At 39.3% G+C, this 72,089-nt stretch overlaps 1 non-coding gene, 1 pseudogene and 2 gene segments (V, D, J or C); 2 read left to right on the top strand and 2 right to left on the bottom strand.

Annotated features, from left to right (window-relative positions):
- Window positions 1-38,596: 38,596 nt before the first annotated feature.
- LOC134313080 (5S ribosomal RNA) lies at window positions 38,597-38,715 on the bottom strand (annotated as a pseudogene).
- An 18,484-nt stretch (window positions 38,716-57,199) lies between these two features.
- Window positions 57,200-60,144, top strand: LOC134311816 (T cell receptor alpha variable 17-like). The segment is given in 2 exon segments: window positions 57,200-57,278; window positions 59,792-60,144. Coding segments are annotated over 2 exon segments (432 nt in total).
- trnap-cgg (transfer RNA proline (anticodon CGG)) lies at window positions 58,706-58,777 on the bottom strand. Its single transcript has one exon. It is a non-coding gene; the product is annotated as a tRNA-Pro (tRNA).
- A 1,689-nt stretch (window positions 60,145-61,833) lies between the features above and the next one.
- Window positions 61,834-62,363, top strand: LOC134311815 (Ig kappa chain V region 3381-like). The segment is given in 2 exon segments: window positions 61,834-61,900; window positions 62,041-62,363. Coding segments are annotated over 2 exon segments (390 nt in total).
- Window positions 62,364-72,089: the final 9,726 nt, after the last annotated feature.

Genomic DNA, 72,089 nt, shown 5'->3' with positions numbered 1-72,089 from the left:
ATTGCATGACTTGTGTGTGATTTCTGTCTTCTGGAAAAAAAAATGTTACCATCTTCTGTGGTAAGTAAAAACCAGCTGATTTAAACATAGTCTTTGTAAGTAGCCTAGCACTGTATACTAATACACTTATACTGTATACTGAATTATACTGTATGTCAGCACAGGCAGAAAAGCATTAAGGAAGCTGCTTCTAGATTTAGACCCTCCTCATGATTCACTATAACTGTGGGGGGAGCTAGATGTAAGAACAAAATGTAAAAACTTGAATTTTCTTTAAAGCTACTTATTTGAACTGACACGCAGAACAACCATGTTACTCCTTGTTTTAGCATTTATTGTTGTTGCTCACACTGGTAAATACATATTTACTCTTTGTTAATTACATTTATTATTATTATTATTAGTAGTAGTAGTAGTAATAGTAGTAATTTTATTGTTGTTATTATAATTTATTTATTTATTTTAATACACTTTATTTGATATTGGTTTGTGTAAATTATGTTTTTATAGCAGAAGCTGCTGACAGCATTGAACCAGATCAACCCAACTTATCTTCAACAGAAGGAAGCAGCATCACACTGTTCTGTACATATACAGGATCACCATATAGTCTCCACTGGTATCATCAAAAACCTGGATCAAAACCAGAGTTTCTGGGGCTGATTATGCGATCCACAAAACAGGCCACATATGCTGAACCAGCTGATCCACGTCTGTCTATAAATCTTAATACAGAAGATATGAAAGTGGAGCTGAAGATCTCCTCTGCTGCTGTAACAGATTCTGCTCTGTGTTACTGCGCCATGGAGCCCACAGTAACAGCAACTCCAGTCATGCTACACAAAAAGTCCTTCATGTGAAAAGTGTTTTGTTATCACCAGGTGGAGCTGTTTGCTTTTACAAGTTATCTTTTACTGGAAAAGTTCACAAAGTAAAACAAGTCTGTTTTATGACAAACTTATTATTATTATTAGTTATTTAAGTTCCAAATTGATAGATACAATCTTTCTGATGCTTATATCTTTTTCTTATCACATTTCCTCTTGTTAGCTAATGTATTGCTTATTTTGTCTTTCATAATGATATTATCTTGCATGTTCTTAACCTTGCTAGACCATGTTAATTGTAAGCATCTCTCTGTTGTTATTATTATATGTTATTTAAAAATAATATAAATAATAATATAAATAATACTATCAACAATAAATATATTGACAGTTCGAGTTCTGCAGCTACGCCACACCTCTTAATATCCATCAATGACAGCTTTACTTTGCCACTTTCTAGCTGGATGTGGTTACCATTTCTATAGAAGAGCAAGAAGCCAGGATCAAAAACAAAATATTGACTATAACCCCTGTCACATATGTCCTTTCGCCCATGAATGTATTTTCAATTTAGTGATCATACCTGGTATTTTTGATAGCTAGCTGTATGTGAGAGGACATTGCAAACATTATTATTATTTGGCTTAGTGAGGCTCCTTAACTACTCAAACCTCTCCTACTGACCCACAGAACCAGTAGTGTAACTAACCAACCTGCCATGCCCACTCTGAACAGCAAAAGGTGTGACACTAACACAAGTGTATTAATTTGGAAACTACACGTACAATGGCCAGCATTATTTAGGCTCATTAGCACTTATCGTTTTTCTGCATAAGTACAATGTACAACATTCAACAAGACAGAAAGTGTCAGTGACATACTTGGTTAGTTTGCAAGAATACAATCAAACATCCCCCACAAAAATTGTGCTGGATAAGACCTGAAACAATAATACATATTAAGGGCAGAGTGTTTTGCATGGTAATCCAACAAATTAGTTACAAAAATTAATCTGGATAAATGAATAAATAAATAAAATATGTTAATTTATAAAATATAACTATATATTAGAACTTTATATCATGCACACACTGCAATATACACGGAATACTCAAAGATGGACAGGGCAGGAGCAGCTTTTTACAGTGGAGCATTATAACAGATCAATGTACGTTAATGACAGGTGCATTGGGATAAATAAAAACATTGGCTATTGTTAGGAAAATTAAAATTGGACACCCCACCTGTTAGCAAAGTAAAACAGTGAGTTACAATTGAGTTGGTGCAAGGTCGATGTGAAGGGAGTAAAACAGATAATTGCTAGCACTCAGATACATAGAAGAACTCCCTAATAATGTCCTGTACCGATAAGGCCGGATTCGGTGCCTCGGACAAGGTCAATGACGACAATAAAGTAACATCTGAAAGAATTAATTAGGACTGGTTTGAACAGACCATGAGAACAAAGAACTCGATTTATAGAGAAGGTGTGGGCAAAGTTATAAAAGCACGTTGAACTCTGCGCACGGGGTCTGTCTCTCTCTGACTTGCATTGATTATTCTCTGAAAGCAGAAGTGCAGATACCAGCTGGTGAGGCCTGAGGAGAACCAAACCTTTTCTAAATAAACTTTGTTAGACTTGAGAACTTGGCTAATTGATCATTTGTCACCCAGAACTCGATTTATCGATTAATTGGTAGCAGAGGATGGTTCTGGGCTTTGATAAGTGATCAATAAATGATCAATTTTTTGTGATTTTAGTTAGTTTTACATTTTGGAGGACTTGGAATATTTTTGACTGGAGCCAACTGAGCGGACAAATTTCCTGCACTCCCTGTGCGCGCACTAAAAGGTAAGGGCACTTTAGCTCTTTTATTTAGCTGAAACTTGTATTTAGGGGGAGTGTGGTGAATTAATTTGCTCAGTGTAAGTGCTGGTAAATTCAGTGTAATTAAGGTAATAAAGAGTTTGGTTATTCTTTGGTTCTCATTCTGTCATTCTTTGTTTCTGCGAATCTCACTTAGTATAAGTTGGCCAACGACAGAGAGTATAATTGTGTGAAGTAATTAGGATAAAGGAGACTCTCTGATAAAGCTAAGGGAGCTTTTAGAGTTCTTTGTCTATCTATATGTCTATGTGAATTGGATTCTGGACAGTTGAAATAAGACTGTATTGGTTTATGTGTTTAGTTTGTGAATTGGAGCAAGTGTGGACAGGTATTTCTGAGGTTGCGTAATCCCTGGCACCTTGTCTGTGGACAGGTGTTTCTGAGGTGGTGTAAATCCTGGTACCTTGTGGACAGGTATTGCTGAGGTTGAGTAATTCCTGGCGCCTTGATGTTTCTGGGGTGGTGTGATTCACGTAATACCTGGCATCTTGGTGTTTCTGAGGTGGTGTAAATCCTGGTACCTTGTTCATTTTGTGCCATGCTTGAGGCCACGTGTAAAAGTGCTAAGGGAGCCATTACCGTGCAATTGTGGAACTCCTTACCACGTAGTTTTGAGTCAATTCCAAATTAATTTTCAGTGAGATTCTGGCGCATTATTTCCCTTACTAACTGTGCGTGTTTTGTTGTTTTGTCCTGAGTCTACTAACTCTTGCTGGGTATATTTGTTCTGCTTGTCTAAACGTGTCAATAGAGTAGTTGTGTTTGTGTGTAAAATGACTGCTGCTACTGCCGGTGAGTTGAAGAAGTTGGTTATGTTGAGGATTTTAGACACAACTACCTCAAAAGACAGAAAGGATGTGGAGCAATGTTTGGCAGAGTGGTTTGTGAAACACACCAAGGTGGGCCTGTACCCAAGTGATTTTGAACCAGTACCTGACAAATTAGAGCGTCAAAAAATTGTCATCGTAGCGAGGAAAAATCTGGCTGACGCCCAACAGCGAGTTGGACAAGTTACTGCCGTCAAAAAACTCTTGGCGAAAAAGGAAGTTGATAAATTGGTAGATAAACTTGCTTTTACAAAACGTGTGTTACAATACATGACCGGTGTGTGTGAGGAGAAGGGAGGGGTGGAGAAAGGGGTGCTGCCCACTGCTGCACTCACCGGACAGCCCACCACAGAACACACCCCGACTACGTCATTATGTGACGAAAAGGGAGGGGTTGAGCATCTGACTACTCAGCCCACAGCTGAGCAGATCGTGGTTACGTCATTCCCCCCACCTTACTCTCCCCGTCACACACAGACACAGGAAGTCACCACTTCCTCTAACACACAGACACAGACTCACAGAGCAGCGCCGTCTGCTCCGGTTTGCCCTGACTTGACTACATTACAGATGCCGACTATGGTTGACAATACACAAGTGCTTACTGCTGCAGATGAGGAAAGTGTTTCCCAAATGACAAATGTGGCTTTGAAAATAACTCAAGGTTGGCTTGAAGGTGTTTGCCCTTTACAGGAGGAAGTTAATAAAGACCTTGTTTCAGCAGTAAGACAGTTAAAGGAGGAAATGGAGGGACTGCGTGTTGAGAATCGAGAAAGGGTGAGACAGGCAGAGGAGGAGTTGGTGAAATATGTCTTTGAAAATAGGGAAGCTGGAAAAGACAGTGAGCAGATAAATAAACCTAGAACTAGTGGTTCCAGCAAAGTTAAACGAGGTGAGTGTCAGAGCTTAAGCCCAGAAAGGAGCCCAACCCATGCTTGTAGAGGTAATGATTGTTGTGGTACCCCCTGTGTTGAGATAGGGCCTCTGGAGGAAAGCAGACACCCTGCAGGTAATGAAGGGACAGAAAGGGACTCTATTGTCATAACAGGTTATGACTTAGACTGTCAAAGGTACGATGAGGAAGCTCAGATGAATAAGGAAAAGAAGGCGTTACAGGAGTCAATAGCAAAGCGTAAACACGACATCAGACAGATTGAGAGCGAACTAGCCTCTCTGTCAGCGACACCACAAGCATCTCCCAGCACACACACAGGGACAATAGTCACTAGATCACAGACCTATAAGCTTAGAGAACAATCACATGAAGGTGATTTGTCTGAACACACAGAGGACACTGAGTTACACAGAGTTTTTCCCTTAAGAACTAGACTAGGGACACGGGAATATGAGCCATGGTCTCATAGAGATTTACAGTCACTGGTGGATTCGTTGCCGCCATTAGCTAAAGGTGCCAGTAATTGGATTAGCACTTTAGAATCGTTGACTGCAGGTGAAGTTTTGGCTGTGGGGGACATGAGAGCATTAATGGGAAGGATTGGGAATAGTGAAAACTGGCAGGATTTAGAGAGGGCTGTGGGAATGCAAAATATGGCAAATTCTGACCGATTTAATCCTGTTAGAAATGTAGTATGGACAAGGTTGCGGACCCAACACCCTACTGTTGTGAACTTTCAAGCCCTTACAGGTGTCACCAGGAATTCAGGGGAGGAGCCAGTTGAATTCATCCAACGCATGAAGGACCTGTGGAAGAGGAACACAGGTGGTAGGCCAGATGTTAACGTGGCCACTGAAACACTTTTCAGACAAGCTGTACTTGCTTCATTACCGTTATCAGTGCAAAATAAATTAGATGATGTAGTGGGACTTAATCAATTGGATGAGGGCCCGTGGTCTTCTCATGTCATCCACTACATGGTCAAACATGATAAAAAGTTAGCTGAAGCAGAAAACCAGGATAAAATGACACTTGCTAAAATACATAAGGACAAATTGGAGGCCAATAAGGTTAAAAAGCAATTGGTGGAGGTGGTGGACACTCAGTCCCTACAGGCAGTAGCCACACCCAGTATGGTGCCAGTACAAAATGCAACTGTGTTACCACAGCCCATACCATCTGCCCAAATAATGGTACCAATTCAGGGGGTACCTGCCCCGCCTACATATTACCAAAATGTGCAAAACTACCCTAACAGGGGCAGAGGTTTTGGTAGACGAGGTCCAAGAGGGTCTGAAAGAAATTTCAGAACATCTTGGGACCACAGACACACCCAAAGGGGTTGCTTTAATTGTGGGGCCCTAGAACACTGGTGGAGAAATTGCCCACACCCAGCCCAATCACAGCACACTCAATTGGCACCTGTTCCTGCGCCACAGACATCATACTATGCACCCCCAGCCGCAAACACTTTACCAGCAGTCCCAGTTCAGGCCAGACTACCAGCAGGGTATCGGCCTATGAATCAGAATTACTACAGTAACCAATGATGCTGCCCAGTTTCCAGTTCCTCTCCTGGTTGCACCAATGAACCAATGTTGACTTTATTAGTTGCAGGAGAGCAAGTTGACTTCCTGGTTGACACTGGAGCCACAACTTCTGTGTTAACCAATCCAAGTTGGGGAAGTCAGTTATCTGGCAGGACTGCCAGCACTACTGGATTCTCGGGAGTACCCATGGTGCAACCATTTACGACCCCTTTGCCGGTGAGGATAGGAACTGAGACTGTGTATCATTCTTTTTTACATTCCCAAAATTGTCCTGTTAATTTGTTAGGGAGGGATTTGCTTTGTCTTGTTTCATGTACCATTTTCTGTGATAGGGATGGCAAACTGACTGTCTATTCAAGTGATGACTCAGACACATTTTGTAGAATTTTAGTGACTTCTTCTGTTCCAGACACAATACCCAACATGTGTGACATCTACTGGGCAAAATTGGATGCACCAGTTGCAACGTCTGATCACAGCAACATTCTGTACTTCTTTGAGCTATGGAAACCTTGGCTCACTGCCCATACGCCTATGGTACCTCCAAAAGATCCTCCACACTGCACTATGCATTACACAAGAGAACCTGATGACCAGTATGAACATGACTGGTACAGTCTTGCGGAGGGTCAACAAACCTCTGTACACACTGACTATCTGATCTTGGGACCTGAGGGTGTCGCTGCCCATGTGCAGCTGTCCTCCGACCAGTCTTTGCTTTGGCATTTTGATCCTGACTCCTGCGCACCACATGTCTCACTGCTACTGGCTGCTGGAAAGGAGGCCAGAGCACTGGGGCCTATGATGCGTTTAGCCATGTCACAGGACTACCAGGACACTGAAGTTCCTGGTTTGTTAGTCTCGCACTGTGGCCGCTTTTGGAAAATTCTTTGTGACTGTTCTGACCTGGCTACTTTTGAACACCAACAACTAACTAGATTTCATGGCAGAGAACTGTCAGACCACTGTGACACAGTAACACATTTAGCTGAGGTTCCAGCTCAGTTATGGACAGTCAGTAAGGTGGATGTTGGATGTGTGTCACACCATCTGGCCCCAATCACACTAAAATCTAATGTGCAAGTGGTTGACAAACCACAATATCCTCTGAAGCCTGAAGCACAGGCTGGCATTCACAGCACCATTCAGGACTTATTGAATGTAGGAGTCCTTGAGCCCACAACCTCTGATTGGAACACGCCCATTTTGCCTGTTAAGAAACCAGGACGACAGGAGTACCGAATGGTGCATGACCTCAGACTGATTAATCACGTCACAGTCACTGAAAACATTCCTGTTCCTGATCCTTACAGATCCTTACAAAACCTGACACCTGACCATTGTGTCTTCACAGTTATTGACTTGGCTAATGCTTTTTTCAGCATTCCTATTTCTGATGACGTCAAGCCAATTTTTGCTTTCACTTACTTGAATCAAAAGTACACGTACACCAGACTTCCCCAGGGTTACAAAGACAGTCCTGGTATCTTTAATCAGTGTTTGCTTACTGACCTTTCTGTTCTGATTGACTCACAGATCTTACACAAGGACACAGTCTTGATCCAGTACGTGGATGACCTTTTGATTGCCTGCACTTCAGACACTGTCTGCTTGCGTGACACAGTCTCTACCTTGACTCATTTAGCCAATTTAGGTTATAAGGTGAACAAGACCAAACTTCAGGTTTGCAGACCTGTTGTTACCTTCTTGGGACGAGTGGTTTCTGTCAAAGGACATTCCATGACAGCAGACACTAGAAACACCATCTTGCATCATCCTCAGCCGACCACAGTGAGTCACCTTCTGTCCTTTCTTGGTCTGACGGGCTACTCAAGGAATTATATTCCTAACTATTCTGGTATTGTTGACCCATTGAGAGCTGAAGTTACCAGACTAGGCCAGAAAAATTTGTCTGCGAAAATTACCTGGACACCTGAACTACATGCTGCGTTCATTGCCCTAACACAACAATTGTCACTGGCCAGTGAGCTTCAAACGCCAGACTACTCTAAATCATTTTACTTGGATGTTTCTGAAAGAGAATGCATTGTGAATGCAGTTCTATTTCAGAAAAGGGGGAGTGAGAGAGTGGTACTTTTGTATCACAGCTCAAAATTGGACCCAGTAGTCTGTGGACAACCAGGTTGTACAAGGTACCTGGCAGCATTGGCAACTGCCATTACAAAAACTGCTCACTTGGTGATGTGCCACCCCCTGACGGTCAACACGACACATGGAGTAGTTGCTTTTTTGACGTCAGCGGCCTTCACCCTGTCTAGAACGAGAAAAGACAGGATTGACAGCATTTTGACTCAGCCACACATCACTTTCACTTCAGGAGGAATTGTGAACATGACTGAAGGACTGACACAGGACCAACACTCAGAACCTCATTGCTGTGAGGCAATTACCCAGAAACTTCTGAAAAGTAGGGAAGACCTCAGAGACGAGCCCCTAGAACAGCCTGACTTAACACTTTTTTGTGATGGGTGTTGTTACAAAGCAGAGAAAGGACTGATTGCTTCTTTTGCAGTAGTCATGCACACACCAGATAAGTTCGTTGTGGTGGACTCAGGAATAGTCCCACAACCAGCTTCAGCTCAATTAGCAGAAATAACAGCATTGACCAAGGCTTTGGATTTTGCTGTAGGACAAACAGTTAACATCTATACTGATTCTGCCTATGCCCACTCAGCTGTCCATGTTGATGGACCACAATGGCTGAGGAGAGGTTTGGTGACAGCACAAGGCACCCCTATCAAACACAGCACACAAATTCACAACTTGATGGAAAGCTTAAAACTCCCAGCACAAGTAGCCATCGTAAAGTGTAAAGGCCACTCTAAGGAAGGTGATCTGATAGCTCAGGGAAATGATGCAGCAGATCAGGCAGCCAAGACAGTAGGAGGGTACAAACTAACTCAATGTGTTGTGCTAGGGACAGAACAGGAGCCAGAACTAACAGAGGAAAGCTTGAAAGAGATTCAAGGGAAAGCTAGCCCCTATGAAAAATCAGTATGGATAGAGAAAGGAGCAAAAGAGAGTGAAGGGATTTGGAGAAATCCAGAAGGGAAACCAGTAGCCACTTTGGGACTTCTAGGACTGCTAATGAGAGAAGCACATGGACCCACACACACAGGCATACCAGTAATGACTGACGTAATTGGGTCTAAATGGTGGCACCCTTACCTTAGAGACATGATCAAACAACATGTGAGTGAATGCAGTGTGTGCCAGTCTTTCAATCCAAAGCCAGGTTACAAGATTGACATAGGGAAATTCCCAACACCTGAAGGACCATTCAAAGAGGTTTGTATTGATTACACTGATATGGGTCCTGACCAACGCGTGAGTGGGTACAGGTACATCTTGGTGATGGTGGATCGATTTTCCAGGTGGGTGGAAGCCATTCCTGCCAAAAAGGAAGATGCCAAAACAGTGGTTAAATGGCTAAAAAATGAACTGATTCCCAGGTTTGGTGTGCCCAAAGTAATCAGGTCTGACAATGGGACACATTTTAATAACAAAATATTGGCTGAAGTTGAATTGGCCCTGGGAATCACGCACAAATTTGGCTCTGTTTACCACCCGCAATCTCAAGGGTTGGTGGAAAGAGCCAACCATACTATAAAGGTCAAATTGGCAAAAGCATGCCATAACTCAAAACTATCCTGGGTGGAAGCACTTCCATTGGTGCTTATGTCAATGAGATCCTCACCAAAGGGGGACAGCCATTTGTCTCCTCACCAAATTTTGACCGGGAGACCCATGCCTGGTCCATTTAGGGACAGGACAATTGGCAAAGCGTTAGATTTAATGGAGGAAGAACTGGATGGGTATATGAATGCTTTAACAAAGCTTATTTCCAGGATTGACCAACAGGTGACTAAAGAACAAGGAGAAGAGGACACCAAGACTCCGGCACCAGTGGTCGGAGAGTGGGTAAGAACCAAGGTCCACAAGAGGAAGTGGAATGAGCCAAGGTGGACAGGTCCATGGAAAGTGGAAGAAGTGACATCACATGCAGTGAAAGTACAGGGTAAGAATCACAAACACTGGCACCACATCACCCACTGTGTTCCAGCAGAACCGCCATCCAGAACTACTGAGGAGGTCCAAACACAACTGAAGAACTTGCCAGTGTGGTGGGAAGTGCCTCCCCTTCCAGAGCAAACCTCTGACTGGTGGCAAGAAATAGGGGGAGACGTGGTTACAGAAGGAGGTGAGTATATTGCTCATTGTGTAGGTGCAGACCTGACTCTTGGAGCTGGAGTGGCAAAGCAGATAAGAAGCCAACTAGGAGTGGAAGGTCTGAATCCTGTTCAGGTTGGTAAGTGTGCAGTACACACAGGAAAGGGGGTGACTGTGTTTAATCTGGTAACCAAGAGGTGGTCTACTGACAAGCCTAAGCTTAGAGATTTTATCTCAGCAGTAGAAAATTTGACGGAGCTGCTGCTGGCACTTAATGTGCCCACTCTGGGGATTCCAAAATTAGGGTGTGGACTGGATCAGTTGGAGTGGAAAGTAGTGAAACCAATTCTCAAATCTTATTTGAGCCAAACAAAGACCCAAGTTACAGTTTTCCATTAAAGCTAGTTCAAGTACTTTCAGTAAAATGCCGTTTAACCCACCTACAGATCCGGTTGGACAAGCCATGAGAAGGTTGGGCTGTAGAACTTGGTGTATTACCACGACTGTAATGATGATGCTATCCATAACATTTGTGGTTTTTGTATTGAGTCTCTGTGAAAAGGGGGAAGAAATAAGGAAGAAACAGTTTGATGATGGGTGGTTAGAGGTTATTGAAGGAGAGGACAAGGAAGGGAAAGACAGGATTCAGAATTTTACTAATGTAAACGACACACAGACAGGGCTAAAAAGACAGAAAAGGGCAGTTGCAGCACCTTTTCAGCCTGGTGTAACAGTAGAGATAAATTACAATGAGTCAACCACGATCCTGTTTGACATACGTACAGTTATGGGAAAAGACAGGAAAAATCTGAACTGGAGAGGGCATGATGTGTATGGATGTGATAGTTGGACTCCTAAGTATGCGCTCAGGTGGGGCACGTCAGAAATATATTGTGACTCTTGGAACTCTGTATTCACTCACACTAACCCGCGCTATAAAAATCAATATCAGCCTAGTTATCTTCTGTCGAAAGCCGTCTGCATGTGGAGAAAAGGTAAGAGTAGAGTGTTTCCATACTTTAACATGACACTAAGGGGGGATCAAGCCTTGTTGTCTGTTCCGGTATTAGCTGATTATGGGTGGAAAAACACAGATCTATTTTGTATCACAGTGGGTGCTGACATATCAGGTAGTGATCCATTAGGGAGACTATGTCTGAAACCTAGGACTACAAGCAAAACTGACAATTTAGGTGAACCAGCCCCGATTGTTTCTGATGGAGGACAGGCAGTGACGATACTTCAGACCCAGAACATGACATGGAGAGACCAGCTGGCTGTCGAAACAGGATTCACCGACAAAAACTTGTGGCTGGAATGGGTAAGATACACATCAGAAGGTTTGGGGGTTAACAATTGTTTTGTTTGTGCTGCAGCTAATCCTAAATTAGCTACACATCCCATGTCAGGAGAAAACTTAACATGTTTGGTAACGTTATTTAGTACACCTATGACTATAGAAAACACTACAGTCTGCCAAGAATTGGAAAAAGGGTTTTCTATTTCTAACCAACCATTACCTGCGAACATTGTAGCATACAAGGGTAATTATACATGTTTCCACTCCACTGTATCTGGGCAAATTGATAGAGGGCAGTTCCCCGAAGGGTGGTGCAGCAAGACTGAAAACATCAGTCTCAAAAATACTACCTTTTACAATCAAATGACAAACAGAGCTGATTTGCTGTGGCTATGTGGTGATTTGAAAGTAAGAAGGAGACTGTCCGGTGTGTGGACAGGAGAATGTGCTCTTGTTTCTTTAATAATGCCTTTCAGGATCTTCAGACATGACGGAGTGAAGGATCCAGCTGGTGTTATGAGAAGTCACAGGCAGACCAGAGAAGTGAAACCTGGAGGATCATTTGATAAAACTGTATGGATAGATGGGATCGGCGTTCCCAGAGGAGTTCCTGATGAGTTCAAAGCCAGAGATCAAGTCGCATCTGGTTTTGAAAGCATCTTGTTCTGGTGGTCAACTATTAATAAAAATGTGGTTTGGATTAACTATCTCTATTACAACCAGCAACGATTCGTGAACTTTACTGTTCAGGCAGTAGAGGGACTTAGGGACCAATTGGATAAAACCTCACTGATGACTATCCAGAATAGAATGGCCCTAGACATGTTATTGGCAGATAAAGGAGGTGTCTGTCACATGGTTGGCGCAACCTGTTGTACTTTCATCCCCAACAATACAGCCCCAGATGGTACTGTCTCTAGAGCCCTTGAAGGTTTGAAAGCCTTGTCCAAAGAATGGAAGGAAAATTCAGGTATAGACAATCCCTTTACTAAATGGCTGGAAAAAATGTTTGGGTCTTGGAAAGGTCTGATCATGCAATTAGCCATGGCTGTGTGTGTAAGTTTGGCTATGGTGGTCGTGTGTGGGTGTTGCTAAAACTTATCTTATTAGTAAACTTATTAGTAAAATTTATCAACACTGTGATCCAAAAGGGGGCCTCTCCTGTTAAAACTGATGAGACAGTACTGCTCATGTCGACAGGGCTTAACCCTAAGGCTCATGAGGACCTGGGTGATCAAAATAAGGATGAGTATGTTGATTTCTTTGCTTTGGGAAGTGTGTGATTTATTCACAGGAACACCTTGAAGTTGGATGACATCCAGAAACATGCGAAGCAAGAATAGAAGATTGTCTTCTGAATTTACTATGTCTTTTTTACTTAGCTTGCATTACAACAATACACAAATATTTAGAGGAACACTTGATAGCAAATGAATAAGGTAATGGGTAAATACAACACACATAGGTACATTTGCTTTTAGCACAGGTTACAAATATATCTTAGTATACAGTAGGTTCTGTATGTTTGATGATGGTTCAGGGAGAAAAGTTGGTCTGGGGAATGTGATAGCTTGAAGCAGTTTCTGGGAAGATTGCCAGAACACCTGCTTTGTCTCACCTTGCCAACAGGGAGACTGTGCCCTTGGGAAAGGCACAACGTAAGGAGTGATCTAAGGGGGAGGTCACTGATAAATGAGGCTGTCGTTTCTCATACTGAACCAGACACCCTGTTAATAAAAAGATATCATCATCAAAAACATGGAACACCTTTTTGTATTTCATTTTATTTTTGTGTGGTTATGTATAATCAATTTGATGGCATCACAATGACATAATGGGAATTTAGCGTATTTTAGTTTAATTACATATGATTATCACATATAGGTGCTTCCCGTCTCTAAAGGACGTTAAACTCTGCTCTATCAGGTATCTGAGGGTCCACGCATGCTTTTAATTGTGTAAGTTTGAGATCTGACTTCTGCTATTGGAGAAGAATGCAATGTTTTGCATTCTAAGGGGGATTGTTAGGAAAATTAAAATTGGACACCCCACCTGTTAGCAAAGTAAAACAGTGAGTTACAATTGAGTTGGTGCAAGGTCGATGTGAAGGGAGTAAAACAGATAATTGCTAGCACTCAGATACATAGAAGAACTCCCTAATAATGTCCTGTACCGATAAGGCCGGATTCGGTGCCTCGGACAAGGTCAATGACGACAATAAAGTAACATCTGAAAGAATTAATTAGGACTGGTTTGAACAGACCATGAGAACAAAGAACTCGATTTATAGAGAAGGTGTGGGCAAAGTTATAAAAGCACGTTGAACTCTGCGCACGGGGTCTGTCTCTCTCTGACTTGCATTGATTATTCTCTGAAAGCAGAAGTGCAGATACCAGCTGGTGAGGCCTGAGGAGAACCAAACCTTTTCTAAATAAACTTTGTTAGACTTGAGAACTTGGCTAATTGATCATTTGTCACCCAGAACTCGATTTATCGATTACTATATTACAGAATCTGATGGGTTCCTCTTGGTTCTTTTTATGATTTCTTCTGTATGTGGGAGATGTTTGCTTACTTAGGATCCTGACACACATCTCTGTAAAGCTGTTGTGCAACACTCTCTATTGTTTACTGCCTTTTAGAAATACAAATAAAGTTGGTATTAATTAAATTATTACATGCAGTGCCATTATTGAACCCCAAACATGAAGAAAGTATTTTAGAAGATACAAATATTTCAGTAGTCTTACACCAAAGCTCAGAAACGCCAAAAGTCTCCAGCAGTATTTTGTGTGTACAGTGTTGATGCAGCACCTGCACTTCCTGTGTGTGGCTTCCTAGAGACTTGTTTCCTCATGTGATGATTTCAGCACTATTATACAGAGTCCTCACAAAGCTGTGATCAGAAATGGCTGCACTATGTAACTTACTGCACATTGGGAGATACACAGCACTGATTCTCACTATAGCATCAGGTAATTTATTTTACCATTTTAATCAATACCCATGTTATTAAAAAATGTTTAATTTCTTTACAATTTTAAGTATTATTTAAAAACAATTTTCTTTTCTTTTGCAGATAAAATTTGGCCAGTGAATTCTGACATTGTTGCTAAAGAAACAGAAACTGTTACTTTACGATGTTCATACGAGTCAAGCAGTAGCAACCCTTTGCTTTACTATTACAAACAAAGTCCTAACAGTGCACCCCAATATTTACAGGATGAAAGAGAATCATCAGGTTCTACTGTATTTACTATCAGCAATGTAAAGCTGTCAGATTCTGCTCTCTATTAATGTGCTCTTAGAGAAGCCCAGTGATACAAAGCTATTGAGATGCTGTACAAAAACTCACTTATATGAATCTGTTGATGCATGCTCAATAATCCAGGTACACAAATCCCCAAAGTTGAATCAGTTCATCTGGACACAAGTTTGTTGTAGAGATACGTTTCGTCACTCAATCCGAATGACTTCTTCAGTCTGAGCTGGTGTTGAAAAACCCCAACCTTATATGCAGTTGATTTGCATAACGACCGATCACCGCCCATTGCATAACAATGGAACTGGTGATCAGGTCTATATGAAATTTACAATGACCAATGACATCTTCATAATTAAATGAGTGGCCGCTGGCTTGCAGGTGGGTGTCCTGGCCAGGACTCTGCGGTTTACACCCACCTGCAAGCCAGTGGCCACTCATTTAATGATGAAGATGTGCAGATCCTTGACAAGGAGGAACGCTGGTTTGAACGTGGAGTCAAAGAGGCCATTTACGTGAAGAGGGAACGACCATCTCTGAACCGGGGAGGGGGCCTGAGAGTACATCTCTCACCATCATACAACGCCGTCATTGGAGCGTTACCCCAATCATGTGTGAAAGACACACATGGCCATTGTAATTAATGGTCATTGTGAATTTCATATAGACCTGATCACCAGTTCCATTGTTATGCAATGGGCGGTGATCGGTCGTTATGCAAATCAACTGCATATAAGGTTGGGGTTTTTCAACACCAGCTCAGACTGAAGAAGTCATTCGGATTGAGTGACGAAACGTATCTCTACAACAAACTTGTGTCCAGATGAACTGATTTAACTTTGTGGATCACTTATATGAAGTTAGAAGATCAAAGTTATTTTCACACCTTATCAGTTAACCACACACACACACACACACACACACACACACACACACACACATGGGGTGTTTAGGTATAAACACTGACAGGTGAAGTGAATAACACTGATTATCTCTTCATCACGGCACCTGTTAGTGGGTGGAATATATGTATTAGGCAGCAAATTAACATTTTATCCTCAAAGTTGTTGTGTTAGAAGCAGGAAAAATGGGCAAGCTTGAGGATTTGAGCAAGTTTGACAAATCGATCATCTGTGGGATGTGCTGGACAAACAAGTCAGATCGATGGAGGCCCCACCTCACAACTTACAGGAGTTAAAGGATCTGCTGCCAACATCTTGATGGAGTCCATGCCTTGACGGGTCAGGGCTGTTTTGGCAGCAAAAGGGGGACCAACACAATTTTAGGTCGTCTTGTTTCCTATTTGGCTAAAGCGCTGGGCAGGGTGTGATGGGTCAGTAATGATTTACTCCAGCAGTGTGGGCAACTTAAGACTAATGTTCTTCTCTGCAGACCTGATAATGTTCTGCAGTCTGTGAGTGTCGCGCTTGGTGGCTGAGCTGCACCACACTGTAATGAACATGGTGATGACATTGACTTTGTGATGACAGTGTATTTTATTATTATATTATTATAGCTCCTGGGGCAGCTGTAACGTTCTTAGCTGATGCAAGATTCAGTAACAAGTGTACGTCACTTCAGATAAAAGCATCTTCTAAATGGCATAAACGTAAAATGCCGCCTTTCACTGATTGGTCTATAATTTCACCCAAGTAATAAGTTGAGCGTTAACTGAACAAACTGTAACTTTTGGACCCAGTGATCCAATAAATCACCTCTTCAGTTCCACATGCACAAACATATAAATCCCATAGCAAGTCAATTACCCAAATACATGATTTGAATAATCAGGTTACTGGCCAGAAATCCAAGAAATTAAGCCTGACAACTCCAAATCAGAAAAAGTTGTGACAGCATGAAAAATGCAAATAAATAAAAAAACACATAGTTTCTACTTTGTCTTTTATTTCATTGCATGGTAAGCTTCATTGTGTTTATTAATAAACATCCATTCCTGCATTTCAGGCCTGCAACACATTCCAAAAAAAGTTGGGACAGTAAAGCATTTACCACTTTGTAATGTTGCTATTCCTTTTCACCACACTTAAAAGATGTTTTGGCACAGAGGATACCAAGTGATTTAGTGTTTCAAACACGTTCATTGTGAGTCTCGGTGGAGACTAACTTGGTCACGCTGGTGCGTGACTTTGTGCTTCTATGTGGCGTCATGCCTGGTCAATCGGATTTCTGCTGGTGTTACAGAGAATTAAGTTCCCCCTGTTTCCCCTTTAACGCGCATGTGCAAAAATCATGACTTTTTTTTTCTCTCGCTGTTTCCCCTTTAACACGCATGTGCAAAAATCATGACTTTTTTTTTCTGTCGCTTCGTTGAGCATTGGTTTATTTGGAATATGTGTAATTTAAAATTAACAAACAGTATGCAGAAAAAAGTTTAACCTTTAGATCAGTCCATTACACTAAAAACACAAGGGGGAACAGATTTATCTGGAGGCCTGGGGAATATGGTTCCCCACATGTATATTACTGTGTATGTATTCATAAAACACTACAGTGATGCTGGTGATGTATTTAACTGTTGTCATTATGTAGAACAAGTTTAACCTATAGATCAGTCCATTACACTAACAACACGGGGGGAACAGATTTACCTGGAGGCCTGGGGAAAATGGTTCCCCCCAATTTAGATCACTCGTTTTGCCTGAATGTTCGCGAAGTGTTCTGAGGTAAGTTTTGCTGTTGTTCTGGTGTTGTTTGTTAAAAATATTTAAATGACACTTATTAATCATGAGTTAAACATGATTATTGCCACTCTACTGTGAATATTTTATCATGTCATGTAAACTTTTGGCTTAAATCAGACGTACCATAGGTTAAATGCTGACAACTTTTCTGAGTGTGTAGGTAACTGTTAAATAGAAGTATTAACACTTTAAATGAGATTACAATTGTTTTTTTCTTTCTTTTATATATCAGTATGAATCCGACTCAATAGCAAGTGTTATTAATCTACAAAAGTACTGGAAAATACCCAGAGTGTCTAACAAAAGCTGAAAAGTACGTCATTCGGTGACATGCACATCAGTATGTTGTTCAGGGTAAGACTTGCTGTGTAACTTATTTGTAGTTTGTATATATCCGACAATATGTATCCGACGTATTAGAATGGAGCCCCTAAAGCCCCGTAAGGTAATATTTTCTTTTACATAGGCAATATAAGGCAATAGTTATCTTTTGCGCACAAGATAATTTACTATATATTCATGTTTGTAAATATTCAAATAACACAGTCACAATATAATAAACCACAAACCTAAATATTAAATCATTTAATCTATACTGAGTTAAAGTCTTTGTTCAGGTTACAGTATAAAGAAAAATACTGTTAAACTGCATTTAAAATACAATTCTATTATGTTCATTTAAAGTGCCTGCTGATTTTAAATTTGTTAAACTTTCCTATTATTTTGCAATATAAAAGAGCAGCTAAGATACACCATAAGATGCACAATAATTTATATTAGCACAAATATTTATATTATTATAAGTTATCTCGAGAAATAATGTGTTCACAAGATGAAAAAGTCACCTTTTAGGACTTCAGGGGCTTCATATATTAGCATATAGCCTATCAAAGTAAAAACATTTATGTTAGGGTTGCAGGTATATGTCCAGTTTTCAGCATTAATTAAAAATATTTTGGTGCTAATATAAATTGTGAATTCCTGTCAAACCCAACATACCATACAAATTATTGTCAGCAGTAGTTATACCTTATTATAGATGGAGTACTGTTTTATGTTAGGTGGTCAGAGGTGCTGAAAAAGCTGACAGAATCTTTAAAGAATTTCATGCCGGCGAGGCAGGTGGGCATAGTGGCAAAGAGAAGACAGCACATGCCATTTCTATCAGATATTATTGGCCTGGAATGACAATTGACATTGAAAACTGGGTGAGTTTACTGATACATTGTTACTTTAAATATTTATAACAGTGCAAGTTCCATTTATAACAGTGCAGGTTCCATAACAGGTATTAAGAATGAATAAAACTTTTTTTCTACCTTTTTGCAGATTAAACAGTGCTCTGCATGCCAGGCGAGTAGACCCGTCAAACTCCAGGAACAGTACACTCCAATAATAGTGTGTTTTTTCTATTATTATTATTAGTAGTAGTAGTAGTAGTAGTTGTAGTATATTTTACAAATGTGTTCCAATGAATTAATTGCCTGAATTGTTTGTGTAGGTAAATTAACCATGGGAGTTAATAGGCATGGATCTGATTGGCAAGTTGTTAATGACCTCCACTGGAAATCAGTACATTTGCGTCCTCATTGATTACTCCACAAAGTGTGTAAAGGCTTATCCACTTGCCTCCAAAACAGCAGAGGAAGTTTACAATGTACATTGTAAAAACATTTTATCGTTTTGGGGCACCAAAAAGGATACTCACAGACCAAGGCAGGGAGTTTGTTAATCAGGTTTGCATTTGCATTTACTTAACAGTTTACTTTCTTCATATAGTTGTTGCTGTCATTGTTCTTATCATTTTATTATGACAATAAATATATATTTTTTTCAGATCAACAAAGAAGCAGCCTTTGTTCACCATACCATCCACAAACTAATGGGTTAGTGGAAAGAATGAATGGCACAATACAGCGGTAAGTTTAGTATACATGGATTTTGCACATATTTTATTGCAGATTGTAATCCATCTGTTTCTCTGCATAATTGGTTTGACAGTTTGTCTGTCATCCAGCCCTTTCATCTAAGGCTAGTATGACATGTATGGGTAAGCATTATTTGGGTGGTGCCTTCTGCCATTACAAATAAATCTGGAGATCATTTTATTCCAAATGTTGAACCTTTCTTGTGGTATTTGAATTAGAAGAGATTGAAATAGATATAAAAGTCTAGGAACGACATTCATTATTTCAATTATTTCAATTCTAGAACTAAAATCTAGTGGTAAAGTGGACCAATTCTCCCAAGTCTCTTTTAATCTGTAAATGGATCTGGTTGTAGTTTGTTTTGAAAAGCTGGGAAAGATGCTTTGTTATAATCACAAAGCATGGCCGCCCAGATCTTAGGGTTCTTTAAATATAACATTAATTGACAAACTTTTTCTATTGTTTTGCTGCCACAGCTCAGAGGACAAAACATCTTTCAAACAATCGTGTTTGTAAAGTCTCACTTGCTACACAAAAGTAAAAGTTGTAAATGTAAAACAAACTGTAAAAGTATCACAGTGTAAGGACAAAAATTATATCAATCCTTCAAACAGTTATCAGACTTTTTTTCTGAAGTCTTGCAGCAAAAAATAAATACAAATTGGTGCAAGTAAATGTTTTGTGTCATAGTGTGCAATCTTCTTTCTTTACATTAGTAGTTTTCTCTGCGAAGAGTGAACTTTTGAAGAAAAATGTAACTAGTGCTTGTAACTTCCATTGTGTTCATTTGTATTCCTGGGTAAGGTAGGCTTCTGGTTGAAGTATATTATTTGCTGTAACTTGTTTTAGAATCTATCTTTGTAACTTTAAATATTAACTTGCTTAACTGTGCTAGAATTTAACTATTTGTAAGAAACTAAATCTAGTCTGTTGCTGCATTAATCTGTGTTTTGCTGATTGGTTAAGTGGTTTCAGGTGTCTATTGTTAGGCCTAGCTGTGAATTGCGGGGCAGGGCTAAGCTTAGTATAAAATTAAATCTCATTACTAGATTTTAATGTCTGTCTGGATTGTGTAATCTGCCTAACTTTTACTACTAATCTAAACTAAACTAACTTTGGGTAAGTACTATCAGTCTCTGACATTGTTTCATTTACCAAACTTATCTCAGCATGTGCTACTCAATCATTCCTGTGCTCATATCTCACAGACCCTGCAGACATCACAAGTCACATTACAGGAACAGCAATGCCAGCAACCTCATCTACCCCCAACTGTTGCAACAGTCTCAAACGGTGGTAGGTGGGGTCTGGAACTGTCAATCAGCCGTCCAAAAAGCTGACTTCATCTCAGCTTTTGCACTTTCTCACAGCCTTGACTTCCTGGCACTGACTGAGACGTGGATCACCACCGAGAACTCGGCTACACCAGCAGCCGTTTCCTCTCCCTACACCTTCTCTCATACACCAAGAGGATCTGGTCGGGGTGGTGGTACAGGTTTGCTCTTGACCAAGAAATGGCACTTCACTCCTGTGAATTTTTCTCACCTTAACATTTCATCCTTTGAATTTCATGCTATTACTGTTACTTTTCCAATTACTCTTCATATCATTGTATCTACAGACCACCTGGCTCATTGGGAGACTTTATAGAAGAGCTGGATGTTCTTCTGAGTTTCTTCCCTTCAGATGGAACTCCTCTGACTCTTCTTGGTGACTTTAATCTCCCTACACTTCAGTCCTCCTGTCTTCTTCCTCTTCTTTCATCTTTCGACCTCCTCTTTAATCACAGCCCTCCGACACACAAAGGAGGCAATCTTCTGGACCTGGTCTTCAGCCTTCCAGCTTCTGTTCTGGACCTCACCGTCACCCCACTTCACTTCTCCGACCATCACTTTGTGTCCTTCTCTCTCTATCTCCCAACTCTCTCTACCTCCAACCACACTAACACCCTTAAAACACGCCCCAATCTTCACTCTTTATCTTCCTCCCTGCTGATCTCCAACATCCTAACTTCACTACCTAACCCTGACATGCTTGCTACCCTTCCACTCAACTCCGAAACTAATACTCTACTCTCTTCTCTTTCAACATCTTTCGATCAGCTCTGTCCTCTTACCCTCAAACGAGGAAAACCTTCTCACCCTGCTCCTTGGCTTTCAGATGCATTGCGCAGCAACAGAAGAGAATTAAGGGCAGCTGAGAGAAAGTGGAGGAAATCTAAGCTCGGTGTTGATCTCCACTCCTACCACGATCTGCTGTCCAGGTTCTCATCCGACGTGACTGCTGCAAAAACATCTTTTTACAAAGCCATGCTTGAACAATCTGCTGCTGACCCCTGTAAGCATCATGCTATCTTTTCCTCTCTTCTGAACCCTCCTCCTCCTCCCCCATCTGCCTCTCTCACTGCTACTGACTTTGCAACATTCTTTCAGGACAAGATTGACAAAATCAATCAATCCTTCTCTCCGACTGACCCACTTTCAACTGACCCTCAACCCACCAACACACTCACCAGCATCACCCCACTCACCATGGATGAGGTTACATAGCTCCTCTCATCCAGCAATCCCACTACATGCACACTCAACCCTATACCATCCACCATCCTCAAAGACATCTCACAGGACCTAATCCCCTACATCACACCCATCATCAACAACTCCCTGACATCAGGTGTCGTCCCTACTGCTTTTAAGAAGGCTCAGGTCATTCCCCTTCTTAAGAAACCTACACTAGACACTACAGACATTAACAACTACAGACCTGTCTTACTCCTCTCTTTTCTATCAAAAATTCTTGAACGTGCTGTCTATAACCAGCTATCTGCCTTTCTTACTCAGAATGACCTCCACGATCCATACCAGTCTGTTTTCAAGGCAGCGCATTCCACTGAAACAGCTCTTGTAGCTGTTACTGAGAAGCTTCATGCAGCCAAAGCAGCCAAACTGCCATCTGTCCTTATTCTTCTTGACCTCTCTGCAGCCTTCGACACAGTGAATCACAGCATTCTCTTGTCCACTCTCTCCAACCTTGGAGTAACAGGTTCAGCATGGCAATGGATGGCCTCCTACCTGGAAGGGCACTCCTACCAAGTGTCATGGAGGGGATCCATATCTCCCCCATGCACTCTCTCAACCGGTGTTCCTCAGGGCTCTGTACTTGGCCCACTTCTTTTCTCTATCTACACCCGCTCTCTGGTAAGAAAAGCCTTGGGAGGCTATGACCTCACCCACTCATATGCAGATGATACTCAGCTCATTCTGTCATTTCCTCCTTCAAACACACAAGTCACAGCTCGCATTTCAGCATGTCTGCAAGATATCTCACAATGGATGTCAGCTCATCATCTAAAACTCAATCACAGCAAGACAGAGCTCTTGCTTACTCCTGGAGATCAATCTCCAACCCAGGACCTAGTCATCTCTCTTGATGACACCCAGATCAGACCATCTGATAAGGTAAGAAGCCTTGGTGTCGTCCTGGATAACCAGCTTACCTTCTCTCCTCACGTAGCCAACATGACAAGATCTACTAAACACTTGCAGCTCATTCAAAATGCAGCTGCTCACCTGGTTTTTACCCAATCTAAATACTGCCACATCACCCCACTGCTGCGTTCTCTTCACTGGCTTCCTGTAGCTGTACGCATTTACTTTAAAACACTGATGCTCGCCTACAAAGCCAAAAATGGACCAGCCCCAAGCTACCTTCGTGGTCTAATCAAACCCCGCTCTGTACCACGCAACCCCCGAGCCACTAGTCTTGCTCGACTTGATCCTCCACCCAGGACTAGAGGAAGACAAGCATCAAGGCTCTTCTCTGTACTGGCACCCAAATGGTGGAACAAACTTCCTCTGTCTGTCTGAACATCAGAGTCTCTTGCAATCTTTAAAAAAACTATTAAAAACCTTCATCACCTTTTTACTAAGCACTTAAGCTGATTTGTACTTACTTACTAACACACTTTTCCATAAAAAAAAAAAAAACACACTTTGGTTCTAACAGGTTTGAGCAGATTTGTGTTCTTGGACTGATGTCTACTTAAACTAGAGTAATAAAATGTTTACTATGGAAGCACTACTGTAAGTCGCTCTGGATAAGAGCGTCTGCCAAATGCCAAAAATGTAAATGTCAATGTACTGTAGTGTGTATCATGTGTCTAAGAGATAATCAAATGTACATGCTCTTGTATTGTACTGGCTGGGCATAAAGCGAGGGGCAGCTTACCACCAGGTTGATTCTGTTCATATACCCAATGTATTATTTACATATAAGATGCATATAAGTGATGCATTTATATGTTTTCATTTTATTTTGGAAAAAAAATCCTGTAGAAACTTCTAACAGTTGTTACTCCCAATTCCCAACCCCGACCACTAAGTGGCAGTAATCGTTTTAGAAGGGAAATTTACAATCTAAAAGGGGAACCATGTGGTAGTGGAGATGGTTTGAAAAAAGCACCACATTGTATTGTGCTGTGCTAATGAACCTTATTGAGGAACTTGCTTGTTCTTAAGCTCAATGTTTTTTTTTTCTCATTCTTGTCTGGAAGATTCTCAGTTTGTCTCAATTCAATTGTGTAAATGTATGTGGCTTGTATCAACAACTTGCTGGTTGGATGGACTGTGGGGAACAAGCCCAGCTTCATAAACTGACTGGAAAAGCTTTCATCTTGTATTGGACCTAATCAAGGACTTCTATAGACTCTTGCTGGAATTAAGTATACCTTCAAAGTCCCGGTGAGATCTATCTAATCACTAGTTTCTCTCATGGACTGAAAGACTCAATGAACTCTTCAAAGACTTATATACAATGAATAAGCTTTATATTGTGTATTTGGGATTGTGATTTTGTGTTTTTCATATGTTATGTTTAGTAAACTGAGGTAAAGCACTCTTGGTGGATGATACCCTGCTGTCAAAATATGAGAACGAGTTTACAAAAAGAAAATATCGTTACAAACTTATGGCATGCAAAAGTTTCACAAAACTTCACAATTTGTTTCTACAAATACTCTAGGAATACTTATGCCACAACTTGGAATACTATACCTGTAGTTATCACTCTATTAACTATCTGAATTGCTTAACAACTTCCCAGAAACATAACAAAGACAAACATTGAACAGAATTTTGGCTGTTAAAGATTGAATAAGGTTTTGGACATTTCTAACTTTACCTAGTTTCACTAAAAGTTACAACTGGCCATGTTTTTGTCAAGGTAATTACTTCCAGTGAACAGTGAAGGTTCGAAACTTAGAGTTCGAAGTAGTCACAGTCTCTGCCTTGGGCTCAGGATCGGTCAGAGAGATGACTGGCATACTAATCAGGCTGGAGTCCAGGGCAGCATCGGAGGACAAAACTGGTGCTTCCAGTTCATTCTTCAGGGTGAAGTTTAGAAAGGTCCAAGCCTCATTGCAGAGGCCCTGGCTCAGGTCAGGGGCCTCATAGGAGTAAGAGCTTGGTGCCATGTACTGCTGGTCTTCATACTTGCTGGAGTTATCTGGGTCGAACGAGGGCTGGTCGATAGGGTTGTAATAGGAGACATCAGGCATCACATTGTCCACACAGTATTGTCCACTTGTAGGAATAAGGTCCAGAGACATAGTGGAGCAATTCACTGAAGTAACCTGGGATATGGTTGCAGACGAGGTAGCAAACAAGGATGATTTCAACCCCATGGTGTCAATATCAGCTCCCATGGGCGACTGGACTGAAACTGAAACAGAGTTTTCAGCGTTCTTTTCCAAGGCCTGTTGGTACTGGAGAACCTTTTTAGCTGCGACCATCTTCTGCCTCTTTTCTGTCAGCTTACATTCATGGCCACTGGCAATACCGTTTATGCCATTTTACAGGTATTTCAATGCCATGGTTTAGGCATCTGGAGCACCTGGGTATTTGCTTAGGTTTTTTTCCAGCAGGCATGTTGGACATCTCAGGTTTCATCTCGTGTTTATAAGACAGGGGCAGATCTCTGACTTTTTGTAAAGCCTTTGCTCAACCTTAATCCTAAATATAATGAGGATTTACATATTCTCTCCAATCACGTTTGAACTCTTTACCTACACCCCTCCTCCTCACACACAAAGTATCAAAGTATGTCTAGACATGGGTGACTGTGGCACAAGCTTAAAAGTTAGAAGAAAAATATTATTTATCAAAAAATCTTTAAAAATTCAGCTATTTTTATATATTATATATTATATATTTGAACTTATACAACAGTTAGTTCCGACCTTACAATCTGATTGGTTGAGAAGTGTTCTAACCGTGCTGATATTTGTGACAACAGCACGGCCTTTTCACACCACAACTGTATTACTCCGCTGACACGTTGCCAGTAACGACAAGCTTCATGCACACAAACGCGCACCAGGCGACACAGACTTTTTTCCCCGATCGCGTTTTAAATCCGTTATCTGATATACAATCTAGTGGACTGTGTAGGGAACATAAATCAATTGTCTAATATATTGTCTACTGCACTAAGTAGTGAACATGAATGCGTTATCTTATATACAATCTAGTGCACTGTGTAGGGAACATAATTAATTATGTAATACACTATCTAGTGCACTATGTAGGGAACATAAATCCGTGATCTGATACACAATCTAGTGCACTATGTAGGGAACATAAATGTGTTTGTAACGCGAACAGTTAATAGCCCAGTTAGCAGCTCCTAAAAGTTTTGTTATCACCCATATCCTTTGGTGTGTGCAAGAGGTTTTTTTATTTCTTTTTTTTCCCTTTGGAGGTTCTTGCCTTCTTCTTCTTGTTCTTCTTACCTCCCTGAAATGAGTTTTTGCAACTTTGTCTGCTTTGTAGTGTTAAACTTTATATTCGTTGTGGAACTACTTTTTGGCGGAAGGTATTGTCAATATTAAAGCATATTTAATATGAAATTTAGGGCTTCTTTGATTTATTTTCTTTCTTTATTTTGTAAAAACTGTTGTATAAAAGCAATAGAACACTTGAGGTCGTGTTATGCTCGTGTTATGCTACGACACTCGCCTTCGGCTCGTGCCTGCGACCAAATCACAGCCGTGATGTTATTGGTGATAACACACTCCCTCTCGTGTTCTATTGCTTAAATAGGCTACAGTCATAAAACAATAAAGTACAATACACAATGAAGTTTAATCAAAGTCAGAAATGTTCAGCTTTTCTTTTTGTCAAATTATTAAATACCAAGAACTTGTTGTTTTATGATAGTAGCCCATGTTTAAATATACAAGCTTAGTGAAAATGGTACACATTTGGAGCAGTATTGTTCTCACCGAACCGATTCTTTTGAACTGCTTTCAAAACTACTGGACTATTTCGGATGAATCGGGTGTTGCATCAGTTGAACAGCACAGTTCGAAAGAACCGGTTCAGTAAAATGAATCGAACTTCCTCTAGCCCCCACCCCGCTCAGCAGCAGCACAGAGATCTCACACAGCCATCCACACAGGTGAGTGCAGTTTCTCTCTAATGCTAATTAGCTAACCTAGCTAGCTAGTTCACTGCTCAGTTGGTGTAGATATTTTGTCTAACCATTTTCACATTGGTAAATACTACAGCAGTGTTAGTTAAAGTGATATTGAGTAATGATGGTGACTTTTAAAACATGTTTTTATTAGTTTAACCCTTTCATGCATGAATTATTTAGATTTTTAAAAATGTTCTTTTTTTTACATAAAAATTGCATGATTTGCTTTAAATGTTACTTTTATTAAAAAAGAAAACAGTTAAATGATTGCCCATGAGTAAGAGAAAAGGCTAAAATAGTATGACAGAAATACTTCAAAAAATTTAATATTTAAAAAAATGTATAAATAATACATTTAGTTAAATATAAATAAATAATATATAAATGATTATATAACATTATATATATAATGTAATAAATAAATGTAAAAAATAATAAACACATTTATAATACTATTTGTAAACATACAAATTTTACATAGTGTAGGCCTGTTGCATAACAAAAAGGTTTAAAAAAAATAAAAAATATTTTTTAGTTTAATAAAAAAGGTCTGCAGTTAGGCTCTCAATTGATCTTAAATTTTATTAAATTTTAAAAAAGAGCCTTAAATTAACTGTCCACAAGTGTCTGGGTTATTAGCTTCCACACTCCTGATGCAGACAAGCTCTGTTTCCCCTCCCCCACCTCACTCTCACTCTGTTTCTCCCCACTTCACCCTCACTCTGTTTTCCCTCACTTCACTCTAACTCTGTTTCCCATCCCCCATTTCACTCTCACTCTGTTTTCCATCTCCCACTTCACCCTCACTCTGTTTTCCCTCACTTCACTCTAACTCTGTTTCCCATCCCCCACTTCACTCTCAGTCTGTTTTCCCCCATTTCACTCTCACTCTGTTTCCCATCCCCCACTTCACTCTCACTCTGTTTTCCATCTCCCACTTCACCCTCACTCTGTTTTCCCCCATTTCACTCTCACTCTGTTTCCCATCCCCCACTTCACTCTCACTCTGTTTTCCATCTCCCACTTCACTCTCACTCTGTTTTCCCTCACTTCACTCTCACTCTGTTTCCCATCCCCCATTTCACTCTCACTCTGTTTCCCATCCCCCACTTCACTCTCACTCTGTTTTCCATCTCCCACTTCACCCTCACTCTGTTTTCCCTCACTTCACTCTAACTCTGTTTCCCATCCCCCACTTCACTCTCAGTCTGTTTTCCCCCATTTCGCTCTCACTCTGTTTCCCATCCCCCACTTCACTCTCACTCTGTTTTCCATCTCCCACTTCACTCTCAGTCTGTTTTCCCCCATTTCACTCTCACTCTGTTTCCCATCCCCCACTTCACTCTCACTCTGTTTTCCATCTCCCACTTCACTCTCACTCTGTTTTCCCCCACTTCACTCTGTTACGACGAATCTTTTTCTCGAGAGGCCCTGAAGAAGCAGTCGGTGAATCCAGAAAGTACTCTTCAAAAACACTTTATTAAGTGTAGGAAATGGTCTGTGAATATATGTCAGAGCTAAGCCGATCAGCGCTCCTTTTTCCTGCAATCTAGAAAAACAACAGCCAAAGAAAGAGAGCCTGCATCTGAGCGCACGGTTGTTTTAAACTCAACTAAGCCCTCCTCCTTCACTGCTGGTGGAGCCAATGAAATGTGCTAAAAAGCCCCGGCTCCGCCTCCCCCCCCCCCCTCGGCAGGAGTCTGGAGGGACCCTACCAAGAGATCATGGTAGGCGCCATTTTGAACAAAGGGAGCATGGTATGTGCCATTTTGGACAAAGAGCCACGTGGGGAAATGCCGTAACACTTCTCACATTGAATTTACGTTTAATAATGATGTTATGTTCCAAAAATCCTAACAGCCCCCCTTGAAAGCATCTTGATGCTTTCACATTAACTTTTAACTTTAAGTTAGGTGTTTCTAGATTCCAGGAGAAAAGGATAGCCGTCAGCAACCCCCAATTTAACCCCTTCTGACTACATGGCCACTGGGCTGAATTTTTACAATAAAAGGTATCTAAAAATAAAAAGGCTACCAGTTAGACTAAAGGAACCGTACCTATCGCAACAGCTCCTAACCCTAAAACAAACAAACAAACAAAAATAATAAAACAGGAAACCAAAATAAAGTAATTTAAAAAATAGGAAATCAAAAAAGAAGAAAAAATAATAAAATAAAAACAATGGGTGCATAGCTTCCACAGGAAGTCCGTTCAGGTTGTCCTCCACCGGACGGAGCTGCAGATATTCAGAAGGGGCCCATAGCTCCTGTTTCTCTGCATGGCTCTTACTGTCTCATGGATTCTCCCCTGTCGGTCTTACCTGTTTCTGCAGCAGCACAAACATTTAAACAATGAAACACAGAGAATGTCCTTCATAAAAATAGCTGGGTGTCAAACATATATACATCGTAAACAATCCTGAACTAACCCCTTGCGTTTTGTAGCTAAACTATGTGTGTTGCACTTAACTAGTGTTTTCAAAGATGATCTAAGTGTCTGCGAACTATATGTTTATGTTTTTTCCTCCTAGTCTAACTAAATCCTTCCTCCTCTTCTTGTTTTGTTCTGTTGGCTCCACTGGACTCTTCTTCCACATAGTCGGCTTCGCTGGGCTTTTCTGTTGTGGTTTGTTCCCTGTAGGTTGGTCCAGTTGGTGGCACTTCTGTCCCTTGGAGTGGGTCTTCCAGTTCCCACGGAGTCTGCCTCTGCCAGTCCTTCCAAGTCTCCTTCCTTCATCACGGTGTATGATCAGTAGTGCTGGTCCTCTCTCCTCATCTTGTCTGGTCGGTTTTATCTTTAATTAAGCAGAGTTAGTAGCACTTATGCCGCTTGAAGTGGGTCTTCCGGCCCACCTTCAAGGGTATCCTCCACCTCATCATCTATATGATATTTAGACAAATCGGCCAGCACCATCTGGATAACTGGTGGATCCTGGCCCCCTCTGCTTCCTCTACTCACTACTTCTACTACAAATGTTTCTATTAATACCCTGATACACGGGACACCACAACAACATGCCACTAAAATTGCCAATCCCACGCAAACTGACATCACCAAACTCGTAATAACTCCCTCGAAGGATCCGCCAGGTTTGACCTCTCAGGTGTCTCTTCGATGGCTGTGGTGATTGGTCAGGACGTCCGCGGCATCCTCCACTCCGTGTTGCTTGTAAATTCTAAAAGGCATAATCAGAAAGACCAACGCACACTCCCCAGACCAATTCCCATGCAACCTTCGCCGGATTCTCATATCTCCACACAACCATACTAAATCCGCCCTACTGAATTTTTGTGCATTCAGCTGGCTGCCTGTATAATTCCCATCACTATCCAGGATAATGGTTTCCTTACACCATCCTTCTGAAAAATGTCCCCTGTTTATCGGTCCTGGTTTGTTGCTCCTGAAACAGGTGTAATTGCCTTTATAGGCTTTGATGTTAGTTGGAGTTGGTTCCTGAGTTAATGGGTGGGACATGGATAAGTTCTCACACCCTACTGGCTCAATCTCATTGAACAATGAGAGTGGGCATGTCCAATTTCCTGAAATTACTGGATGTGTGGCCAAATTAGGTTTTGCAGCTGCGCATCCAAAGCAGTTATCTATCTTCACTGAAGATACTGAGTACTTGACCCATTCCAACCAGGTGTTTGTGTCATCATAACCTGCTTCTATAGCCAATTGGTCCCTCCATGTCATCTCTGATTTGACTATTACCATCACCTTTTCCTTATCTTCAGACGATCTCCTTGTCCCCGTCTTGGTCATTTCTTTATTTTCTAAACATAACACTGCCATCAATCCCCACAGTATAACAATATTGTGTGGACTTGTTCCAACCTGCTGCAGTCGTATTGTCGAACTGCCAAACTACTTTGTCCCTTAAGACAACTCAATTCCACTTTACACAATTCCTTCCATTCTAACTTACTTTTTACTTCCATTCTAACTTACTTTTTACTTCCATTCTAACTCACTTTTTACTATCCATTCTAACTTACTTTTACTATCCATTCTAACTTACTTTTTACTTCTTTCAGTTGTCTTTTACTGAAACCATCTTTTTTTCTTAAAACCCACTCTTCTCTACCTACATTGCAAAATGTAAAACAGCATTTTTGCCATAGTTTTCAGAATAAATATAACACTAATGTATGTACATATAATTTCAATTTTAACATGCACTTGTTTTTTAGCAAACTTTCCCTTACCTTTACCCATTGTACTGCTTAAGTTCACCTGGACAGATTATTAAAAATTGTTTGTGTAACACTTAGAACAAAGACACACAAGTACAACACAAACAATACCTTACACCCCCTTCTTATTTCAACAAACACATACGTTATCTCATACAACACATAGACACATACTAAACATAGATCCAATATATTCTTCAATCCAGTCACCAATCCCCAATTTTTATATATCTATGTACAGTTGTATATTCTTCAATCCAGTCACCAATCCCCAATTTTTATATATCTATGTACAGTTGGTTTTTGTATTGTTTATTAGTTGGATGCAACTTGTCCTCTCCTTCTGAGAGGCTAGTGCACTATTCACAATATTACAAACACATCTGTCCACACCAGGTTTCTTACGCTAAAACCTCGGTTAAAACCTCGAAATGCCCAATTTTCTTCCTGGAATAAACCACCTGTTTATTTTGAATAAACCTCTTGTTTATTCTCCCGATTTACAACTCTCTATGTAAATTCAACTTACACCTCACTGTGTAAGTTCTTAAGTTCCCAGCCAACAATAAAGAATACTAAAACATTAGCACAAACATCAAATATTAACAATTACCAATATCCAAAAATATTACCAATTAAATTGAATCTTACCGGAGTCCGTGCAAGCAATTATATTTAATCTCCTGAGACCCGAGCTTTGATTTTTTTCAATGCATTTTTCCTATTCCTTTTGTTTTTTAACCTTATTAGTTGGGCGGCACGGTGGCTCAGTGGGTAGCACCGTCGCACACTGTCACAGCAAGAAGGTCCCGGGCCCGATCCCCAGATGGGGCAGCCAGTCCCCCCCCCCGCATGTTGTCGTGCGGGTTTCCCCTGGGTGCTCCGGTTTCCTTCCACAGTCCAAAGACATGCAAGCGAGGCGAACTGGAGACACTGAACCGTCCATGTCTGTGCCTGATATAACCTGAATCTTGTGCAATGAGCAACCACCGTTTCTGTCATAAATGTAACCAAAGTGCAAAACATAATGTCAAAATCTTAATAAAGAAACAAACAAACTTTATTAGTGTTCTAGTACTTTTGCTACCACTAGATGGCAGACAAAAGTGTCCACTAATGGGGACAATCGGTCGAAGTTTAGCAGGTCAAGGAATAAGGCATAACAAAACCAAAATGTAATGTCCTCATATGTGACCGCAGGGTCGCAAAAGGTTAATCTCACCTGAGTCCATGCAAGCAGCAGCGCTGAGAGATACTACAGATTGCTACAACTCCCTTTTCTCTAAACAGGAGGTAAGGCTGAAGATTACTTTCACCAGGCGTCCCTGAATCTGCCTGCATATCCGTAGGTCTGCCAGTCCAGCTGTCCCAGCACAATGTATCACAGGATTTAATACACAAAGCAGCATATTACTTAACTAAGTAATATTAAACATAAACTCTTATTCCTGCCATATTTAAACATAAAATCTCATTCCTGCCATTATACTCCTCCCTTTCTGAAAAAGAACAGCATTTACAATGCCCTCTTTTTCAGAGACACCCAGATAAAAAGGTTTAGTGTAGTCAGGGGACTGCAGATGCTCTGCGAGTGCCTGTTTTACTTCTACAAAACTGGCTTCCAGGTTGGTATTTCACTCAATTAGAGCAGTGAGGTTACGTTGACCCAATCTGGTCACTTCAGACCTCAGTGATGAGGTTAGGCCAGTGTAATTTGGGATGTAATTTCTACTATAGCCTGTCGGACCTAAAAAAGATAACATCTGGCTGACTGTTTTAGGTTTAGGGAAGGCTCGGATCGTTTGTACAGCTTTCAAAGTCAATGTGTGTTCCTTTGGAGAAATGCAACGACCTAAGAAGGTGACAACGGGTCGGCAAACCTGTAATTTGGATTTGTTGACTTTATATCCTGTTTGTGCTAGCCTACAAAGGACCGTCTGGGTGTCTGTCAGGCAGGTGCGTGAGTCAGTGCAGGCAATAAGTAGGTCGTCTACGTACTGAATTAGTGCTGTGTCAGTGTCCAGCAATTGGTCAGTCAGCAGCTGGGAAAGATCTTGTTTCAGACACTTGTTAAAAATACCGGGACTGTCCTTGTAACCTTGTGGTAATCTAGTGTAGGTGTATTGTTGTCCACGATATGAGAAAGCAAAAATATTTGCCAAATGCGATGGTATTGGTATGCAGAAGAAAGCATTGGCTAAGTCAATAACTGTGAAGAACTTGTGTTCAGGGGTCAAGTTCTGTAGTGATCTGTAGGGGTCTGGGACCGATATGTTTTCAGTGACCGTCACCTGATTGATCAGTCTCAAGTCATGTACCATCCTGTATTCGTCCTTGTCCGGCTTTTTGACTGGAAGTATGGGTGTGTTCCAATTTGATTGGGTCGGGACTAAGACCCCAGTATCCAATAGGCCTTGTATAGTGGGGGCAATGCCAGTCTCTGCCTCAGCAGAGAGTGGGTATTGCCTTTTATACACGACCTCCGCCTCAGGTTTCAGAGAAATAGGGGCGACATGATGTTCTACATGCCCTACGTCTATCTTGGAGGTGGTCCATAAAGAAGTAGGGACAGTCTTTAGCATCTGATCAGCCAGGTGGTGATCTGTGTGTTCTCGTCCATGGTGATGTGGGAGGGAAACCTGTTCATAAAGTACATTGTCCACACTCTTACAGTCAATTTTCCAATACTTACTGTCCTGAGTTCGTGACAGATATGGAACGTCCGTCGGTGCATATGTCAGGGTCTGTGCAAGACATACCATAGGACCAAGGGATCTAGCTTCAGAACCTTTAGCCAACAGCAAGGAGACATGTGGTGCCTGAGAGATGTCCGGATCCATTCTGAAGTATTCTTTCTGCTCCTGGTTTAGCTGCACCGCTGCTGCTACTCTCTCTGGTCCTAAGAAAATGACTACACTACACAATTGGTTATTTAATCCTTCCATGTTTTGTTTCCATAAGTCATCATAGAGGTCATCAGGGTCTCTGGTGTAGTGCAAGGTACAATGGTATGTGTCTTGGGGCGGAACCAAGCAGGCTTGTGCCATCAACCAAGGTTTCCACATGTTAAATACATACATTAAATTGGATGTGTTACCTTGTTTGTCGGGTGCGGTCAATCTAGCCCAATAGATGTCGCAGGACTGAGGTTTTGGCTCAGAAACAGGCTGCATTACACAAATTCTGGCCTCTGGAGGAGGCTCCTGGCCTGGTAAAACTAACTTTGTACCTTGTGGGGTACAATAGACAGTGGCCGACAACTTGCACAATACATCTCTACCCAACAGACAAATAGGACAATTTGGGGAATATAAAAAAGAATGGGTTAGTCGTAGTTTTCCAATTTCCAGAACCATTGGGGTGGTGAAATATTGGGTCTGCGCTGTTCCCGAGTATCCAACGGTGGTGATTGTGTTTGACGTAAGCGGAGGAATCCAATTGGGCTTACCAGTGATGACCGAAGCTGTAGCTCCAGTGTCAATCAAAAAGTCAAACTGCTCACCACCTACACCACAGGTGACGATTGGTTCTGAGAAAATGTCACGACTCAGAGATAGGAAGTCGCAGATAATGTTAGTCACTCGTGACGTCACTTTAGCTCCGCCTTGAGGGTCGTCCAGGGCCTCCTGGTGGGACTCCTCCAATTCACTACTTACTGCAAATAGGGACCACATACAGTATTTCTAAAGTTTATCTTCAACATTTGCAATGGAGGCCTTAAACTTTTTGGATCACGTAGACACGTGTTTCCTAGCTTCACAACCCCCACACTAGGGCTGGACGATATGGCTAGAATTTATATCACGATATAACTCCCAATCTCGGTCGACACGATATAACTCCCAATCTCGATATGAATAATACAAATTTCAGAAAAACCGCCAAAAACATCAACACTGAAAGGCCTCACTTGTAAACCTCTGAACCCTGCAACAGTCTGTGAAATCTCACCCTTTACAACTACACAATATTCTAGAAATAATAATAATACATTAGCTTTTACCTTTTACTTGTATTCAGTATTTGTATACCGAGAAAAACACGACATCATTCTCAAATAAACATAAGCTTTGACAATATATAATCTAATACATTAACATATGTCTTAATCAGAGGTGGAAAGAGTACCAAAAATTGTATACAAGTAAAAGTACTATTACTTTAATGAATCTTTACTTAATTACAAGTAAAGTTACTACTCTAAAAATCTACTCAAGTAAAAAGTAGAAAGTAACTCATTTAAAACGTACTCAGAGCAAACAGCAGGGGGGGGGGGGGGGTTTCTTCGGTGTAATGCAAGCAGGAGTGGATACAAATCTCACAACAGTTGTCCTTAACTCAAATGCAATAGAAGAAATGTTGTCCTTAACTCAAATGCAATAGAAGAAACATGTTGATGCAACAATTAAAACAGTTAGGGATGTGTAATGTCATTTCAAATGGCATAAAACTCTTTCAAACTGTATAACCACTAGCGATGTGTCGTAAAATGATTCGAATCTATGAGACGGCTCTTCTAACCGAAACAAAGGAACCGACTCTTCCAGGAGTCATTATGTAAATATACGGCTCCCTAAAAGGAACTGAGACAAAAGACTCGACTGCCCGTCGCAAAACCCCCCTCCGTAGCAGTTTCCCAGCCGCGACCTCTTTAGCGTTTTTATTTTACTCAGTAGCATATGCCATTCAAAATGTAGCAATTACTAATACAAAACATACTTAAGCAAAAGCAAAATTACAGTCTGTGAAATGTGCTTTAAAAACTACTTTGTTACAGTAATCAGTGTAAACAGAGCCTTAACACTGAGCACTGGCTTCGTGTATGCGGCGTACGTCATCATGCACCGACGCATGCGCACCGATCGAATTTGCCCAAAAATCATATCACCGTTATTGAAACATTTTCCATCGCGATATACATCGACATTGAATCACTGTCCAGCACTACCCCACACATTAAACATAGAAACAATATAACAATCTCTCAACAATACATGCACCAATACACCCAGCAAATCTCCTATCACGATTAACAAGCGCTGTGTTACTCACATAATTTTAATCTTATTCACTATAACAACTCTGATTAAGGAGATTTTCCTTAACTACTTGTGAAAATGTCTTACTCCTCTCAGTTGAGAGGGATAATACTTTTCACACATGGATAAATTCTACTCTAAGTGCTCTCCTTCCTAGTTTAAAATTAAAACCTATTGTTCGGATACAATTCACCAGGGCTTGCAAGTCAATGGATTCTTCCAGACGCTACCCACATTAAAACACACTTAATAAGGTACCATATCATGTACTTCGTCTTAACTCATAGTTATCTTAAGCTTATAAAATTAAATAAAATTATGAAATTATCTGCAACAACTTACACACCCCAGGCATGCGAAGACAAAATGGATGATACGGCAAGCAGCGCAGCGCTTCTAGAGCCAAAATGGCGCCGACGAACAAAAGGACACACGCTGCACTCCCAGAGTCAAAATGGCCGACAGACAGAGATAACACGCTGGATTCAGAGCAAAATGGACAGAAGATACAGTTCGACATACAGAGAATGACGTTAAGGCAGACAGAAAGCCACACGTGGGCAAGATGGCGGACAAACAAAAGGTTACGGACAAAGTAAATTGCTCACCCACGGTTTCACCCGCGGTTCGCAGACAAATACACACAGAAACACTGACAAACAAACTCCTGATGTACTATTTACGAACCGAATTTAGAATTTAGAGTAATCTAATCAAACGGACTCCGCTCCCAAAACAGACAAGTCAGAATTTAGCATAATCTTATAGATCGAATCCCGTTCCCAGAACCGACAGATTCTTTCAAGATTAAACGGCACTCCGCTACCGAAACAGACAAGCCCGTATTTAGGATAATCTTATTGATCGAATCCCGTTCCCAGAACCGACAGATTCTTTCAAGATTTCCAACACTCGAATTGAACGAATTCCGCTACCAAAACAGACAAATTCGTTAGAATTTATTACACTCGAATTAGGTTCGCCCCGCTACCTAAACAGACAGGCTCTCCTCACTCCAATGGTGTTCCCGGGCCCGGCCCAGCCGAACACAATGGCGCCCTTCACAGTTTATTTAGACCGGTCTGGTTCGAACTCAGCAATCAGGAAACACACATTTTAGCTCCAGCATATATTCACAGTTTTAAACTATCTAATGATACTTTAGTAATTTAATCAGACACTTACGGATTCCGAGATTCAATTTCACACTCAATACGCTAAATAATAAATGCAGCTAATATATACAGAGAACATCTGTTTACCTTGTAGGCGCGCCTTGTACTGAGTACAAAAGATCCTTGAAATCTCTGTCTTAGCTCAATCAGCTGAATCAATTTTGCTGCTATTTCTGGCCTCTTGAACCGTCCTCTGCTACCATCTGTTACGACGAATCTTTTTCTCGAGAGGCCCTGAAGAAGCAGTCGGTGAATCCTGAAAGTACTCTTCAAAAACACTTTATTAAGTGTAGGAAATTATCTGTGAATATAAGTCAGAGCTAAGCCGATCGGCGCTCCTTTCTCCTGCAATCTAGAAAAACAACAGCCAAAGAAAGAGCCCCTGCGTCTGAGCGCGCGGTTGTTTTAAACTCAACTAAGCCCTCCTCCTTCACTGCTGGTGGAGCCAATGAAATGTGCTAAAAAGCCCCGGCTCCGGGGGGCTTTAAATGATACAAAAAAATGTAACTAGTTCTAACCAAAAATAACTTGTTTTCAAATAATAAGTATAAACTATACAAACAAGTGGGAGAGCCTTTCTCTCCCGTCTGCACCTTGTACTTCCTGATTACCTCGTGGGCGTGGTCAGGCGTTCTCAAAGTGATGTGGTCGTAAGCGAAAGAGGCTGGATTGAAAGGCCTGTTCTAGCTTGCTAGCCAGCTAACTGAGTGCTAGCTAGCTGTCTGTGCTGGAACTGAAAGAGGCTGCATTTAAAGGCCTGTTCTAGCTTGCTAGCCAGCTAACTGAGTGCTAGCTAGCTAGCTGTCTGTGCTGGAACTGAAAGAGGCTGGATTTAAAGGCCTGTTCTAGCTTGCTAGCCAGCTAACTGAGTGCTAGCTAGCTGTCTGTGCTGGAACTGAAAGAGGCTGGATTTAAAGGCCTGTTCTAGCTTGCTAGCCAGCTAACTGAGTGCTAGCTAGCTGTCTGTGCTGGAACTGAAAGAGGCTGGATTTAAAGGCCTGTTGTAGCTTGCTAGCCAGCTAACTGAGTGCTAGCAAGCTGTCTGTGCTGGAACTGAAAGAGGCTGGATTGAAAGGCCTGTTGTAGCTTGCTAGCCAGCTAACTGAGTGCTAGCTAGCTGTCTGTGCTGGAACTAAGAGGAAGGCCTTTCATGGATGGATGGATGGATGGATGGATGGATGGATGGATGGATGGATGGATGGATGGATGGATGGATGGATGGATGGATGGATGGATGGATGGATGGATGGATGGATGGATGGATGGATGGATGGACGCTAGCTTCATCATTCTAGCAAAAAGCTAAATGATACTAAATGAATGGGGCTAAAGAAAAAATGAAAAACTTACAGCACTCAGTATTCCCAGGCGGTCTCCCATCTAGGTACTAACTGAGCCCAACCTTGCTTAGCTTCTGAGATCGGACGAGATCAGGCGTTCTCAAGTTCTTTTCTTTATTAACCGTTCAAATGACATTACAAAAAAACCTTTTAAACTCCATAAATTAAGCACTTAAATGAACAAATAAATACTTTACATTAAAAGAGTACATTTAAAAAATTTAAATCGGTACATACATTCAAACATGAACATGTCGGTAAATTTACTTCACATCCGCTCCACGTTAGTTCAATAAAAGGATTTGTTTTTACAAAGAGGTTTTCAAATACTTCCTTCTTTCCATTCATTTTATAATGCTCATAAAACAGCCTTAAACAATACTCCAGTTTCTTTTCATATATTACACACATCTTGATATACAGTTGCTTATATTTTCTTATGTTTCATGTTAGATATATTGTGTATCTTGCAACCGCTAAAATAGTGTTTAAAATCAGTGTATTCTCGCATTTACTATTGAAACCAAATAAAAACAAAGTTTCCCAATTAAAATCATCTATCTTATCTCCCATTAATTCTCTAATTATTCTTTTTAATTTCAGTATACAACACGTAACTTCTTTGCACTCAAAGTGATAAGATCCGCTCTTGCCTTGTTACTTTCGTTTTCTCTGGTTATTTTTCATTTGTATTTTCCACTTGTGTACCTTGTTAGTTCTGTTATCCTCCGTTTTATTTTGTTTTCGTTAAAGTTTATTTTGGACTTTCGCTTTTTTGTTCTAGTTAGATCTGTGCGTGTGTTTTTGCCTGCCCGGCTTCCTTCTCCCCCCAGCGGCTTGGAGCGGTACTGTTCCCAGAGATTGCAGTGGAAGCCAGCCAATGGATCGCTGGAGGGCGGACCTCACTCACCTGTGCCTCATTTTCCATCTAATCAGCTACTGCTTATAAACGCCGGCTTTTTCACCACCCGTTGCCAGATTGTCTGCTTGTCACCGCGGTACAGTGACATCTGACTCCTGAGCTAATCTTTTGTGAAGGACATTATCTTGTTGCTGTTCAAACTATTTTTCAACGTTGTTGTTTTTTCTTTCCTGTTGATTCTAGCCCAGCGATCCATTCATCATCTGGCTTCCCTGTTGGTTCCTGGACTTGGCTCCTAGCTCCTGTGATCCTGGTTCATCTTCCACTACCACCCCTGCGCTTCTGTTGGTTCTTGAACTTGGCTCCTTGCTCCTGTGACCCTGGTTCTTCTCCCACTGCCCCTGCTTGTTCTGCCTAAGCCCTGGACGGTGTTGGACACCAACCCCTCTTGTACCTGGACTCAGATCATAGCTCCTCTTAACCCACAGTACTGCTCCAGCCGCTTCAGTGTCCTCTGTTTGGACCTATCACCATTTTCCCTGTTGTTATCTGAATCTCAATAAATATTCATTGTCATTTGAGTTCTTGTCCCCTTTTGTGTATCCATACTTGGGTTCCCCACTTTATGGGTTCTCTCAAACCCCATTTATAACACAAAGAACATGTCTTATATCCTCCACTTTATTTTCATTACACATTTTGCAGTTTGGATTATCGCTCATATTAAATTTGTGGAGTCTCTGTTCATTATAGATACAGTTATGTTTTATATAGAAGTCGAAGCTTTCTAAAATTAGCACTTTTGGTCCTTTATAGGGTTCCCATATGCTCTTAATTTCTAGTTCAGGGTATATTTTGTTCCAATATAATCTCGCCCTGGGTTCTATCCATGTTTGGCTACAAATAAGTCATTAAAATTTTTTAAAACACAGTTATTTATCGGTATTACATCTTTTTCAAATCTCACTTCTATTGCTTGTTTTAACATTACATATTGTTTTTCAATGACATTTTTGTTTTCTATTTCTTCGTTCTCTTCTATATCGTCTATAATTGCCTGCGTGGGTAGGTACCCTGGGTGAAATTCATATAAAACATCTTTTATCTGTTTAAAACCTGCTTCAAACCATTCTTTAAAAAACATTGTTCGCTCATTAAAAAGGATCTGTTTATTTAAAAAAATGGGTTGATCTAAAAGATGTTTTCTCCCCTCCACTTTAAAATTGATATTTTCCATAAAATCACCCCAAGCTCTAAAAACCTCTTTATAAAAATCCGGCACATCCTGATACATGTTCTGTTTTATTTTCATGTATATAACATTTGTGTTCATGTCTCGTCCTACGCAGATATTCATATAAAAATTAAAAATCTTTTTCCAAATATGTTCTTCCTCGTTCAGATATTTTTTAATTACTTTTACCCTTAGACTTTGTTTTCTTATAAAAATATCTAGTAGTCCTAATCCGCCATCTTTCTTTTTCCCTATTAAAGTATCATATGCTATTTTTGGCGGTTTTCCCTCCCATAAAAAATTCAGTACTGTCCTTTTTACATGTTTAATCACCCACATCGGCATGCTTACCACCCCTGCCGCATACCACATTTTCGATAAAAACAAAGCATTTATTACTAGGACCCTCCCTTTTAAAAATAAATTCCTTCTTCTCCAATTATTCAATTTTTTCTGCATCTTGTTTAATGTTTCTTCCCATATAATGTCTCTTATTTCGTTTTCATTTTCCCCTATATAAATCCCTAAAATTTTTATCTTTTCTTTTGCTTCGTTAAAATTAATTTCTTTCGGTAAAATCTCAGCATTACATAGTCTCATGTATTGTGTTTTTTCTTTGTTTACATAGGCTCCTGATCCTTTACAATATTTATCTAAGATGTTCATTGCTTTATTTATACTTTCAATATCTTTTAAAATCAATGTTGTGTCATCAGCATATTGAAAATTTTTCCCTTGTTTTTTGAAACCTTCTATTGGAATTCCTCGAATATCCTCGTTCGCACCTATGGCCAAACCAAGTGGTTCTGCCACTAGCGTGTACAATAGTGCGGACAGAGGACAGCCTTGGCGTATTGATCTTGTTACTGGGATAAAATCAGTTAAAAAACCATTTACCTTTACGCAGCTGTAGGTGTCAGAATATAGGCATTTTAACCCCCGTTTGAAACTTTCCCTGAACCCGAAAGCTGTTAAAACATCAAATAGGTATTTATGATCCACTTTATCAAATGCTTTTTTGAAGTCTACACTAATTAAATAACCTTTTATCTTTTTTGTTTTCATATACCATATGGTATCTCTTATGTTACTTACTGTGTCTGTAATATCTCTATTTAAAACTCCGTAAGCTTGATTAGTTTTTATGATGTACGGTAAAATCTTTTTTAAACGATTTGCTAAAACCTTTGCTAAAATTTCGTAGTCGGTGTTTAACATGCTTAACGGTCTATATTGTTTTAGATCAGACTTTTCTCCTTTATTCTTAAAAATCAGTTTAATCATTTATTTTTTCATTTGTTGTGTGACTTCTCCTTGTTTAAAAATTTCATTAAATAATTTAGCTAAAATTGGGATAAAAGTGGTTTTAAAAGCTTTATAAAATTCTGCTGTAAAACCATCTATTCCCGGACTTTTCTTATTTTTTAGAATGTCTATTACTTCCTCTATATCCTCTTCCTCTATCGCTTTATCACACAGTTCTCTATCCTCATCTTTAAGTTTCGTGTTAATATGTGTTAATAAAAAATTCTTTTTTTCTTCTTCTATTTCTGTTTTTGTGAACAAATTAGAGTAAAAGCTGTGCACCTCTTTTAAAATTCCTTCTATTGTTTTAACCTCTCTTCCCCCATCTATTTTGATTGCTTTTATTTCATCCGCTTTTTGTTTTGTTTTTTCTAAATCTAAGAAATATTTGGTGCATTTTTCTCCCTGGAGCATATATATGGAAGTAAATCTGTCTCATCAGATTTTGAAATTTAAAAGCCTTTGAATTTTGATTACTGAACTTTAAGCCTTTGAATTTTGATTACTGAACTTTTTTTGCCTTAGAATTCAACCCACACATTTTACAATAACTCATTTTCACTTTCATTTTTCGATGTTAACAAATTCAAAATCAAAAATTCCAGTTTATAAAATTCAAATAATATATTCAGGTTGCTCAAATTCGATAGGTCAAATTCAGATCACAAAATTCAGATTAAAAAATTCAGACTAAACATCCGGGACACGCAGGATGAGCAATCGATTCCAGAGCCGTAGAGAGAACAGATGCAATTATATGTTATTTTCTATATATAATATTAATATAGTTGTAATTTTGTTTCACTTTTATAATTTGTCTTATTTTTAATATTCTGATTATTATTATTATTTTTATACTTGCTGCAATTATCTTAATAAAATACTTTCTGCTGCACAATCTGAAGTTAATCTGTAGAATAAATGTATTATTTTATCTATGAGGATGTGAAAGGAGAAGAAAACGGGAAATAAATGGTATCGTAGTGTTTTGGGGGCAATTCTGGCCCAGCTGCGCCGGAAGTGGGCCACAATTACAAGGCTAGCTGGGATGGGACAAGCAGCAGTGAATGAAATATTAAACGCTAAATAATAAACATTTGTACAATTTCTGGGTATTTTCAAGTACCTTTACATTTACTGCATCTGCTTTAATGTCAGTTTGGTATATGAAGTGGAAGATTGATGTATAATGACGTGTTATTAGGTCGTTCTTGTTAACACAGTACATTATATTAGCATACATTACATAATGCGATATCATTAAGTAGTAGAGACAATATACAGTACAGAGATTTTATTTATTTATTTATTTTTTTTGCATAAACTATAATCTCCCTTCACTTTCCTGAGGATTCATAATAATAATAATCATTTTGGTTAAACACTAAGCCATGTGGCTGGATTCATAAGGTTTACCTGCACTGAATGAACAGATTGATAAACACACTACCGTATCTTTAACATTATAGTGCAGGTACATGACATAGCTTCATTCATGTCTTATTTCATGAGTGATTAATAATTAATTCCTACATGTAATACATTAATGAATTCATTATGAATATGCACAAGTTCATTTTGTCTAATGTAAGTGGTGGACAAAGTACACAAACCATGTAGGTCAGTTAAAGTAGAGATAGCCAAGGTAAAATATTACTCCAGTAAAAGTAGTAGTAAAAGTAAAATACTCTTTACCTCCACTTCACTGAGTACAAGTACTAAAGTATTTACCTTCAAATGTACTTAAGTATGAAAGTAAAAATATAATGATTTATTATGGCTCTGATGTTTTATGATCATTTCTGTAACAAGACTCTTGATTAATCAACTCATTTAAGGTGAAAAGACTCTAGTGTCATTAATTTAGCTTAACTGACTAAGCTAAATTCAGTTATACCTATTAATTAAGATAAACATGTAACATTTAGTGCTGAGCAAATGCTAAACAATAACAGGATTAAGTATATTAATGACATCAAATTCATTATTTTTTTAAAACAAAGCAACATACAGCTGAAAAAGCTGCTCAGTAGTGGAAATGAACAGAGCTCCACCCGGAGCTGTGCAGAGAAATACACAGCGGCTCTCTATGGGAGTGTCGCTGCTCTGTTCTCTCTACGGCTCTGGAATCGATTGCTCATCTTGCGTGTCCCGGATGTTTAGTCTGAATTTTTTAATCTGAATTTTGTGATCTGAATTTGACCTATCGAATTTGAGCAACCTGAATATATTATTTGAATTTTATAAACTTGAATTTTTGATTTTGAATTTGTTAACATCGAAAAATGAAAGTGAAAATGAGTTATTGTAAAATGTGTGGGTTGAATTCTAAGGCAAAAAAAGTTCAGTAATCAAAATTCAAAGGCTTAAAGTTCAGTAATCAAAATTCAAAGGCTTTTAAATTTCAAAATCTGATGAGACAGATTTACTTCCATACATATACTGTGCTTTGCTCCTGATCATTGCCCCTCTGAAACTTTCTTCTTCTAGTTCTTTTAGTTTTTCTTCTAATATTAAGATTTTCCCTACATCTCCGTTGTTCTTTTCTAACTTTTTTAGTTCATTTTCTAGTTCTTCAGTTCTGCCGATCGCTATGCTTCTTTTGATTCGTCTCATTTTTATTCCATATTTTATTGCATGCTTCCTTACGTCATATTTTAGGTTATCCCACCATACTCCTATTTCTTGTTTGTATAAAATGTCTTTTTTACTGTTTTCAACTATGTTTTTAATTTCTGTTTTAAATATTTCATCTTGTAAGTGTTCTGAGTTAAAAGCCCACACTCTTGGCCCTCGCACTGCTTCGTTAAAATCCAATTTCGCCGTTATAAAATTATGATCACTAAAATGGTATTTTTTGTATTCTATTTTTTCCATGTTTGCTTTTATTTTTTCTGAGCTTAGTAAAAAGTCTATCCTGCTTTGCTTGCGTTTGTTTTGATTTATATCTTCCCTCGAATAAATTCTTTTTTCAGGGTTATTCTGTCTCCATACATCTACTATATTGTGTTTATTCATTAAAATTTTTAATTGTTCTCTTCCTGTGTCTGTTCTAAAATTCATTTTATCGTTAATATCTATTTTACTAAAAGCAGTATTAAAATCTCCTATTAAAATAGTCTCATCCCATTTTTCCATTAAAACACACAAGTCTTTAAAAAAGGTTTCTTTTTCTTTTACATTATTTGGCGCATGTATTGTGCATATAGTTACACTTTTGTTATTGTTTGTTAATTTAACTGTTAAAATACGTCCATTTTTGTCTGTGTAAATTTTTTCTATCTTTTCAAAAATATCTTTTTTAATTAAAATTGCTACTCCTCCTCTTTTATTTTATCTACTATTATGTATTAATTCCCCCTCCCACTCTTTACTTAAGTTTTCTGCTATTTCATTATTCCAAAACGTTTCTTGTAAACATAAAATATCAGTTTTATTTGTTAGGTGTGTCAATCTTTTAAAATGCATAAAATCGCTAATCCCCCTTACATTGATTGATGTTAAAATAAAAGCACTCATTAAAAGAGTGACACACCTAAAACTCGCCATTATTCTAACTGTACCTCGCTTAAAACGTCAAACATACCCATTTTTTCTATTCTTTTCTCCTTTGCTGTTTCTCTTCTTTTCCTGTTTTTCCAAAGCTTTTATTATGTTTGGTTGCGGTTTAGTCTTTCTTTTTGTCCCTTCAGTTTTCCTTGCCGTTTGCTCTGTTTTAAAAACATTGTCCATTCCTTTGCTGTCTGTCTCTGTTATGTTGTCTGTGTCCATTGTTTCCTCTTCTTCCTCTTTGTTGTCTGTTTCTTGTTCCATTTCTGTTGTTTCTTCTTTTGGGGTACCCCCAACACTCTCCGTCAGATCTTCAGATGTTATTTTCTCGTTTGTCTGTGTTTTCCTGTTCTGTTTCTTCTTCTAAGTTTGTCTGTTCTTGGTTTCTTTTTTCTTCCGTTTCAGTCTCTCTTTCTGATGTTTCAGTGCCTGTACATATGCAGCTTATCAGCGCGTGGTTGCACTCTGGGCACTTTGTTGCTCCGCAGTATCTTGCATAGTGCCCCTGCTCCATGCATTCTCGACATATGAAATTCAGACAGTCTCTCATGATGTGATCAGGGCTCATACACATTCGGCACATCTTTATTTGTCTGTCATGTAATACCCTGAAATACTGTGGTCCTTAGGTAGGTAGGTAGGTAGGTAGGTAGGTAGGTAGGTAGGTAGGTAGGTAGGTAGGTGGGTGGGTGGGTGGGTAGGTAGGTAGGTGGGTGGGTGGGTAGGTAGGTAGGTAGGTAGGTAGGTAGGTAGGTAGGTAGGTAGGTAGGTAGGTAGGTAGGTAGGTAGGTAGGTAGGTAGGTAGGTAGGTAGGTAGGTAGGTAGGTAGGTAGGTAGGGTTCATCATTCTAGCAAAAAGCTAAATGACACTGAATGAATGGGGCTAAAGAAAAAATGAAAAGGTTACAGCACTCAGTATTCCCAGGCGGTCTCCCATCTAGGTACTGACTGAGCCCAACCTTGCTTAGCTTCTGAGATCGGACGAGATCAGGCGTTCTTTTTTTTTTTTTTTTATCTAGATAAAATTTTCTTACAAACACAAACATACAAATACTTCATATACATCTGTACATACATAAAATAATGAATGCATTAATATCACACTAAATATCTACATTTACACTGCATTTACACTTCATTATTTTTTAGTCATCTTTACACTTCTTCCCACTTCCACTCTATTTTCTCTGTTTTTATTATAAAATAATTTTTTTCTAATACCGTTTTGTTAAAATCTTCCATTTTATCATTCATTTCACAGTACACATATATTGCTTCTACCACTTGTTCCATTTTATATTGAAACATTTTCCATACATTGAGTTTTCTTTTTTCATTCTTCGTATCCATATAACATATTTTGCTACTGTCACACATATATTAGTCATATATTTGTTAGACCTTTTTGCTTTTACACCAAACATGAGTAAAGATTCCCATTCACTCTGTGTCATTTTCTCATCATAGTCATCCATAAGAATCTCTCTCATCATTCTTTTAAATTTTTCCATAAAGTCTTTTAGTTCCTTACAATAAAAGAATAAGTGTTTTAATCCCTCGTCTTCCTGCATACACACTTTGCACAATGCATTCTGTTCTATTCCCATTTTACATAGTCTCATTTCTGTTAAAATAGTGTTGTGCCTCAATAAAAAAATAAAATTTTCTACCCTTGGCTCAATGTATTTCTGTCTTATATTCTTCCATAAATGTTTTTCTTCAATCTTTTCATATTTTTCTTTCCAATATCGGTTTGCTGCTGGTTTAATAAAAGTCCTGTCTCTAAAAGCTACATAAATCGTTTTTGTTGTTTCCATCTCAAATCTGTTCATACTGTTGTTCACATTCCTATATATTTCAGGGATCATTTTTTCATTGACCTCGTTTCTGTTTATTGATTGTATCCATTCTTTTGATACGGCCTTTTTGAGGTTCTCGTATTGTTTCATTATTGTCTCTTACTTATATTCCTCTCCTATTGACTCTATTGCATCTATAATTGCTTGTACTGGTAGAAGTCCTTCTTTAACCTCATATAAAATGTCTTTTATTTGCTTAATCCCCCCTTCCCACCATTTTTTTTAATAAATCGTCTCATTATTATGTACATTATTATTATTAGGACATTATTATTTAAAAAGAGTGGAAACTCCAACAATTGATTCCTACCTTTCGGTACAATCTCTATTTGATTCAGAAACTCTCCCCAAGATTCTAGTACTTCTCTATAAAAACATGGAATTGAATCCCTCATGTAGTTTTTTGTTTTCATCCACAAAATATTGCATCCTAAATTACTATCTCCACACTTGGTTAAAAAATATTGCATCACCTGTTATTTCCTTCAATTGTAATTCCTTTAATCTCTTTTATCATTAACCCTAATGGTTCAGCAACCATTGTATATAGGAGGGCCGAGAGTGGGCATCCTTGTCTTATTGACCTTGTGACATTGAAGCAATCCGTTATAAAACCATTACACTTAACACATGTTACAATTCCATAATAAAAATTTTTTTTATTTATTTTAAAAACTTTTCCCCAAAACCAAATATCTTTATAACGTTAAATAAAAATTGGTGTTCCACTCTATCGAAAGCCTTTTCAATGTCTATATTTATCAAGTATCCTTTTAAGTTTTTTTCTTTTATGTATATTATTATGTCCCTTAAGCTACCTACCGTATCTGCAATATCCCTTCCTTCCACCCCATATGCCTGAGTTGTTTTAACAATCATTGGTATAACTTTTTTTAATCTGTTTGCAATTATTTTTGCTAGTATTTTGACGTCTGTATTTAGCATTGTTATTGGTCTATAATTTTGTAGTTCATTAACACTTCCTTTTTTCTTAAATATTAATTTAATCATTCCTATTTTCATGCTCTCACTCGATTCGGCTTTGTTAAAAATTCCATCATATATTTCTTTTAGAATTGGAACTAGAATGATTGTAAAATTTTTATAAAATTCATTTGTTAATCCATCCAACCCAGGACTTTTTTTTGGCTTTAATTGTTCAATTGCAGTTAATATTTCTTCCTCTGTTATTTCACTATCACACTCTTCCTGGTCTTCCTCCGAGACTTTTGTTTTAATTTGCTCTAGTAGTTTCTCTTCTGCTGTTCTATCTACACCCCTACTTCTAAACAGGTCCTCATAAAATTCTTTAATAACTTTTAGTACTTCCTTTGTTCCTTTTTTATTTTCTCCTTTAGAGTTTAATACTTCCTTTATTATGGATGTAGTTTGTTTACTTTTCTCTAATTCAAAAAAGAATTTAGTGCTTCTTTCACCTTCAACTGCATATCTGACTTTACTCCTAAGTATTAACCCTCTGCATTTTTCTTCTTTAACAGTTTTTATTTTATCCTGTACTGCTAGTAGCCTTTCCATGCTTCCTTCATTTCTGTTTCTCTCAAGGTTCCTAAGCTCTATTTCCAGTTCTCTTTGCACTCCTGTTTCTTTTAGCTTTTTAATTTTCTGCATTAATTTACAATGTTTAATTGTCAGTTTTTTAATATCGAATTTTAAATTGTCCCACCATATTCTTTTATCAATATTATACAATTTGTCCCTTTTATTCCACATGATCATGTCCTTCACTTGTATGTTGTATAATTTATCTTTTAGAATTTCTTCATTTAGCATCCATACTCCTGGGCCTCTTTTAACCTCTGTAAAGTCCATTACCCAAATTAAATAATTATGATCACTAAAGGTTGTTTTTTTATAATAAATCCCTCTTATTTTCTCTGCCATCTCTTTTGTACATAAAAGCAGGTCTATTCTACTTTGTTTTAAAGTCCCTTGAACATTTTGCTCTCTTGAGTATTCCATTTTCTTTTCATTTCTCCATCTCCATATATCTATTAATTCATATTTTTCCATTAGCATCTTTAATTGTTCCCTACCTTTATCTGGTCTAAAAACCATCCCACTGTTAACCTCAAGTTTACTTAATGCAGTGTTAAAATCTCCTAATATTAAGACATTTTCCCATCCAGTTATATTAACCATTATTGTTTTAAAAAATTCAGTTTTTTCTCTTTCTTCATTCGGTGCATGTATATTATATAATATTAATTTCCTTCCATCTTTTTCAAATTGTACAGCTATGCTTTTTCCTATTCCATCACTAAAAATAACCTTTTCTTTTTCATATGTGTTTCTTCTAATTAAAATTGCCACCCCTTTCTGTTTTTCTTGTCCATTATTATAAAAAATATTCCCATCCCATTGTGGTTTATATTTTTTGACACTTTCTTCATCCCAACATGTCTCTTGAAAACAATGTCAGCATTCTTGTTATTGGCTAATATCATTTGGAATTTTTCATTTTTGTTTAATCCTCTTGCATTTAAGCATACCACTGTAGTCGCAAGTGGAAACAGTGGAAAAAGTTGAAAGGAAATTGTATAACATTTCATTTTTATTTCAGTAATTCTTCATCTAATATCTCAAATTTACCCATCCTTGTAATGATACCCTTTTCTCCCCTTCTTGTTATATTGGGTTTTATTCCCATTTTTCTTTTTCTTATACTTTCTATTTTATTTCTTATTACCTCATGTTTACTGTTCTTTTTTTTCTCTTCTTCCTCTTCTAGCTCCATTTCTTCTTGTTGTGGTTGTTGTTGCTCCGATGTCCTTGCTTCTGCTTTGTCTTTGGTCCTTCTTTCCATCTCCACACTGCTATTACTGAACTTGACGCTCAAATCAGTCTGTTTGTTCTTTTCGTTTTTCCTCGAAACTTTGTTCTTCTTCCATTTTTTCAGTCTTTTCTTCTTGGTGTCTTCCTGTATCCTCTTCTTCCTGTGTTTGTGTCTCTGGTTCCTCTTCGTTCAAGTTTTGGCTTTCAGTTTGTCCTTGATCAGTCTCTTTTTGGCATCTGCAGACAGTTATTAGACTCCTACAGTCCGGGCATCTTTCAACTCTGCACTGATGTGCATAATGTCCCTGCTGCATGCACTGTCTGCACACAAACTCCGGACATGTCCTCATCACGTGATCTGGACTCATACATATCCTGCATGTCTTTACCTGCCGACTGTGTAAGACCCTAAAGTATTTAGGGTTTTCTGCTGTATCAAATCTTGTACTGTACGGCAGTGACGCGACGTCCTTGGGAAACCGGACCTTAACGATCCTAGTCCCGTCCGCTATATCTGTTCCGGGATATACACGTCTTCTTATTTGTTGTAATGGCATGACTCGCCACAGTCTTAGTTTGTTCATAATTTCCTCATCCGTAATATAGGCTGGTAAATGTAAGAATGAGACAACTACAGGGGTTGGACAAAATAACTGAAACACCTGTCATTTTAGTGTGGGAGGTTTCATGGCTAAATTGGACCAGTCTGGTGGCCAATCTTCATTAATTGCACATTGCACCAGTAAGAGCAGAGTGTGAAGGTTCAATTAGCAGGGTAAGAGCACAGTTTTGCTCAAAATATTGCAATGCACACAACATTATGGGTGACATACCAGAGTTCAAAAGAGGACAAGTTGTTGGTGCACGTCTTGCTGGCGCATCTGTGACCAAGACAGCAAGTCTTTGTGATGTATCAAGAGCCACGGTATCCAGGGCAATGTCAGCATACCACCAAGAAGGACAAACCACATCCAACAGGATTAACTGTGGACGCAAGAGGAAGCTGTCTGAAAGGGATGTTCGGGTGCTAACCCGGATTGTATCCAAAAAACATAAAACCACGGCTGCCCAAATCACGGCAGAATTAAATGTGCACCTCAACTCTCCTGTTTCCACCAGAACTGTCCGTCGGGAGCTCCACAGGGTCAATATACACGGCCGGGCTGCTATAGCCAAACCTTTGGTCACTCGTGCCAATGCCAAACGTCGGTTTCAATGGTGCAAGGAGCGCAAATCTTGGGCTGTGGACAATGTGAAACATGTATTGTTCTCTGATGAGTCCACCTTTACTGTTTTCCCCACATCCGGGAGAATTACGGTGTGGAGAAGCCCCAAAGAAGCGTACCACCCAGACTGTTGCATGCCCAGAGTGAAGCATGGGGGTGGATCAGTGATGGTTTGGGCTGCCATATCATGGCATTCCCTTGGCCCAATACTTGTGCTAGATGGGCGCGTCACTGCCAAGGACTACCGAACCATTCTGGAGGACCATGTGCATCCAATGGCGGTGCCGTGTATCAGGATGACAATGCACCAATACACACAGCAAGACTGGTGAAAGATTGGTTTGATGAACATTAAAGTGAAGTTGAACATCTCCCATGGCCTGCACAGTCACCAGATCTAAATATTATTGAGCCACTTTGGGGTGTTTTGGAGAAGCGAGTCAGGAAACGTTTTCCTCCACCAGCATCACGTAGTGACCTGGCCACTATCCTGCAAGAAGAATGGCTTAAAATCCCTCTGACCACTGTGCAGGACTTGTATATGTCATTTCCAGGACGAATTGACGCTGTATTGGCCGCAAAAGGAGGCCCTACACCATACTAATAAATTATTGTGGTCTAAAACCAGGTGTTTCAGTTATTTTGTCCAACCCCTGTATGTCAGTTGTTACTAGCTGTCTCACCTCACACACTTTTCCGTTGATCTGTATTCCTTCTAAAATTCCATCCGTTGTTTCTTTGTCCACCAGTGTTAGTTCATATTCTGTCTTGGTCTAAAAGCCAGTAGTTTTCCATGTCCTATTTTATTGACAATTTCTTTCATTATATCCGTCAAGCTGATATTCTCCAGGTTTCCAGTTTCCAGGATCACCGTTTGTTCTTTGACGTACTTTCCTGACTCCTTTTGTTCTCTTCTTTGTTCATTGTTTTTTTCTCCTTCATTGTTGTTCTCCATATTCTCAATTCCAGTTAAGTTAGTGTCCATTGTTTCTTGTCTTTGTTCATTTCCGTTGTCTGTGTCGGGTATATCCTCCATTTTGAAAAAATAGGCAAAATAAACTGCTCCCCAAGCAGCAACTCTGCTGGGGAGCTATACTCAAAACAAACTTTTAACTCAGTGCAGTAAATTATAATTTTCACTAAAACATTAAACAAAAACTTTCAAACACACTGGGAGAGCCTTTCCCTCCCAAACTGCAAAGTTCAGAGTTCACTTCCTGTCACCACTAGGAGGCGCTCGAGATCAGGCGTTCTCAAAGTGGTGTGGCCATAAGCGCAAGAGGCTGGATTTAAAGACCTGTTCTAGCTTGCTAGCCAGCGAACTGAGTGCTAGCTAGCTATCTGTCTGTGCTGGAACTGAAAGAGACTGGATTTAAAGGCCTGTTCTAGCTTGCTAGCCAGCTAACTGAGTGCTAGCTAGCTAGCTGTCTGTGCTGGAACTGAAAGAGGCTGGATTGAAAGGCCTGTTCTAGCTTGCTAGCCAGCTAACTGAGTGCTAGCTAGCTAGCTGTCTGTGCTGGAACTGAAAGAGGCTGGATTGAAAGGCCTGTTCTAGCTTGCTAGCCAGCTAACTGAGTGCTAGCTAGCTAGCTGTCTGTGCTGGAACTGAAAGAGGCTGGATTGAAAGGCCTGTTCTAGCTTGCTAGCCAGCTAACTGAGTGCTAGCTAGCTGTCTGTGCTGGAACTAAGAGGAAGGCCTTTCATAGGTAGGTAGGTAGGTAGGTAGGTAGGTAGGTAGGTAGGTAGGTAGGTAGGTAGGTAGGTAGGTAGGTAGGTAGGTAGGTAGGTAGGTAGGTAGGTAGGTAGGTAGGTAGGTAGGTAGGTAGGTAGGTAGGTAGGTAGGTAGGTAGGTAGGTAGGTAGGTAGGTAGGTAGGTAGGTAGGTAGGTAGGTAGGTAGCTTCATCATTCTAGCAAAAAGCTAAATGACACTGAATGAATAGGGCTAAAGAAAAAATGAAAAGCTTACAGCACTCAGTATTCCCAGGCGGTCTCCCATCTAGGTACTGACTGAGCCCAACCTTGCTTAGCTTCTGAGATCGGACGAGATCAGGCGTTCTTTTTTTTTTTATTTTTTTTTTTTTTAATTAATTTCACAATCATACAACAACCATTTTTCAAATTGATAAGATTACATTCATTATTCACATCGAACCCAAGAATACAATCAAACCGTTTTTTGGAGCCGCCTAAGAGAGCCATCTGCCCCTGGATCATCACCCAACTCGCAGACTCTAAGGTTCTCCAGGGGTGCGACAGCCCTCTCCTGCGACTCTACAACACACAGAAAAGAGAGGAAAAAAAAAAACATTTTAAGGTCATTTTAACTACTCATATTTTAAACCTTGTACCTGCATTTTTTACACATACATTCACTCACTCGTACACCCACAGACACAAACACTCATGCACTCTCATACACACATTTCATACACACTTTTACTCATTTCTACCCATTCACATATTATACATCTCTTTTACAAAAAGTAACACAAAATAGTATATCTTCATAACCATTTAAAAATCCAAGTTCAATTTAGCCTTCCCTCCCTGCATGCACACACATGGATTACATCTTCCAAACAATCTCCAGAAATCTTTTTGTTTGTTCATGGAGGTGTAGTATTCCCCTATTTGTCTCATCAGTCTTTTAGTTTTCGCCGTGAAAAGAGTCCATAAGGAGAAGACTTCTCCTCCCCCACGCACCACATTCCGGCGAGCCCACACCGTCCACCTGGCCATGGCCAGCAGCAAGTTTAGTGTGTATCCATGTGCCCCTTTGACCATCACACCAAATAAAAACATCCCCTCCCACGCTATTTTCTCTTCTTGCTCTACAAACCCAGCATGTCCCAATAAAACCCTCGCCAGACGACGCATACGGACCATAAAAGGCTCCAGTGCATGGCAATGCACAAATAAGTGCAGAATGCCCTCCTCCTCTATCTCACACACCCTGCATCCTGCATCCACGCACAATCCCATTGTGCACAGACGGCGTGCCCTATGTTGCAACAGGTAATCCAGCTGTTCAACCTTTGCCGCAACACAAGGCAATCTGATGTTCTTCCACATTCTAAGTACCGCCTCCTCCCCAAGCATTCTAGCCCAAAAGAGCTCGGACCTTGGCGGAATAAACGCGATGTCTCTGAAAACAGAATAAAGAGAACGCAAGGAACACATTTCCAGAGATATGAAACTCTCCCCCCCTGGCACATGCACCTCTATCTTCCCTCCCTTCTTACCTTCCCATCCACTCCTCTCGGCCTCCTCCACCCATCGCCCAGGGAGAGCCGCCCTCAAAGCCCCATACTGCCGCTCCACTACATCCCACCTGATATCTGTCCCTCTCGACTGTAATGCATCAATTACTGCCTGCACAGGCAAGAATCCAGAAACACCTTTGTATAGTATGTCTCTGTATCGCACTATCACTACTTCTACCCATGATGGATAGTACATCAGCCTCCTTTCCCGAGTCACACTTGGGTTGAGGAACAGAGGCTGATTTAATATGGCGGCACAATCTCCCCACTCGCACTGCAGCCTTGGAAGCAATTCCCCCCAAGCAGTAAACAGTTCATGATAATATGCTGGGAGGTCTTTCAGCATTACCCCTGTAGGGACCATCCAGAGGGCATCGCTTCCCAAATTCAACCCTCCCACCTTGTTCAAAAAATGTTTAAAAATATCCGCCCAGCTCTTCTCTCCCAACCCTAGGAGAAAGCGGCACACTACCTTCACACGCAGAGCCTTCATTCGCACAAGAGGGTCTAGGAGACCCAGCCCACCCTTTCCTACCACACCTATCACTGTATCATATGCAACTCTTGGATTCTTCCCCTTTCATAAAAATGTTAAAATAGACCTTTTAAGTCTTTTATACGCCCACAAGGGCATGTGGCAGACCGACAAGGTCTCGTCCCCTCAAACACAATGCCCTTCTCCTCCAAAATGTCAACTTTCGCTCCATTCCTTCAAGGACTCCGTCCCATGTTACCTTTTCAGTCTCTCTCTCATCTTGTCCCACTGTAATACCCAATACCACAACATAATCTTTTACTTCAGGGACAGTTATTTCAGGTGACAGAGTTTCAACAGAGCCTAACCTGAGCATCTGGGACTTATCCCAATTCACTTTTGCCCCAGATGCTGCTCCAAACTGTGCCACCATCTCCATTACCCTTTCTACGCTTCCTGGATCACGCACTATAATTGTTACATCATCTGCATATTGAAAAACAGTGGGCGCAAAACCTCGTCCCAAACTGATTCCTCCCTCTGTCCCTGCCGCCCTCATTACTGCCAGCCCCAGCGGCTCAGCTACCAGAGAGTAAAGGGCTGCTGAGAGAGGGCAGCCTTGCCTAACTGAACGCTTTATTAAAAAGGCATCTGATAAAAAAACATTGCACTTAACTCGTGCAGCAACCCCACTGTATAAGACAGATATCCATCGCAGAAACCCCTCACCAAAACCGAAGGAGCGCAGAACCCCAAACAGAAACGTGTGTTCTACGCTATCAAAGGCCTTCTCTATGTCTAGGCGTAGGATATATCCTCCCACCCCTTTCGCTTTCATATATTTTACGCGAGCACCCGCGCTAGGATCTTATAATCAACATTTAACATGGACAGGGGTCTGTAATTCCCCAAGACTGCTCTATTACCCTGGCGCTTATATATTAGTTTTATCAGGCCCATGCGCATTGAGGGGCACAGACTCCCCCTCTACAAAACACCGATAATACACCTTGCATAGAATCGACATCAAATCATCTTTAAAGACTCGATAAAACTCAACAGGCAGACCATCCCCTCCCGGCGCCTTCCTCGTATGTAATGCCTCGATCGCCGTCTCTATCTCAGACAAGGTGACAGCAGCATCGCAGTCCTCCCTTTCACGCTCAGAAACCTTGGCTGAGATAAGGTCAAGTAACCCCTTTTTCATTAAAGAAATCTTTAAAGTATTGACTTACTTCCTTCAGGATCTCCTCAGACCCTCCTACACGCAGTCCATCTGCATTCAGAACCTCTCGAAGCAGCCCTGCTCGCTGACGCACGTGTTCTGCTTGAAAAAAGAAGGCCGTGCACCACTCCCCCTCCACCACCTCCCGCACTCTACTCCTCACCCTCGCACCTTGACATTTCAACTCCTCTATCTCCATCAGATCACTCAATAACTCTTTGAGCAGAAGCTCGTTCACCTCACTTCTCTCCTTTAATGTATCAATCCACTTACGTAAAATCTGCTCCTCCTGTACCCTCCACCTCTTTTAAGCCGCCCCGTAACGCCTGGAGTAACATTTTATGTCCCACTTCAAATTATCCCACCACAAATCAATGTCAGATTCATTCATTGGACAACAAAACCGGCTCGATATGATCCCTTTGACACCATGCTGATACAGTTCATGTTCTAAATATTCTACATTTAATGCCCACACCCCTGGCCCTCTTTGAATCCCACCCGCACACAGCCTAAGCAGCATGATGGAATGGTCACTTAGTCCCGTGTCTATATAGGACATGTGTGCTACGTCAGCGTAGTCTGCATGATGACAGAGGACAAAATCTATCCGACTCTGTTTAAATTAACCTTCCACCCATTGTTTACGTGAGTACACCTGCACTCCTTTTCGTCCCCTCCTCCATATATCTATCAACCCTTCTTTTCTCATTAGGTGAACCAGTACATCCCTTCCCACATCTGATCTATAAACCATACCACTTACCACATCATCTCTCCCCAACACCGTATTAAAATCTCCAATGAGGTATACATGCCTCCACCCATTCAATCTGTCTCCCACCTTGTTAAAAAAGTCACCCTTTTCAACATCATTATTCGGGGCATGAATGGTACAAAATGTGCATTCCCATCCCTCCAACTCCACCTGCACCGCCAATGCCTTCCCCCTTTCATCCCCCCATACCTCTACTGCTTTATCTACTGCTCCTCTTCGTATCAAAATAGCAACTCCCTTCCCCCTCCCACTTGACTGAGAAGCAAACACAAACCCATCCCATTCTGCACATATACTACTTACATGCTCAGGACTCCACCCGGTTTCCTGTAAGCATAATACATAACAACATTTTCCATTTAGCATCAGCCCATCAAGTAATTGACAAGCTCCTCCCGTGTAATTCTGGGATGACCTCACCTTTCTCAGAATCATTCTTACCCCACGAGGTGAGATCTTGCATGGAGCTCCAGAGTGAGGGTGATTGACTGTGATCTTGTATTTCTTCCATTTTCAAATTATCGTGCCAACAGTGGTCTCTTTCTCACCAAGCTTCTTGCTGATGGTCTTGTAGCCCATTCCAGCCTTGTGCAGGTCTACAATCTTGTCCCTGATGTCCTTTGATAGCTCTTTGGTCTTGCCCATGGTGGTCGAGAGATTTGAACGGAAGAAACTGATTCTGTGACAGCTGTTCAAGTTTTGCCATTTAATCACCCCGTTTTATTTCCATTTGCACACTGGGATTAGAACCTGAAGAGGCAGTTGATGAATTAAACATGGGTAAACAAGGGCTTGTTTGGGATTTGAACCCGGGACCTCTCGCACCCAAAGCAAGAATCATACCCCTAGACCTATGAGCCAGCCTGGAAGAAGGTCAGGGCATTTCTTTGACCTCCATGGCTTAGCATCAAAACCATGTTGACTGGTTGCACTGGGAAGTTTATTCATGACAAAACAAAATTCAATGCAGAGCTTCATTAAAGCATTTCTAACAGTTTAAGCATGAGGTGTCATTAAAGACTCGCTTTGTCAGATTAAAAGACTTGGAAGCATTTGACAGGAGCTGTGTGCAGTCCCACTGACTTTATGCTTCACACTGTTTACATTATGTATGTTTATCCACCCAAACTGTACAATACAAACGTTGTGACGCTGTCTTTAATCGGTTAGTTATACAAGAGATTTTCCCAAACTGTACAATACAAACGTTGTGACGCTGTCTTTAATCGGTTAGTTATACAAGAGATTTTGTAACATTTGCATTACCATGATATTTTATCTTGTCGTGTTGACTTCATGCTCCTTGCTGTTTGGATTTCGTAACATTTTCAATGCTTTGAATTTGCCCAAAGATTCTAAAATCGGTAGAAAAAAAAAACTTGAAGCTGACTGGAAGAATTGTAATGAAAGGTATTTACATCCACATAAGCTCACCAACTTCTACCAGTGTATCAGCATGTGTCATTTTTGTTCGATCATTAGATTTTAACGGGACACTTGATAAGTTTTTTGTAAAGTTCAACGAAGCATTCAACTAAACAAGGGCTCGTCCAGGATTTGAACCCGGGACCTCTCACACCCGAAGCGAGAATCATACCCCTAGACCAACGAGCCAGCAGGAATAAGAGTCTTTGTGTTACTTTGATCTGCGTGACTGACCGTCAAAACTATGTTGTCTGGTTGAGCTGGTAAGTGTGGTCGGTGCTTGCATTGCAAAACTATCAAAACCTCCAGTATCAGTACATAGACTGGTTATAACCTCTTTTTAAAGAGTTAAAACGTGACAAATATTTAAAGGCTCCAAATAGTAAAAACTTCTTTTAATTAGTCAACTGTCAGGACTAGGAAGCATTTGAAAGCTCTGTGCTGTTTTCATGAAGTACTTTTGTAACCCCATGTAATTAGACAGAATTTACATGTTTATCAATTTAATGCCACCTTTGATTTCTAATTGCACACTGTGATTACATTTTAAAGAGACATTTTGATAAGTCAACATTCTTTAGTGAAAGAGCAGGGGATTAAAGAAGGGATCCACCCGGATTTGATCAGGAAACCTACACAACCTTCACTTTTGCAGGATAAACGTTTTTAATGACTTTTTAATGAATTGTAAATAACACAATTATGTGAAGTAATAGCAGCATGACAGTCATTTGTCAGAAGTCAACATACTTGTCCCTGCATTAGGTTGTGATGTAAATACAGCTATAAAACAAGAAAGTGCAGCATCTGCATCTGAAACACTAATGATTCATTACATTGGTTTCCAAAAGTTCGTGGCATGGATTACTTAAGATGTTGAAAACAGATGCATCTAGATGCATGACCTATGAAGGCAGGGTTAACATGAATGCACATGAATTGGGGGTGGGGCGGGGTTATGTTCTTTTATACAGTATAGACAACTTTTGGTATACCAGATGTAAATCTGACACTCAGCACAATGATGTTACTCCTTCTCTTCATTTTACTCATTAATGATGAAAATGGTAAGTGTTATACAATAGGTATCATATTTCATTGGGTTTGTATTAAATCCACTATAACAAACATGATAACAATTTTAGTTACATGTTTTTAATTTAAAATGAAATAAATGTTATGTATTGTTAACATGTTTTATAGCAGAAGCTGCTGAGAGTATTACAGCAGATAAACCCAGTTTAACATCAGATGAAGGCAGCAACATCACACTATCCTGCACATATGAATCATCAGTTAATAGACTCCACTGGTATCGACAAAAACCTGGATCAACACCAGAGTTTCTGCTGCTGACTAATGAGGGTACTGTCACCAAGGCTCAACCACCAGACCCAAGAATGTCCATCAAAACTAAAGAGAACAAGAAAGTAGAACTGAAGATCGTCTCTGCTGCAGTATCTGACTCTGCTCTGTACTATTGTGCTCTGCAGCCCACAGTAGCAGGAAATTCAGCTACACTGTACAAAAACCTTCTCTCAGAGGAGGAGCTATAAGCATGTTTACATTTTTTAACATTTGCTTTCTCAGTTCTTAGTCTATGATCTCAAATAAGCTTAAGCACGATCTTTCTGCTGTCAATTTTAAACTAGTCCCAAGCAAAAAGATTAAAAAATGATTATTATTTTTATTTCGCAGGTGTAAAAAGAAGTGTTAATAGTTTTTTTTGTCAATTAACAAAAAATATATGTAAATCAAAGCACCATTTGGTGTGATTACCCTTTGCCAAAACAGCATCAATTCTTCTAGGTACACTTGCACAAAGTCAGGGATTTTGTAGGATTATAGTCTGGTGTATGAATAACCAATTACACCAAACAGGTGATGATGCCCTGGTGAAAAGAGTATACTTAATTATACTAATCTTTAATATACTATAGTGCACTAAAGTGTATTAATGTCACACTAATGATCAATACACTTAAAGAGTGCTAAAACTGAACAACTATTTTTGTACTTAATATACTTTAATTGTACAAAAATAATACAAAAGCTCAACTTTAATTGTGTAAAGTGCACTATACTGGGGCAGAACGGTGGCTTGGTGGGTAGCACTGTCGCCTGACAGCAAGAAGGTCCTGGGTTCAATCCAGGTGGGGCGGTCCGGGTCCTTTCTGTGCAGAGTTTGCAAGTTCTTCTCGTGTCTGCATGGGTTTCCTCCGGGAGCTCCGGTTTGCTCCCACAGTCCAAAAACATGCAGTCAGGTTGTGTATGTGTATGTCTTACTGTGTGCCTTGTGCCCATTGAAAATCTGGGATAGGCTCCAGCACCAACCCCTGCCCGTAATTGGATAAGCGGTTAAGAAAGTGAGTGAGTGAGTCAGTGTACTAAATTGAGACTATTTAAAGTATATTTACTTAAACTTAAGTTTACTACAGCATGTGTATTTACCTCCATGTTTCACATACACTTAAAGTGAAATTAAATCCAATTTAATCAGTATTCCAAGTGCATTTTAAAAATGGACTTTATATACTGTATATTTACTTCAGAGTAAAAATAAACTTCCACTTCCTGTCTTTCTAGACCTGATTCTTTGTAGTACATAGCAATAAATTTATGAGCCACGCACTGATCTCTGCTTTTCGAGTTTTGCATGAAGGCACCACCAACCAACCAGCAGGGGTCACTATTACATTAGTTTTAAGGAGGTTATAAGCCAGTAGCAGACGTGAGATTCAAACGCACGAGTTAGACATGTCAGTTCTAAGCTTTGCAAACAAGCCGGTCAGATATATACACAAACATGATTGGCTATATCTGATGAAGTGGCCAAAGCCTGGTGATGGCTTGGCGCCCTGTCAGGAGTGTACTCTCACCTTGTGCTCATTGATTTAAGGTAAATTGAACCCACTCAAAGTTGAAAAATAAAACTCAAAACTTGCTCTCATCTGGCCACTCACACACCTTCACTCACATTTGTTCCTAATGTTTCAGGAAGCACTTAAGTCTGTACCCCCCTCTTACTCTACTGCTGGTGCCACCTGCCAAACATTCAGGTAAAATTACCCAAACTTGCTGTATCATGCTCCAGTTCATACAGCACAATAGAAACACTTTTTATTACTCTAAATTGATGTGTGTAGTGATGTTGTAACATCTGCACATCCTGTATGTGGTTTCTTAGAGACGTCATGAGTTTCATACTGAACTATTATACAGTCCTCAATAGACTGTGTTCAGAAATGGCTCAACTATGCAACTTACTCCATATCGGGAGATACGTAACACTGATTCTTACTGTAACATCAGGTAATAATACTATATTTAGTTATATTTGGCAAAAAACATGCTAATTTATGCTCATATTATTAGGAGTTAAAACAGTTTGTTTCACTGACAATTTTTATCTGTAATAAATGACACATTATTTTCTTTTTTCTTTACAACAGGTGGTTTTGCTGATAAAATTGAGCCAACAGATACCAACATTATCAGGAAAGAAACAGAGACTGTTACTCTAAAATGTTCATATCAGTCAAGCGGCAGTGTTTGGCTTTACTGGTACAAACAAAATCCACACAGTGCACCACAGTTTTTACTGTATAAAGGTGCAAAAGGCCGTACAGGTCAGAGCACTCCTGATGACCCTCGATTCACGTCTGAAACAACCAGTACATCTACTGAACTCACCATCAACAATCTAAAGCTGACAGATTCTGCGCTCTATCACTGCTTAGAGAAGCCCAGTGATATAAAACTATTGAGATGCTGAAGTTCAGAACATCAAAGTTATTTATTCCCACAGCTTGTTATCAGTTAACCACACACACACACACACACACACACAATATGAATAAATAAATAACAAGTACAATATAAATAGCACCTGCTTTTTCTGATTGATGGTTAGTATCTTGTATTATTTAACAAAACATGATATTTAACACCCATACCAACCTTGTAAAAAGTGATTGGTAACTATTCTGTTAATTAACCTGTATTTAAATTAGTATGCTACTTTAGCTAATTATACACAACCAAGCTCAGTGTCCCCTAGACCTGTAAAATAAAAATATTAATAAATAAATAAATGGTTCAAAAAAAGCTTTGTAAATAAGACTGGAACTTCATGGAACTACTGAGTTATTATCAACAATTATTATCTCACAAAAACTAGTCCAGTAAATCACAAAAGATGTTAGAAAAACAGCTATAAAACTGCAGGTGTCTCTAGTATCATCTAAGGTCAGAATCTCATCTCAGATTGACTGAATGACAGTGGAAACGTTTTCTTTGGTCAGCTGAGGTTCATCTTGTTTCATCTTGTTTTCAAAGGTGGACATCCAGTTCTCCTTGGCAAAAGACCATACACAGTGCTGTCAGCAAAAGGTACAAAAGCCAACATCTGTCATGGTATGGGGGGGTTCATCAGTGCTCATAGTATGGGTGACACATTTAAAAGCATTATTGGTAAACTAACAACTAATCACTGTTTTTCACTCCAAACATGATCAGCTTTTAGATACCCAACAATAATGATCAGTTCCTTCTTTTTGATGTTCACTTTCTGTTTTTCTGCATTTAAAGCATCAGCACAGCAACAACAATAATGAATAACAGCTAAAATAAAATCTGTTACTGTAGTAAAAAGACTCCTGAGTGGTTATACTGAAGAAAATGATGTTCAGTAAGAAAACATAACATGGGTGTAATGCCTAATTTACGAATGTGTGTGTGATTATGTAGGACTTCTGATATAAAGATTATTGCATGCACATGTGATGAAGCTGGTCAGGGTGTGAGAGTCTCCATCATTCACAAGACCTCTCTAACTTTGGATGGATTTTGCGAATCACCATTTAAATCACCAAATGTTTTGCTCGGTTTTTTGTAACACTTTTGTTTGTAAACCATTTTTTGAGTCTGGAAAACTTCTATATGCAACATTTCTGAGTGGTTGCAGTTTTCAGTTTTCTCTGTTATAATCCAAAACATTTAAACACAAGAGTAACATAATGATGATTAAAATAATGCACAGGTTGTTGAAAATGTTCTTTATCTCTTACATCCACGTTTCATACTGTATTCATTAAAGTAAATATGGAAACTGAGACTTTTGGAATAACCATATCTGATTGGTTGACACTATGACAGGACTTCTGGTTGCTGCAATTAGAAGAATTTTCACAGGTCAATACTACAATCTGATTAACTGTTAAAATGTTATGAAACACATCTGTTCTGTTCACAATGTAACACTGGACACAGGGAATAATGCTGAAATCCTTATAAACACTGACCAGAGGTAAAACTTTGATGTAGATCTCCAGGACTCCTTTTGCTGTGCAGCATTTAATCTATCAGCTACACCATCATGTCATTCTATATTGTATCAGTGACATTCTGTTTTAAAACTATGAAGTTTTTAATCAAATACATCCAGACATATATTATACTTTTTGTGATCTGGATCAGTTGTGTGTGTTAATTAGTATTGAATAAAACAGTCAGCTAGTGAGCTGTTCAATCAGAATAATTATATAAGAAAATAAACAGAAGGTGGCAGCATCCATCTACATTTTACTATAATCTGATCCAGCTGCAGATGTGAAGAGGAAGTCGAAGTAAAGACGGTAAAGAGTTCAAACCTACATAACTGCAAAATGAACAATGTAACACTGTAATTCAGTCATGACACTGCTTACACATCTCTGTGTTCTTCACATTATTTTAGGTAAGACATCATGAGCTCTAGTTAAATATTTTTATTTATGTTTATATTCCACATCAGCTAAATACACACTAATATTTTACATTAATTTTACATTTATATCTGATAGGAATAAAGAAAAGAAAGAAATCTGATTTATCTTTTTCCCTTTTATACAGGTTATAATTCTGCAGCAAAAATTCAGCCACTTTCTACAACTGAAAATGTCCTGGAGAAAACTTCTGTTACTTTATCCTGTAATTACAGTGGTGTTGGTGATGATGATTATCTGTTCTGGTATCGTCAGTACTCAACATCCAGACCAGAATTCCTCATTTTGATTACTGAGAGTAATATTGAAAGAAAAGCTGATCCTCCAGTTCCAGGAATATCTGTAAAGATAAATGAAGCTAAAAATCGAGTGGATCTGAACATCTCCTCTGCTGCAGTATCAGATTCTGCTCTCTACTACTGTGCTCTGCGGCCCACAGTGACAGGAAATAATTCTATACTGTACAAAAACCAAACACATAAATGAAACTTTGTCATTTTATATTACCACCTGTGATTTAGTTAAAGTAAACTGAGACAAGATAGGTTATGAGCTGGGGTTTAAAGGTAGTAAGTCAAATACAGAAGCAAATAGATGAAGGTAAGTTTCAAAGATTCAGCCAGCTAGAACACACACAGTCCAAAGGTAAGGATTTCACAGACATGTATAACTGTAGGTGTATAATTTGCAGTCACAAATCTGATTTTGCTCAGTATTTTTGATGTAGTAAAATCATTCCAGTAAAACATAGTATTAGTACTAACAGAAGGTGCAGAATGAATTTAGTGTTTATGTACTTATTTTTCCAGCAATCTAGAACTAAATTAAAGGTACCTGAACCTCCAAGAGTGACAAAGTTCTTAATACTGCAGTTCTGCTTACAAGAAGAAAACACAGACAGAAGTCCTATAGATGAAACATTGGTATTGTGACCAGGTTTAGACAAAAGAAGTATAAACATTTCTCACAATGCTGATCATACTGAGGTTAGTAACTCTTCAATTTAAAGGTAAACAATATACTTTTTTCCAAATGCACATTGTAATATAAAGGTACATTTGCTGTTTTTACATAATAGTTGCCTTTATAACTAGCATATCAACAAATGAACCATATTTTCTTTACACTAAGAGAGCACTGTGAAGCAGCACTGTTGTATATCATTACTGTTAAAATATTTTTCTTTATTTTTGCTCATTTTAAGTTTTGACACAATTTGAAAAATCTAGTTACACCTTCTGTTGCATCACATTTAATTAATGGACAAAACAAAAATGATTCAAAAGTACTTAGAACAAAGAATTTCTTCATTAATGTCTATTAACTTAAGAATGCTTTTCTTTGTCCTGTAAAGTTACATTCTTGGAGATACAAGATTTTTGGAGACATAATAAAGTACAGCTGGCTTTTCTTTATAGCAAAATGTAATACCACAATAGGGTTGGGCATACCACAGTATTTAAAAATGTTGACGGTATTTTAAAATGGTGACGGTATTTTAAAAATGTGAAGTGCCGAATTTCTGCTTCAGGTCTACCTTGAAAACTGAGACTTTAAGACTTTGCGCATCCACAGTAAGGGAGGGGTGGGAGTGGTAGGCAGTTGGAGCTCACTGATTAGTTGTGGGGGTGCTAACTGTTTGAGATGATAACACAGAGAGACAAGCCACAAAAGCCACAATGGCTAGCGTTAGCTGTGAGGTAGGCAAACTATTTTTGAAGAAAAATGCCACTGCTGCAGTTTGGCATTCTTTCCAAATGAAAAGGGAGAGCCAGCAAACCTTGATGATCCAATATGCAAGATCTGCCTAAAAACAGTATTAGCCAAAGATGGAAACACATCGAACATGCAATCTCATATATAAACTAAGCACCCTTCAATCGTGGCACAGACGTCGTCGACCTCAAAGAGCCATGTGGCCACTGCTGGAAAAGGCTCGACCCGATTGTCACAACAAACTTTAATTGAAGCTTTCGCCGAATCCACAAAATACAGAAAGGACAGTGTATGATGGATGGCGTGTACATCAGCGGTGACAAAATATCTTGCTAAAGAAATGGTATCATTCCACACGGGGGAAAAACCATCATTTAAAACCATGATTCAAACACTTGGTCTGACTCTGCTTCCTCAGGTTGGCTTTGCTCACCAAACACACTGAATGCTTTGAGCCGCTGTCTTTTGTTTTTACCACTTTTCCCCTTATTTTGTATTGGAATGAATGTCATCAAGGGCACTTGCTAAGACATCAAATGTGTGGGACCCTTTCAACCTCTTGCAAGCAAGTACAGCAGATCTCCTCTCCAAGGTTTCCTCATCTATCCAGTGAGTTGTGACCCCTATGTAACTTTGCTGGTGTGCTGTCCAACAATCCGTAGTGATGGCGACATAGCTGACTTTACTGGTGTGAGGTGTAACATCAAAGTCTGCCTCATCCGATGGGCAGCTTCCTCTATTCTGGTGCGGACAGTGGGTCTGGAATTGACCTTGCATTGCGGGTTCAGTGTCAATATAAGTTATTTAAAAGCAGGTTGTTCAACCACAGAAAATGGATGAAGACCCTCACAAATGAAGTTAATAATGAGCCTGTCAACCTTTGCCTGTGGCACGCGTCTGTTTGCACCCACTGCCATCACATCATTTATTTATGCTTGCTTGCATGGGGTGTCTGGTGGTTCCTGGGTTCGCTTCCGTGTTGCCACAAGGTCACTAAAGGCCTTCAGCTTTTACTCTGTGAACAACATCGTTTATCATTATGTGAATCAACGTCGTGTACATTTAAACACACAGAATTTTAAATATTTGCATTTATAAGGTTTTCTACAATACACAATAATGTTTTGTCTTTTACATTTCATAATGCACAATTCTTTCTCACACAGATGGCTAAAGCTATGACTATTTTACATGACTATTAAGAATAGTAAAAGTAATGCCTACACTATAGTTAGTCATATTCCTATTAAAGGGACATTTCAAGGCTTTTATATCCTCCTAAAAGAAGTCTCACTTGTCGTGGTGGTGTGTTCAGCAGTGTCGCTCTCTCTCTCTCATACAACCCAACTTCAAAACAACTGAACTATTCATTCATTCATCATCTATTCCGCTTATCCAAGTCTTTGTGATGTGGGAGGAAACCGGAGTACCCAGAGGAAACCCACGTGAACATGGGGAGAACATGCAAACTCCACATAGAAAGGACCCAGGTTGCCCCACCTAGGGATTAAACTCAGGACCTTCTTGCTGTAAGTGCTACGCAACCGTGCTGCCCCAACTAAATTATGACACAATTAATTTTGATGCAACTGAAAATAGGGATATGACTTCATATGCATTCAAAAAGGTGATAATTTTATTGGGACATTATTTTCCAACAGAAGTTAATAGATGAATGATACAGCAGACTACACAATGCTCACCAGCCATGCAGTGCATATTAGCAGTTAATGTGTGGATTTAGCCACTCTACACACCTAACAGACTGCAACTGTTGTTATCAATTCAAAATGAAATTATTTCTGTTTATCCTCAATAAATCGCTGTTTAACGTTAGCATTATTTATTATATGGACGCTAACTAACTTAGTCCAGGTCAATAGTGCCAACTAACATTAGCAATGTCTTAGCAATGGAAGGCATCAATTTCTTATGGCTAATTTGAGCTACTAAACTATGAATACTACCAATTTTAACTACGACTGCAACGGTACAAGTATTATCTAACTTACCTCTACATGTTTGCGCAGGTTTGATGTGGAGTTTTTATAAGCTGCTAGCTTAGTCTCTCTGGGCAAACACAGCTTACACTGCATAATAAAGCTGTTGCCTTTATTGTGCTTGAAGCCAAAGTGGTCCCTCAGGTTTGGCCAGGGGTTCGCTTCACTTGCTTCGAGTTCAACTTCGGATTCAGAAGGGCTCGCACAGGTGTCTGACATGTCTGTTGCCATCTTCCTAAGATTTCACCGCCAGTTAGTTTATCCATCCCAGAATTCACTGCAGCAGTTTTCCATTTTTTTTTTTTTACTCAGTAACGGATGTTATTTAAAATGTAGCGAATTACAATTCTCAATACAAAACATACTTAAGTAAAAGTAAAATTACTGGTTGTAAAATCTACTTTAAAAAGTACAAGTACACATAAAAACTACTCAATTACAGTAACGCGAGTAAACGTAATTTGTTACTTTCCACCTCTGTGTTAAACAACTGCTGTAGTAATTCACTTAAAGCACACAATTAACACATTATACAAAGGTTAAGTGTATTTTCTAAAAGAAAAAGTGACTTATTGGTACAATGGTAAAACGTAAAATTGTAGTTTTATTAAAATACAATAATTTAAAATATATTTTATATTCTTTAATTAATAAACTAAAGAGTGAAAATAAATTACAGTGGAACCTTGATTTAACGGACTTTGGCGATTACAGCAAGGCTTTTTTTCAGGGGGTGCGAAAATATGCAAACACACCACTGAGGTCCAAGAAAGTACTAAATAGATGTAAACACCTGTAAATGAATATTATAACTGGTGTACTGTACTACTGGGGAGAAGTTTCATTTACCTTGTGTGGTGAGGGAGATGATTTTTTGTCGTGATCGTATAGTGGGGACTCTGTTACTCTATTACTGAGTCTGAAGCACTGCTCACAATAATGCTAAACAGTTTATTTAACATACCATCAGTATTACAGATCAATTTAACTTACTGATTAAATCAGATTTTAATAACATGTAAAAACATTCACTTCAACAACAAGATGGTATAAGTCTTTGTAGGTATTAATAAACATGCTTGCAGCGTTCAGATGGCGCAGCAGTAAAACACACAAGCACACGAACACTGACATCTTGAACTCGTGAGACTGAATCTGGGATTACTGAGGTAACTGAGGTAAAAATGGAGATCAGTGTGAGACTCATAAAAACCTTTCTAGGTACTACAAATAATCGGGACTAGAAAGAAAGAAACTAGAAGTGTACTTTAACTAACAGAGTATTTTAAACTAAATATATTTGATGTTGATATTTGTAATATTTCTAATGTACTCGGAGCATAATAGCATAATCGGAGTATAATTACATGTGTTTAAAACATGAAGTTAAATAAATATTTAGTAATATATTTAAAATTGAATTAAATATACTTAATTCAAGTACAGTTATTATTGCTAAGTAAAGTATATATTGCTATATACAACTACATACAAAAATAGTTGTTCCATTTTAACTATAGTTGTAAACTATAGTGCACTTTATAGTGCATATTAAAGATTAGTATTCTTAAGTGTACTTTTTTTCCACTACATGGGATACATATCAAAACTTTTAGGGTTTATTTATTTATATATTTGTTTATTTATTTTTGTAGGTGTGAGTTTTGGTAAGTACACTATTGGGTTCCTTCCTGTGTGTGGCTTCCTGGAGATATAAGTGTTGAGTTTCATACAGAACTGTTATACTCACAAAGCTGTGTTCAGAAATGTCTCAACTATGCAACTTGCTGCACATTTGGAGATACATAACACTGATTCTCACTGTAGCATCAGGTAATAATAAACATATTTATTAATAAATAAAAGTTATTGATTTACTACATTGTTTGTTTAAAATACACATAATTTTCTTTTTCTTTACAACAGGTGGTTTTGCAGATAAAATCGGGCCAATAGATGCCAACATTGTTGCAAAAAAAGCAGAGACTGTTACTCTAAAATGTTTCTATCAGTCCAGCAGCAGCTACATTTATCTTTACTGGTACAAACAAAATCCCAACAGTGCACCACAGTATTTACTGTATAAAGGCGCAAAAGATTACAGTAGCTATAAGAGCACTCCTGATGACTCTCGATTAAAGTCAAACACAGACGATACATCTACTGAACTCACTATCAACAATGTAAAGTAGCCCAGTGATACAAAGCTATTGAGATGCTGTACAAAAACTCACATATTTGAAGTTCCTCAAAACACAGAAGATCAAAGTTTATTCTTTTTACACCTTGTTATCAGTTAACCACACAGACACACACGTGCAGAACAAAAGCATATGTCTGTTCTTTGTCTCTGTAATTAAATATCTCTTACACTGTATGATCACGTATTATTATAATGTATAACCCTGCACCCTGTTCAAATGCACTGGAAACTGTTTTATTAATGACTCAGTATTTAACTTGGTAAGCTACTTTAGCTAATCATACACAGCCAGGATGAATATCTACCAGCCCTGAAAAACATCTCATCTTCAGCATAAACATCAGGAAAACAGTTAATATTAAAGATAATTTACTATTTTAATTAATGCAGTTTTAGTACTATGGTTGGTAGGGGTGTAACGTTTCACGATGCATCGCGATGCAAAAATGTAGCGATGTGCATCGTGGACATCTTCGCGATTGCATGTGCGTTCTGTAACTTATTAGTGATGGGTCGGTCGCGAATAATCTGGCTCTAAGAGTCGGCTCTTAAAGTGAACGACGGGATCCGGCTCCTCATTGGGAGCCGATTCGTGTTTTTTTCCGTGTTTTTTTTTTTTAAAGCCGCACGTGATTGATTTACACTGAGCAGGAGGGGAGGGGTTACACATACACACACACGGACAGCGAGCACACGAACAGGAGGGAGTGAGAGTGAGAGAGAACTTGATTTACAGAGCGTAGTTTTACAGAAAAAAGTTTTACAGAGCGCTTTACATAGCCAGACATTACATGCTGGAAAGGTGAGAAAAATGAGTGACATGAAACAGTTCAGACCCACTGAGCTGATGGGAGACCAAGTGTTCAGTCTACCCACATCTTATACATGTCACCGTGTACTGTAGCAACATCTGTCCCCTCAGAGAGAATCTATTTTAACAGGGCAGATCATAACAGAAAGGAGAAACAAGATCAACCCCTCAGAGATGAGCTCCTTGGTTTTTCTGAATGCTAATCTTCACTAAATACTTACAAATACTGTCACCTGGATGCTGCTTTTTCTTTTGCACATTTTCATTTATATTTTGTTGATGTGTTGTTCCACTGTAGATGCAAATTTACAAATAATATACACAATCAGACCTTTTTGTCTAATTGAGATGGGTCTTTTTTGTATTTTATAATTTATTGTTGTAGCACTCTGTTCCACGTTAAGTATATAAATAAAGCCATTTAAATAATAAACATTTAACATTTAAAATGTTTTTTACATTAGTAATTCATTTTACATGTAATTTGGTAATAAATTAGTTTAAACAAAAAAAAAAAATCTGTTTAATGACTCAGCTTGGTAATTACCTTTAAATTGCAGGGGACTGAAGTTTTTTTTTTTGCTAAAAAATGTACAAGAAAATGTGCATTGTTTTGCATTGTTTACACTTAAAAAAAAAATCAGAATCGTGAATCGAATCGAATTGTGAGAATTATTGATTTTAAGCATTTTAATGGTATCTCAATATTACCATTATTACCATTTATTACCATTACTGGGTTTTATTTATTTAGATCATCAATCCAAATGTACAGACAGGGTTTTATTCATACACAATATTTACTGTGGTATAAGCGCAGTGCATGACATTTACATTTGCAGATGCTTTTATTCAAAACGAATGCAATTTGAACAATTAAGGGTTAAGGGCCTTCCTTGCTCAGGAGCCCAACAGTGGCAACTTGGCAGTGTAAGGCTTGAACCTGCAACTCTCTGATTACTAGTCCAGTACCTTAACTACTTTTAACCTCTTTTATGCATGAAAT

This window comes from Trichomycterus rosablanca, chromosome 4 (genome assembly GCF_030014385.1).
Source record: "Trichomycterus rosablanca isolate fTriRos1 chromosome 4, fTriRos1.hap1, whole genome shotgun sequence".
NCBI lineage: Eukaryota > Metazoa > Chordata > Actinopteri > Siluriformes > Trichomycteridae > Trichomycterus > Trichomycterus rosablanca.
The sequence above is the reverse complement of the archived record's forward strand: the minus strand, read 5'-3'. Positions and strand labels throughout refer to the sequence as shown.